The sequence below is a fragment of the Ctenocephalides felis genome, unplaced genomic scaffold (genome assembly GCF_003426905.1).
Source record: "Ctenocephalides felis isolate EL2017-DRISC unplaced genomic scaffold, ASM342690v1 CF-g0.4_SCAFFOLD_01886, whole genome shotgun sequence".
Classification (NCBI taxonomy): domain Eukaryota; kingdom Metazoa; phylum Arthropoda; class Insecta; order Siphonaptera; family Pulicidae; genus Ctenocephalides; species Ctenocephalides felis.
In genome coordinates this window covers 59439467-59497353 of record NW_020538040.1, presented here as the reverse complement: position 1 = coordinate 59497353, position 57887 = coordinate 59439467, and the positions used below count along the sequence as shown (strand labels likewise).

The following is a 57887-nucleotide window of genomic DNA, read 5'->3' as shown; positions in this document are numbered from 1 at the left end:
CGATTAGATCCTAGACAACCGCTCATAGCGTTGTGCATGGGCATGTCGTTTGCTCAGTGGTTGGATAGGAAAGTCAAAACTGATCGCGTTCGAATCCCACGTCTGAAATATTTTTTTTATACTTTTTATGTTGTGTAGTTAATACTACATAAACTATTTCAAATTGTTAACTCAATGCATATATTTCGCAAACAAAAAATTGATGCATTTGAAATAAAAATATGTTCATTCTAACAATAGGTCCGCTTAATTAGATTTTGTTTATATATATTTATTCAAACATATATAAACAACGTCGTCTAATTCAATAAGTTTTCACATTTTGACTACAAGGAACAAATAATGAAAATTCTAGTTTTTATAATATTATTTAGTAGACATATTTGTTGCCTGATTATTTTATTCTTTGAATGTTTAATTACGGTACGGGAAGTTCCAGCAATTTGTATTGAGGCACGATGCCATGCGCACAACTAGTTATTATATACAATTTAACATAACCATACTAGTCCAGTCATTTGGTGCAAAAAAAAGGCTGTTGCCGGTACAGTACTCGGGAATTCCGAAAATTGGTAATTTAATAGATTTCGAGGTGTTTTGCCGGTACAGTACTCCGGGAATTCTGAAAATTGGTAATCTATAGATTTCGAGGTGCTCTTCACAAAAATCAACTTTGCCACCTCAAATTTGAACGGCAAGTTGCCACCATATTGAAAAAATGGCGTCAAAAAACAGCTTTTTTAAAATATCTCCTTTCTGGCTGATTCTGCGATAAAAGTATCTATGTACGAATTAAACTAGAGAAAATTTCCTACAATTCTTTAGAAAACCGTTTTTTGTAAAATTGATAGTTTGAGAGTACGGCGCCTCAAAGTCTTTGCTGCTCTCGCCGTAGTATCAAATCTGTCCATATATGACAGCACTTCGAACTTGACCACATTCTCTCTAGTAATTAATATTTTCAATGTTAAATTAAGCGAATAAGATCTAGAAATAAAATAATTCAAATATTTTTCGTTTTTTTTGCTAATTTTTTAACAACTTCAATGGCAAAGTAGCTATAAATATAATTCTTAGCTTGAGTAGCACCTTATAGCGTCAAGTATCTTGAAGCGTTAAAAAATCAGCAAAAAAACAGAAAAATATTTGAATTATTCTATTTTGATCTTATTCGCTTAATTTAACATTGAAAATATTATTATTAGAGAGAATGTGGTCAAGTTCGAAGTAGTGCTGTCATATATGGACAGATTTGATATACGGCGAGGAGCAGCAAAGACTTGAGGCGGCCGTACTCTTAAAACTATCAATTTTCAAAAACGGTTTTTTAAAGAATTGTAGGAAATTTTCTTAGTTTAATTCGTGCATAGATACTTTTATAGAATTAGTCCTCCAAAAAGGAGAATTTTAAAAAAAAACTGTTTTTTGGCGCCATTTTTCAATATGGCGGCAACTGCCGTTCAAATTTGAGGTGCCAAAGTGATTTTTGTGAAGAGCACCTCGACGAAATCTATAGATACCAAATTTCAGAATTCCGGAGTACGTACCGGCAAAACGACCAAATGGACTGGACTATATACATACTCTTCTTTTATCTATGAACATAAACTATTGTCAGGTAAAACGGTCACGTGTGTAAGTGTTTTTAGCATTACTAGCGCTGCTGCGGAAGATCAAGGAACATGAGGGTACATCTTCAATCCATGCTCGCGTTGTAATATCTATGGATTTTCTTGACAATTTAGTTTTGAGCACGGTTAATGTTGACTTGTATCCATATTTATGAATATACTGAAAAGCTTCGTTACAGATTAATTTGAATAAATATTCATTTATATGCGTAATTTTAATCTGTATTTACCTTTGGCCGTTGTTAATAATATAACCGTTGCATAAACTTTTTTGGTTTATATTTCCGGAACCGGCGCAAAAATTTTTGCTTTCCTTCTACAAAGGAAAAAGTGATAATGCTGAATAATATATAATTCCGTTAAAAATTAAGTTTAGTATATAAAGTTTATCAAATTACGAATATTTTCTACAACAATTTTTACACAAGTGCTTATATACTGTGTGTTATTTCTTATATTCATGACTGTCTCTTTCCTATATTACTTAAGTCAAGAAATTAGTTTTGTTTCAAGTCCCTTTGCATTATACATATATATAAAGATGTCTGGATTAGGTTCAATTAAATTGGAAGCTTTAGATGATTATTCACCAAATCCAGGTGCACATCTGGAACCTTCGACAATGTTGGACCATGATACTAGCTCTATAATGTCACACTTTGAAGCAGCTGATGAATTAGGTGCCTTTCATTAACCAAATACAAATATTGCTTTAGTAGATAAAACTATGTCTAACCATAAATATTTTACATTGATATAGGTATGATCAATCCATTAGATAATGGATCACAAATGTTACATAGTCCCTTATCGCCTACCATGAACTTCTTATTAAATGAAAGTGAACAAAATTATGAAGAAGAGGATATCTTGATGCAACATATGGATATTCGAGAACCCTTGTCTACTCTAAAGTAATTATATATCATGCATGATTAGTGTAAGCTTTGTTTTTAATTTATATATTATTAGTAATTATCACTTCCTTTTTGTCTTAAATATTATAAAAAAACAAATAAATCAAGTTTATGGGTACATGATATTAGTATTAATAAGTTTTCCACATCAGATTAATTATTTTAAATATTATATGTATTCATATTTCATTACAGGCAGCTACTAGAGCAAAGGCTTGGTGTTGAATTGGAAGATTACGAATTTTGGTTACAAGACGCCCAAATGGTAAATTTGAAATGAATATTGAATTGTTTCTCCCAGTTTCATACAGTATCTTATAGAATGGATTAATTAGATATGTTGATCATCTATTATAGTTGGAGTCCCATAAAAATTTAGTTGACCAATGTGTTCAAGGCAAGGGGCCAGTTCAAATCAATGTTCAAATAAGGACCGTAAACAAACGAATAAACATAGTTGATGTGTTAAAACCTCATGAAGGATATTTAGAATCTGCAGATTCTGCAGAGATGGGTTGGTATTGAATTCATGTTAAATTTATTCTGCTTAAAATTAAAAGAATATAATTTATCATTTTATTATATACGCTTGTTATGTTGTATGTAAAATATAAAAAATCGGTGCTTATCACCTTCAAATAACTTTGTTTACATTATATTTTGCATGAGTTAATTTAATATGTTTTAAGAAATATATATTTTTAATAACAGAATTGTTGAAACTGATTAATTGTGTTAATGTATGATTTTAAATCAACAAACAAGCACTGAAAATTATTTTTAATCATTTTTGACTAATTTGTTTAAATATTGCATAACTATATTTTAAGATGCTGATGAGAGTAACATCGATGTTGATAATGTTGATCAAGTACACTACAGTGAATTAGCAGAAAATGAGATACATGGAGAGTTTGATGAAACCAATTTAGATTTGGATAATGATTCAAATAATGGAAAAGTAATTAAATGGGTAGTTGATGAAGATTTCAAAAAGGAACAAGTAAAACAAAATATGTCAGATGATCCCACTGAATGGTATGTTGTTTTTGACTTTGTTATACAATGTGTATGCTGACAAATGTTGAATGTGGTAATTGATTTGATAAGAAATTGTATCATTTATATCTAATATAACTAATGTTTAATCTAATAATCAAACTTAAAATTATTGATCTTAACACATAGACATAGTACACATAAATATAGTATACTTCACTCTTTTTTATTTAATTATAGGACAGTATATGATGTAAGGAAATGGTTAATATGGGCAATAAAACAGTTTAATTTGGCTGATATTAAAATAAAAGATTGGAATATAACAGGTCAACAATTATGTGATATGACACACAAACAGTTCCAAACATTAGTTCCTAATGATCCAAAGAATGTGTTTTGGACACACTTAGAATTATTAAGAAAATGTAAATTTGTAGGTATGTTTACATTAATAATTATTTCTAATTTCGGGAATTAGTAAAATTACCGATTATTATAATTTTTAGTTTTTAATTCATTAATAAATTTTATAGATTCATTTGTACAATATATCTGACTGACAAAACATCTAGACAAACAAAACCCAACTAAACATTTTATTTTTTATGCCGCTTACTTTATTTGACGCGACCTGCCAAACTCCCACACTAACTTACGTTACAAACTAGATAAATTGTTTTTCATGATATATTTATTCAATGCTCTTATAGCTGTTTTACAAAAGGACGAACAAGAAAAAGAAGCACCTCGAGCTATAATACGGAAACCACATAAGGTTATTCAAAAACAATTTCCATTACTAGGTAAAATACATAATTGAATTAATTTTTTAACATTTTATGTATCAATCTTTGTTAATTATTGATGTTTTTAGGAGGGCTGATGAATGCTGCTAAAAAATCAAATCTTCCTATGGATGCTTATAGGCCTGGCAATAATGGCCAAATTCAACTATGGCAATTTTTATTAGAAATTCTGACAGACAAAGAATACAGAACCTCTATTCAATGGATTGGTATATTTTTTTATTTATACATACATATGTATATACATTTATTACTAATTTAAATAATTTCTAGGAACTGAAGGAGAGTTTAAGTTAAATAATCCTGAATATGTTGCTCAATTGTGGGGTTTGAGAAAAAATAAGCCAACAATGAATTATGAAAAATTATCAAGAGCATTAAGATATTATTATGATGGAGATATGATATCTAAAGTACACGGCAAACGATTTGTGTATAAATTTGTTTGTGATTTGAAACAAGTGATAGGATATAATGCCGGAGAACTTGCCAAATTAGTTTACGAATCTGCTATGAGCAGTTCTTCAGGATTCTCATGGAGTACATTAGGTTAAAATTTTAATCAATATCACATGAATTAATACTATACTATGTATAAATTAATACCATATATATAATTATAATGTTTCTTGTTTTCAGATCAGTCTTTAATGTTTCCTGAAACGAATCCATAATGAACATGGATGAATGTTATACTGAAGTTTTAATTTATACAAATACCAATTTGAAATAATTATGATTTTCAAAATATTATTTTGGTCTTGTGCATCATACATGCATGTAAATGCCTTTACAATAATGGTAATTCATACATAAATGTATAGTTTATATCTGCATTCATGCTAACAAATGTAATTGAATTTCTCATAAAATTGTTTAATGAACACTTGATTCAAAGTTCATTATGTACATTGCATGTAATTATGTTAATAGAGATCTTATAATAAAATTGTTGAAAAACATTTATAATTCATATAAAATGTTATCATTGCCAACTTCGATAATAAGATAATTCACTTGGTATACAAGTTTTTTCTGGAAATATATATATATATATATATATATATATATATATATATATATATATATATCATATTTTGTCATGTTGTTTTAAAATAAGAAAAAAAATATCACAAAAACATGAAAACTTAAAAGTAAACTGGTGGTGTATGGCATCGTGCCTTAAGGCAAATTACTGAAACTTCCCTGAAATATTTTAAATGTTTTCAAATAGATTATTATAAATATTGTAACATTGTCTAATATTTATGAGAATTATATAAACTGAATTGCAAAGTTAAAATTATTTGTTTAAAGTATATTAGAACAAAATTAAAATCTGAATTATTTTCGATGTACAAAAAAAAATTTTTTTTGAATAAAAAATTTTTGAAATAAGTTTTTTTCTATAAAAGCAATTATTTTGTTAAAACAAGCAGAAAGTTTTTTGAATCATTCAAATCGGACGCTTGGTTCTTTCAAAAACTTTCATTTTTTGCACATTTAGCTCTGTATCTTCGAAACAGAAACGAAATACGAACCTAATGTTTTTTGAACCATTCAAATCGATCCGTACGCCCGAAAACGTGTAATTTTAATTTGAAAATTTGCTTTATTTGACTTAAATATATACATTGATTTTTACATAAAGATACAAATTGTATACACCTATTCTGGGAATATCATTATACTATCATAATATAATATTGTTTGCATATATATATAGTTGTTTCAATTAGCTTATATAAGTATGAAAAGAGCTATTAAAAACATACTGCCATAAAAACATACTGCCATATCTTCACGTTTTGAAGGTTTCTGAACATTTTGGCATACTTCAGAAAAAATGTATGTGTGTGTGTGTGTTTTGTATGTCCGCATTTTTTCGTCCGCGTTTTCTATGGCAGTATGTTTTTAATAGCTCTTTTCATACTTATATAAGTTAATTGAAACAAATATATATGCAAATAATATTATATTATGATAGTATAATGATATTCCCAGAATAGGTGTATACAATTTGTATCTTTATGTAAAAATCAATGTATGTATTTAAGACAAATAAAGCAAGCAAATTTTCAAATGAAGATATGCAAAAATTTTCATTTTTGATTTTTGGCCCATTACTATAACTACCCCACGGAAAGTTAATAATAACAGTAAGTAATAATAAAAGTAAACAAAAAAATTGTAAAAACACATATTTATAATTTAGTTTATTAATAACATCTTTCACTGATTTAATACCCGCTAAAAAAAACTGTAAAATGAGTTTGAAAATGGAAAACTGGAAAGTTGCTATTATAAATGTTGTGCATATATAATTGGCTGGGTCATTTCTTAATAATTAATGTCAAATAAATTAATGATAAAGTTTAAATTTAATGTTGAAAAAAAAGGTTTCAAAATTTTAATGAAACTGTCATCATGGATGGTATTAACTAATATCCTAAAATGTTCTAGTTTCACAGTTAATTTATAAAAATAAAAATGGTTTAGATATATTTGATATTCATATTATAACTTATTATATTATATAAAGTAATATTAATCTTTATTTTGAAATTTGTAATTGTAGTGGGGCACGCCTGCAAAATGTTTGTGTGCCGGCGGCCTTATGCCAGTGTTACATTTGACAGTAATGACGCATTTGTTTTGACATTTGTAATTTAAGTCCAAAATACTTGAGACTTTGTATTTGTTGAATTTTTGTTTAATTGTTTGGGAAGAAGAGCAATAAATATGAATAGATTATTTGGAAAATCTAAGCCGAAAGAACCTCCACCGAATTTGACAGACTGCATAGCAGGAGTTAGTATAAATTAATATTCTTGACTATATATCTGAATGCATGTATATTATATTTATTTCAGGTCGATGGAAGAGCTGAAGGCATAGAAAAGAAAATAGCAAAGCTTGATGCCGAACTACGCAAATATAAAGACCAAATAGTTAAAATGCGCGAAGGACCTGCAAAAAATGCTGTAAAGCAAAAAGCCATGAGAGTTTTAAAGCAAAAGAAAATGTGAGTCATACCACAAATATTTCATCATTTTCAGTATGTAACTAATCTTATTTAGTTACTTTTATATTATTATTATTTTCTTTACTATTTATTATACTCTTAATAGATTTTTTACTGGGCCTATCTACTAATATACAATCATAATGTTATCCGTTTCTCATATATAGTGAACAGTTTGTCCTCATTTGTTTTTATTAATAGATCGCAGAATAAATGAATTAAAAAAAAAAAATGATGTAATTATGATAGTCATGATTGATAACTGATGATATTCAAATTCAGGCCTAAATGCATTGTACACTAATCAATGTTTGTCTTTATAAGCTCAATATTAGGTTTGCAACGACTATTCGGTTACTCTTTATTATTTAAAATATTTGGCACCATTCATACTAGCCTAGGCATAAAACTTGTATATACATGTAGTGTGTTAGTAATATAAATATTGTGGACGATTACATTAAAATAAATGAGTTAAGGCACTACATATCCGAATAGTTGCCGAACATTTGGTATTCGGTCATGAGAGTATGCTGATTTTGCTGAATATACTATTTGTTGCAAGTCTCATCATGTATAATTGTTTACTATATATATATATATATATATATATATATATATATATATACATGGTCTGTTCAAAAAGTACCCGGAATTACTAATAATTAAATTTCGCGGGTCTGGAGTGTCTGATTGTCAAAATTTTTTTTTTATTGTGTTGGTATACATGCCCCTAAAGTATGATGAAATTTTCAGCTATATTCACTGTTTACTTTGTCTGTGGTAGTCGCTAAGGTTCGACGTGTTTTTCTGAGCTCGGCGATTTTTACAATGGAAGAATTGAAAAAGTCAAAGAATTTGTATTAAATTTTGCGTAAAAAATGAAATAAAGTGTTGCAAAGTGCAAAAATTCACCAGATATGGCTCCGTGTGACTTTTTCCTATTCCCAAAGTTGAAGAGACCCATGAAAGGACGGCGGTTTTCCTCGATTGAAGAAAATCGCCGAGAGTGCTCAAGGACATATCAAAAAGTGAATATCAAGGGTGCTTCGAAAATTGGAAAAAACGCTGGCATAAGTGTATTATATCTGGGGGGGACTACTTTGAAGGGGACCACATTAATGTAGACGAATAAATAAATATTTTTTTGAAAAAACGAAAATTACGAAAACTTTTTGAACAGACCTCGTATATATATATATATATAATTATTATTATTATTATCTTTGTGTTAGATTAATTATTGGCAATAATACCTTGGTGTAATTCCAAAATTAAGTTTATTTGCTTTCTATGTGTATTCGTTTTTATGATTTTTTTTATGAATCTTTCATGTTAAATTTTACATTTATATGGATACTTTTCATACATATAATTTAATAGACAATATTTTCCTTAATAAAAAACATATTTTATAATTTTTGACATTTTGCACTTGCTACATGAATGAATATAATATTAACAGTTTAGTTTATAATAATTCAATATATCACAAGATAACAAATTGGCTAATCCTCCTTCATTCAAAATTGTAAAGTTTTTGAGCTAGCTTTTTTTTAATTTGACTTTTTATAAAGCCATCTTTTATTTTCATATTGCAACTTAACTTATCGCAAGTGATTGTTAACTTTAGCTTTATTTTATTCAAATTTTATTCATATTATTTTTAAAAAATGAATACATTTTTTTTTTCTCAGGTATGAGCAACAAGCTGAAAATTTGCATAACCAATCTTTCAATATGGAACAAGCTAACTATGCAGCGCAAATGTTGAAAGACACACAATCTACAGTTGTAGCCATGAAAGATGGAATGAAACAAATGAAGCATGAATTTAAAAAGATTAATATAGATGAGATTGAGGTATTGTAACTTATTTTCTTTCTTTAAAGCATCTTCAGATGAATGGTATAACAGTCATATTTTATTTCTTCGCACATTTCTGATTGAGAAAATATGTACATCTAATTTTAGATGCTGCTAATTTCAAGAATACAAGATTCTTTTTCAAAAAGTTAAAAATTAAAGCTAATGACAAATTTGTTGTATTTCTATTATTGGGCAGATTGCTTATTTACATATTTTAACAGAGAGTTTCACTATTTTCAGGATATACAGGATGACATGGCCGATATGTTAGAACAAGCTGATGAGGTACAAGAAGCTCTTGGTCGTACATATGGTATGCCTGATATTGATGATGATGAACTTGCTGCTGAATTAGACGCTCTTGGTGATGAAATAGCTTTGGATGACGATACTAGTTATCTAGATGATGTTGTGAAAGCACCAGCAGCACCAGATAAGGAACCTGGAGCTGACAGCATTCGAAATAAGGTTTGATATAATATTCAATTATAGACACATGTTTAAATCAATATTGAAATTTGAAAATCGAAAGAAATATTCCTTATTTTTTAATGATGCTGAATGTCAAATCTTTTCCAAAATCTAAAAGTAATTGGAATGAATCTTAACAGTATTCTCTTTTTTATTATTTATTCATTATTACACGATTTTATTATTTATTTTATAAGGAAGACGTTAGTACATAATTTTCTAAGCATCAATAAAATTTATAGTCAAATCAACTGTGTAATTATATATTTGGATTTTTTTCAGGATGGTATTCTGGTTGATGAGTTTGGCTTGCCTCAAATACCTTCTACTTTAAAAACTTCATGAATGTATAGCAACTTATTAAATTATTATATAACATGCAAAGCATCAACATATTACAAATTGCACAGTGGCTTAACAGCTTTGTATTAACATTAGTACTATATTAAACAATGCTTTTTGAATGACATTTATTATGTAAATTTTTAATATATCTTTTCTATTTGTGATGACTAAGTTAGTTATATTTTAAAATTTTTGAAAAGTTTTAAAATTATATTTTTTGCTGGCGACTAATATAATTATACATAATTTTCTTAAATTATCTAAAACTGTTACATTTTTGTAAAAGATTTGTAATGAAATATAAGCACTTGCTTGTGTAATATTTAGTTCAAAAATAAATATTTACAAACCTCATTCAATTTTGAATTACTCATTAATGTAAGTGATTTACCTACTTATTCTAGCACACTAAATAAAGCAATACTTTCTAATTAATGAATTTTAGAGGCATAAAAATTTAGTAATTATTGATTTCTTAGATGTTCATGAGTTCAACCTTGTATATTATATATAGAAGAAAGATTACATATTAATTTAATTTGATTTATATTCTTTGTTAGTATTGCTGCTGTAGAATAGAAATTTAATATCTAATAGAAATTTTTACTTACAAAATTTTCAACAAGAATGTTTAGAATTGAGATAAAAAAAATAATTTTATAATATTTTTTGAAGGACACATAAACATATATATATATATATATATATATATAACAATAATAATAAAATAAATAATATTTTATACTCAGATTCAACAGGGATCAGAACTTCTGTTCTATGAGCTGTTGTGCTCGAACTTCTTCTTACATTGTATTTTTAGATGGTAACCCAATACATAATCCACCCATATTTGATTAATTTTGTACTAGAATTTATTTAATAGGGCTGATATAAGCAATCTATATTTCCAAGCAAAAATGGACTTGAAAAAATCGAAATGAAAATTTTTATATATCTTTGCGTTTCGAAGGTTTCTAAACATTTTGACGTACTTTAGAAAATTGATACAAACTTTTGTCGACGATTTCGTGACCACGGATCATCGATTTCAATAAATAAAAAAACATTTGATTTGTATTGGCGGGGAGACGTGCTGATTAGTTTTGTCAAAGCCAGGTCCAGTCGTTCTGAAGATACGCGGCAAAAGTGCCAAAAATGGTAATTCAGATTTGAATGATTCAAAAAACATTTTATTTATATTGACGAAATGAAGAACTGATTAAAGTTTTGGAAAGGCAGGTGTAGCGGTTTCGAAAATCTAATAAAAAAGTAAAAAAATGCCATTTGGAGGTCTAAAATGATCATTAGACATATTAGATAAAATGATCATTAGACATATGCATGTGAAATTATATGATATTTTATTAATAAAAACAAATTTTATTTACATTTCAATGGGTTTCGTACCAATTTTTATCCATTAGACTGCGACGCAGCGCGATTGCTTTGAAGAAAAATGAAAAATTGAAGAAAAAAGTTGAAAATTTCCAAAATATTTCAAAATATAAAAAAATCTTATTTTTCAGTCATTTTTTTTTAAATTTTAAGATTTTCAAAAATCTAATTTGTGCAACAATCGGCCGTCTGTCAATTTTGTGCAACAATCGGCCAAGCTATTTTTAATCAACAGAATAGTGTACAAATTTTCGTGCACGTTTTAGACAAAAATCCTGCACCGTTTTTAAATATTTAGAAACTGTTATTTGAAAGATATCATTTGGGAATCATGCTGATTAGTTTTAAGAGATCGGTCGGATCGTTTCTTCGTATTTAATTGTTAAATATTTTTTTACGATGATATTTATGAAACTTTTTTGGCGATAGAAATCATGATCTCAAATATAAGTAAATATTTCAACCTTACGACAAATTTTCAAAATATTATCAAAGTTTGAAAAAGTTAGCAGCTTTAAGGCAAAGTTGCCACTTACACCTAGTTTATACATTTATTAATGATTTGAAAACAAAGCTTGATTCGATCTCGCCTTCCATACAACAAATCAAAGCGGTGTTATGTTTCATTTCTGCTTTACCAAATAAGTTCATATTTCTTATTCACGCTTTTAGCACAACAATATGCTGGTATGTAAGGAATGCAATACCGGTATACCGAATTACCGGTAAACCGCCCGATTTTTCGGCGGTATTTTTACCGGTATTTAACCCAAAAATACCGGTATTTTCGGTATTTTACATAAGCGCTATTTGATACATAATACATTAAAGTTCAAATTTCTCGGAACAAATTTATCTTTAAATTCCATAATCGCATAAACAGCTATATCTTCAAGTGATTCTATAGGATAAACAAATGTCAAATATTATCTCAACTCGTCATTAAACTGAATATTTATTGCTTCACTAAGGGCTTCATATCGTGTTACAATAAATAGAATTGGACTGATAGATAATGATGTTTTTTTCATCTTATGTAAAAATGTAATGGTTTTTTAACTGATATTTGCGCCAAAATATTTTATATCATACAGATTACCCTTGCGTAATCTAACTTTATACATAATAATTATGATAATTACTAAATATTTTCGCTTCTTATTAAAATTATAAAATATTATTTTTCGAAAACGTTTCGAAGTTTGAGAATACAATAGAAGCATCACATTGTTTTAAATAACAATACTCAACAATTATAGTAACTTATAATTTATCTCGACAAAGTATCCGATCTTAAATTAGTGTAGAAAAATTATTTTTTTTAAATATTAGAGAATATGCTAATTAGATTAATTTAACACATCGGATACAGAGATTACAGTTTATTATAATAATGTAATATGATCTTTTATGAGTTTTTGGTCTTTCTTACTCAAACGTTTGTTTTTGGTGAAAAGTACGATAGTGATAATGAATTAATTAAATTGGATATAATTTTGTTGAATTATTAATTAAAAAAATAAATTTATTGTTTTATTTTAATGTTTTTATTGTTTAGTTGAATATAGTTGTAGTTGTATATACATTTTTTTATATTTGTACTAGTAACTTTTAATTTTGTTTACGTTTGTTTAAGATAATACAAAATACCGGTAATTTACCGGTATCCCGGTTTTAAAATGAAAAATAACCGAAATACCGGTATTGAAATTTTCCATCGGTATTGCATTCCCTACAATGAGGTACAATGAGATGTTATAGCATAGATACAATGAGATGTTAAATCCAACAACAATAAAAATCCAATCAGAAGAGAATCCAATAAGAAGAAAGATCCAATAAGTAAAATTATAACTCTAACGGGAGTGTCTGGTTGCATGGTTTTGGGCGTTTTGGGTGACAGTAAATAACGAACACCTGCGCTCGTGTGATTCTCATAAGAATCGTGTTGCTGCCATCTGTGCGAGTAAATCTATTATCAACGCCATAATGTCATGCGCACCTTCTATTCAAAATGCTCATGTCAGATCAGTATGTTTTGCTCTGCGCAATAGAGCAGTCGATCGTAATTGACGTTTACGCTCGTCGTGTAAATAAGTGTTTAATGTCGCATTGATACACGTGCTGTTTTACTACTGACAACTATAAAAGTGTTTATAGGCCTATTACGGTTGTGATTTTTTTGTAATTAATATTTTATTATCATCATGATGACTTTTTATCATTCGCAATTATAATTTACATTTGCGTTGTAAGACTTATAATAAAATAGTTGGAATTTCTTTGTTTGAAACATTCTTATTTATATTTTATTGTTTATTTAATTTGATACGCATAAATTCTTTTTATAGTCTAAAAAATGTGCTATAGTGAATTTTTTGTAAATAAATAATTTAAAATATAATTATTACTTACCATACGACACAATAAGTAGCTTTTTATCCTAAATGACTATAAAATTTTAACAGAAATTTTAGCGAATTAATTCCTTCCAAATAATTTCATTTAAGGGGGTATTCTACTGTAGAAGCATGAATTTTGTCCGGTTTTTGAAGCGCTGTATAAAGGAAATAAATAATATGTTTACTATAGATTTTTTTGTCATTTGTTTATTGATATTTTATTATTACATAAAAAAAATATTAAAGAAAAAAAATTAGAATTCACAAAGTTATGAGCAGTCAAAGTGGGGGCTCAAAAAAAAAGAGGGTGTCCTGGCGTGCATGATTCCAACCCTCCTGGTGATCCGAAACATAAAAAATAGATGGATTCTTAATTATTATAGATGCCGCTATCGTATGAACCTTGGATAAGTTAAAAAAAAAATTTGTTTGAATGGCGGCAGTTTGAAAACAAAAAAATTTTTTTCATGTTTTTTTTAACAATTCCGATTTTTTTTAAAATACTAAATAAAAAGTTATAGTTGTGGGCAATGTCCATGCGATAAAGCGATGTATAGAGAAGATCCTCTCCAAATTTGAAGTAAATCGGTTCATTAGAACTCGAGATATCCTTACCGCCAGTTCGAAAAAAGTGGTTTCGAGAAAAACGCGTTCAAAGTTTTGAGACTCGGTCGGACCCGAACCGAGGCCACGTCACTAAAACGGATATAACTCAGGAAATAATAGTAATATTGAAAAATCCTTTTAGTGACATATTTTTGAATAACTAAACTTTGAAAATATGAAAAAACAAATTTTTCGATTTTTTCAAAATTTTACAGTAGAATACCCCCTTAAAACGCCTTCTTTACTTTTTGCTTTATTAATATTGAGTGAAAGTTATAATTGCTAATCAGTTTGATTACCTCTATTACAGAAGAAACAACCCCCAAAATGTCTAAGCCGGTACAGGGTTTGAGTGATGATCAACGTATGGCTTTGATGAAGGTACAGATTTTTATTTATTGATGATGAACTAATGTATTTGGTTGTCTTACTTTACACTGCCTTTCTACAAATGAGCCATAAATACATTTAAAAATCATTTTTTATCGAAATCCAGTTGGAATCTCGTTATGTCTTACTTTTTCTTGAAGAAGTCAATTAATTAAAACAGTTCTGATAATTAAATATAGAGAAAGCGTATTTACATTTTGCAAATTGAGACTAATATGCACGTATGACGAAAGCTGAATTTGATTTAATACATTATTTGAACTTTTTTTACATGGCCTTGTGCCTTAGCTTTTGAATCTTGTCATTTGTTTAACTAATTCTTTTTCAAATATTAACTTCATACTCGAATCGCAAATTTGCTTCATAAACTTATAATCACGGTCATAAGATATATATATATATATATATATATATACATATATATATACATATATGTATATATGTATATATATATACGCCCAAAACGAAAGATAGGTTCCATGAAAAACAGTGTAACTCGAAAAATTCACTATATGTGATATAACCGTGCTAAAAATCACTATAAAAAGCCTTTTTTATCAGTTTTCAATATGATGAATGACGATAATCGTATAGATATAACCTTTCTTTTACTCTCTAGTTTTTTATTTTATCTTTTGCGATTGTTGATCTAATATATTTTTTTATAAATTATTGATTTTGTAGAAACTAATTCTGTTATTCTTCACGTTTAAAAACAATTATGCTCTAGGTTTTGGCATTTCAAATAAACTAGCATATATATTAGGGCAGTTCGATTTAAAGGTCACTTAGGCACATATGATTTTTGGATTCTAGGGATCAAAATAAGATACTTTGCTGTACAAACTATACCTCTAAAATGAATTATGATGTTCCATGCATTAATTCAAAAATAAGGATTAAATTTTCAAAAATCTCTCATTGAGGGTCTCAGGGGGTGAACCACGGGCATGGGTGGATCGGCCTCCCAAAGTTATAGGGGGCCGGTCATACATATTGATGCGATTGAGGCACTCTATATGGGTCAAAACAGTTTTTCAAATATTAACCCTAATTTTAGGGTCAGTGCACAGGATATCAGAATTCATTGGTATGGTTTCTTCAGCAAAATATATTATTTTGATCCCTAGTATCCGAAAATCATATGTTCCTAAACGGCTATTTTTGACCCATACAAATCGGCCCGCTCTAATATACACACATAAAATTTAGTTTTGATCATGAAACGGGTAATTTCCATTTTATCTATATATTTCCATCATAAAAATAAACTACTAAGAATTCGTATTATACATTTTATAGTGTTGTATTTTTACAATAAAACAATGAAAATGCTTATGTAGATATAAGCAAATTATAGTTGAGTGTTTATAAGTCGGTGTAGATTCAGAATTAATAAATTTCGTTAAAAAAAATATTTTGAAGATCGAGTAAACTCGAAAACGTGTAAAACGAGAGATAGTGCATATATTACAAAATTTTACAATTATACATATACACAAACATATATACAAATTTTATATTATACGATATCGTTTAATCTACTAAAATAATTATTTTTAGAAAAATAAGTACATACATTAAATAAGTTGAAGTTGTATTTTTAATCGAATGTCTGCATTTGCATTTTTCTACTTATTCATTTCTTTTTTATTTCTACATTTAGATATTTGTAATCATTGGATTTTTTGCGTTTGAATTTTTCTACTCATTGGATTTTCTTCTTATTGGCAATATCTTATTGGACATTTCTTCTTATTGGATTTTTTTTACTCATGGGATTTTTCTTATTGGATTTTTACGTTTCAATTCTACTTGTTGGAAATTTTACTTACTGGATTTTTTTTCTTATATTTATTTGTGTGTATATGTATGTATGCATGTGTAATAATGATCCTTAATATGAACATTTTTGAATTTCCCTGCTCCCAAGGGCTTAAATGCTTCCAAATTGATGAAAAAAAATCTCTAGAAGTTTTAGCTCTTAATATTGTCTTTTAGATAGTGCGCAATTTAATCAAAGTTTTGTATGGAAATAGCATTGAAAAATTTTCAAAAATTTTATAAATGTTTTTTTAGATATAACTTAGCGAACAAATGAATGAGTTTTATTCAAAATTCGACGCTCTACAAAACAAATTATAGAAAAACTTGTTTTATAGTGCGTCGAATTTTCAATAAAAGATGACACGAATTGTCACTTTTAATGCATTTGTCGCTAAGTTATACCTAAAAACATTTTCAAAATTTTCGAAACTTTTCCATGCTATTTCCATACGAAGCTTTGATTGAAGTGCGCACTATCTAAAAGTTAATATTAAAAGCTAAAACTTTTAGAGATTTATTTTTATCAATTTGGAAGCATTTAAGCCCCTGAGAGCAATAAATTTATATATATATATATATATATATATATATGAGTGAGTTCTTGAGGGCGATACATCAAACAAAGAAAAGCCAAAGATTTATAAAATAATCTTCATTTCCAAACGTTTCGACATTCAATTTAATGTCATCATCAGTGGATATTACGTTGGTTAGTTACATATAGAGAAGTGTACACAGCACTAGAGATTTGGCACTAACATTTATACAACTAACTTGTCAGCACTATGCATTTTTTTATATAATTTTTTTGTATGATGTAAACAGAAAATGATAGTTTTATTGAACAAAAATGTAAGTAGAATTATGTAATTTCTGCCACGACTTCTGTACTTTGCTAGTACCGAGGCATGTATCGGATACATGCCTCGGTACTAGCAAAGTACAGAAGTCGTGGCAGAAATTACATAATTCTACTTACATTTTTGTTCAATAAAACTATCATTTTTCTGTTTACATCATACAAAAAAATTATATAAAAAAATGCATAGTGCTGACAAGTTAGTTGTATAAATGTTAGTGCCAAATCTCTAGTGCTGTGTACACTTCTCTATATGTAACTAACCAACGTAATATCCACTGATGATGACATTAAATTGAATGTCGAAACGTTTGGAAATGAAGATTATTTTATAAATCTTTGGCTTTTCTTTGTTTGATGTATCGCCCTCAAGAACTCACTCATATATTTCAACATCAAAATTAACTACTAAATCATATATATATATATATATATATATATTTGTATATATATGCAATGGTGCATTTGGTCTATGCATTCAGAATCATCTTTTGTTTTGGTATTGAACAATACCCATCGAAAATGAATTCGAGAGAAAGATATTTTGAAATATTCCACTATACTGTTTGTACACAATAAAAATGAATAAAGGATTGTGCTGGAGATTTAAAATTTGTAACATATATATATATATATATATGAAAATTTTAAAAATTAAATATATATATATATATATATTATTATTATTGTTATTGTTATTATTATTATTATTATTATTATTATTATTATTGTTATTATTACAAATATGAATGTGTAACTGCATATATACCCATGAATTACTTGAGGTGTTTGTAATCAGCTTGTGCAGTGGCATGGAATCCGATTTGATAATGCGAAGTTACATAATCTAGTTCAAGGCTTAGAACGGGTATCGTTCATCAACAATCGCATTAGTGACACACCACTATTCTTGCACAAACCATTCATAAATGGTAACTCTTATTCGTGCTCGAAGGTGAAAAAGTCTTAAATTCGTTTTTTTATGAATAACACGTCAGTACGTCTAATCGTCTAAGAGTTGTTATGTACTTTACCTTTATTAAAGCGATATCTTGTTCTTTGTAAAGACATTCAGAAACTTTATTTGCTATTATTACTCATCAGGCAGCTTTTAGGTAACGCCAAGAATTTTTTTATTTAAATAATATTGAAATGATATATTTATTTTATTTTTTTTTATTCTCATATTTATCAACAATCGAAACCTTACGTCCTATGAGCTGTTGGGCTGAAACTTCTCCTTACTTCGTATTTTTTGGATGGTAACCCAATGATTAATCCATCCATATTTGATGACTTTATTATTAGAATTTATCTAATTGGGCTGACTTCTTATTAGTGCAGCAAAACCCGGATCAAGTGCTATTTTCACTTGAATACATATTGCTATCTGTTTTTCCAAATGAAAATCGTTGTCACTGATGCCTGACAACAGGCTTCTCGAAGTGGGTATTGAACCCGGGACCTCTGAATCTAGTCCCATCGCTCTTAACCGCTTACCTACGGGCGACCCCACAATTATATATATCATAGTTTTTAAAAAAAGAAACTGCTCTCCATCAATAACGCCAATGCAATTTTATATATTGTCCTATTATTATAGTACTAGTGCAACTTGATAATATGATAGAGCCACTAAAAAGATTGTTTTTGGTTTTTAAAATTGCATTCTGAATCTCAGAAAACATTTTTTATAAAAAATATTAATATGTAATTAATATCGTCTGTTGCAATATATATCTCATCGAGAGTAGATAAAAAATCTAATAAAATTCCATCAGATAGAGAATGATCAACTACTGGTTTGCATTCTAATAACTCTATCTAGGTAAAAAATTCACAAGCCAACAGCTTATAGAACATACATATAGTTCTGATTGCTGTTTAAACAACCAAAACATATAATTTACAACTATCTCTAATGGACATCTAGTAAATCTAGAGATAATATATTTGGTTAAATGCCACCTGATAAGCAAATGACATTAGTAGAAGTAGGCCGTGCAACTTATACTTAATACAAAGTACAATTCAATGAGGGTTACGCCCAAAAGTAAACAAAAAGTAAAAAGAATAAAAATATATTTTAAATTAAATTTCATCTATGCAGAGTTAGCGGGTGTGTTTCTTTAGCCTCCTTGAAATGTTAATAGCCAAAAGGTTTTTCTCTAGTTTGATTAGAGTGAGACCTCAATCATTCTTTATGTCTGATTGCAAATCGTACTATTTCTTCTTATACGGTGAATATATTGGTATCTTGATGCACAAGCCAATTTAGGACATATTCAGGCGCTGATAGGCAAATTTTCAAAATTTTGTTTTGAAATTTTTGAATTATGTTTGTTTGTTTTATCAGCGCACCCCCTAAAATGGGTGCTGTATGTCCATGTAGGTTTCAAAATGGTTTTGCATAATAGTTCATTATAGATTTGATCTCGATCCTAAAAGACGATATAGTTTTCTGAGATTGTTTCAAGTTGATTTTTTATGTGAGTTTTCCATTTCAACTTTTAGTGTAGGTGAAGATCCAAGTATGTATATAAATGAATCTTCATGTGAAATTTGCTTTCCATAGATCTATATGAAAGGGCAGTTGCCTCGTGAATGTGATATCGATAGATTTTTGGCAGTTAATGTCATTGTATCCACTAATTTGATGATGAATTTGAGTTTGTAAATTCTATACATAAAATAGTAGTATGATAAATTTTTAGACTGATGAACCAATAGCTCTTCTGCATATTTAGAATATTGAATTACTTAAGATTATATAGAATTACTTAAGAATATTGGATACCGATATGACTATTTTAAATTTAACTGGTTGAATTATTAAGTATATCTGTTCAAATTATTCACAATTCAAAAGAAAAAAATTTAATCGTATTCGTCAGATTTAAAATTGTTTTATTCTACTTAATTGCTCTATACATACTACGCGCCACTTGCTAATGATTATATATATATATATATATATATATATATATATAATAAATTGAAATGCACATAAATTATTGCTTGACCAGTTTTATTTGTATATTCATCAAACTTATACTTAAAATGAGATATTAAAACTGCGCACTTATCACGAATTTATTTGTGCTTTAGTTTCCTACTTTACTAGTTTATTTTTTATGTGAAAGTTTATTTGGTCTTATGTTAAGGAATTATACTTCACCATACTTATGAGTTATAAGTGGAATCGTCGATTTGATTAATCATGATCATCGAATTATTAACTGCATTCTTGTTTTCACGGAAGCGTTATTTGCAATATTTTATAATTATTCACTGCAACTTACTAGCTGATATAAATAAATATTACGATGTTCCATATTATTCCATATATTAATTCTAGTAATTCCATCTACCTTTGTGCTTATGTATTGTAGTTGTCTGATTGTTTTTGTTGTGTACAGGTAATAATTTTATGGATATTATGTGAAAGTAATATATAACTTGCATCTTTTTGAAATGTTGAAAGTGTTTGTTGTAATGATTGGTCAAGCAGAAAGCATAGTTAAATGTACAGAGATTCAGTATAAACGACCCACTTTCTCTCTCCTTAGATAGAGTGCTCAATAAGGCGCATTCTCGACTTTATATTAACGAATAAATTCGATCATCATGCATACACGCGCATGCACAGGTTTTTGATGTCACATACTTGTTTATATACATAAAAAAATGGAATCATAATCGTAGTATGTTTTGCCGAGTAGAAATTAATGTAAAGCCCTTTTCGAACTGGTAATCATATTTGTGTTGTTAATCGTTTGTCTGTCACGCATCATTTTTTTTTAATAAACTAAATACAACTGTTAAGAATTTGTGGAAGTTTTTAATAGTACTGAAAGTGAAATCAAACCTAAAATATTCTAAAAGAAAGCTTTTGATGCGACATTTTTTCTCATTGCCTTTATAGCATTTAACCACTTATATTATTTTTTCATATACTAATAAATTCAATGTTCTACGATAGGGTAGAGCGGGGCACAAAGGTCCAATTTGACTTTGAGCAATTATATTGTGAAAACTAAACCCATTATGCCAGAACAAATATCAAACAACTGTGTATCTGACTAAGTTCAGCAAAACTCCCAGCTAATTGCTTATTGTAGAAATGTGTTTTTGCTATTTCTCAAAATTTTCACCTAATCCTTCTTACCCCATAGACTGGGTAACATGTGACGGACAGGGGGCAAACAGATCCCATGTCTTATTTTTAATTTTAAAGGAATTTTACGAATAATAGCTACATTATTCAACCAATGTAAAATATAAATTTCATTGGCACATTTTTTACGGAGATAACACTGTATATAACCTTGATCTGGTATTTTGCCAGAAATATTCATCAGCTGAATTAGAATAACTATATGTTTAACTTATCTTCTGTAAAATTTATGTTCTTAAGTTAATTTACTTTTTTATTTGCTATTTTTTCTTGTTCACAACCTTGCGAGCATAAAAGCTACGATGGTGCTTTTTACCCTATCTACATGCAAGCTTTTATAAAGGTACATATAAAAGCTGTTGAATGTAATCTAATCTGATATAATCTAATTTAATACAAAATTAACAATGCATCTCATAAAACAATTTAATAACGTATACTTAAAAATTATATTCAAATCTCGTAAACTAAACAACAGTGTTCACAACCAAAAAAAAAACTAACAACGGAAGAAAACACTTTTGCAATAGATTTTCAAATAAATCCGTTTACTTTCGATCTTTTCCCTCTACTTTCAAAAATTGTTAAAAAAAATTAACTTATCTTGACTTATCGGTGATGGATCTTTTTACCCGCGGACCTTAAGCTCTGCTCTATCGTACTTGTTCCGATTCATTTTATATAAAGTACTGGGATTTGATCTCGGTATCTTTTTCATTCCAGTCAATTTGTTAAAATGATTATACAAGTCTAGAAATATGAGAAGCTTTCAAGCTCTTCATAATTTAAATTGACACCAGAAGGATTAGTACGTCCTGGAAATATTTATAATTAATGAAACGTTTATCTGAATTATACTGGTAAATAAGAGCAAGAAGTACAATAAGCGCTGTTAACATTTTTTAATTATATTACAAATTATTCAAAAAAATTTCCATGCTATTTCCATACGAAATTTGATTGAATTGCGCACTATCTAAAAGTTAATATTAAAAGCTAAAACTTTCAGAGAATTGTTTTTTAGCAATTTGGAACCATTTGAGCCCTTGGGAGCAAGGAAATTCGAAAATGTCCAAATTAAGGACCACTCTAATATACATAGTATATACATATTTATTTACATGTTCTTTAACAATTTTGATTCCAAACTAAACACAAATATGGAGCAAATATACAAATAAAATTCTTTATTAATTGATTATATTTGAAATTGAATCGACATAGCAAAGAAACAAAACTAATTTCAATTGATAACATAAGACTTGTGTTCTAAAGAGTAGTAGTTCTAAAGGTTTTGACAATTTTATGATCGAAGGGTTCAAATGAAATCCTTGCGTTTTAATTATTTAATGCGAACTAGTGTAGCACTCTTTAGATATATCTATTTTATCACTGTCTCTCTTTCTTGGTCGTAGAAGATAATCTATGCAAAAAAATAAGATTTTATTTTGTACATAAGTTTATATTTAATCCCATAAAAATACACTTTCAGCTACAATTTGTTAGTTGTCCTTTCAGAATTATTCAAAAATTATTTACACAACTATTTGTAACTTGTATGCGGTGCTTCAATAATACTGAATCCATTTATTAAGTCCTAGCTTTGCTGCAATTCATACATCTTTGTGGTATTGATATATTCTTCATTAATTTGCCATGCTCTAGTTCTCACGCTATTGAAACTTCCTCATATGCGGAACATTATTGAAAACACAAACTTTTGAAGTTTCTACTTATTATACCAAGTACATATAATGTGATAATGCAGTAATTTAATTTAAATGTTAGCTAGAAGCGGAGTTCCTGAATTGTTGAAATCTATTTAATTATTTTAACAAATAAATTAACAATTATAAATATTTCCATATCCCACGAACTATTTTTTTTAAATATATTTTGTTTACAAATTTTCAACTTTATAATTATGAAAATCTCTTAAAAATTTTAATTAATGAAATAACATGTTGGTGATAATTAAATTAGATCTACAATAACAATATGAACTTTATTTTATATTAATTAGTTGAAGCTCATTAAATTAAATATTCAATCGATTACTGAAAAAATATCAATATATCTAAAATCAATTCAAATTGTTCAAATTTCTCAAACAAAACAGCTCAAAATGCAAGAAAGTAACCGATTTTTAGTTATAATAATTTCAGGCCAGAACGTACTGTAAAATGCAATAATTAGAAATCTTGTACAAAAAATACTGAAAGATAATGCTTGTAACTTTTAATAGCATTAAAGTCTTAATTTGAATTTCTCGGCGGCCAAGGCCAGGCGTCTTATATTGCATAAGCAACCTGCAGACGCGTCTTGCAAAGCTGTGTCTTCAGAACTGACCGTTTCCAATAGAAATGGAACCACACCACTCTGGAAGAATAAATTTTAATTTTCCGTTAACATTTAAATTTAATTTTAAATTTTCAACATTTGATTATGTGTAATATTCTAAATACATTTACAAAGAGAACTTCAGGTTAACTCTTTTGGGATTTTGATGAAACTTATATATTAGATTCGATATGTTAGATATATATTTATTTTGATCAACGAAAATTTAAAATTATATTAAACAGTGATTGTTATAACTGTTGATTTTTAAAATTTTTGGTAATTATATACAAAGGTTGAATTGTTTTAGTTCTGTTGTAACTAATAGTAATAGCGAAATTAAATATTTACGAGTATTTAGATAGATAATAGTTACGAATAGAAAAATTATATTTAACCCTCTATGGGCCCGCGTTACTTTCAGGTCACATTGCAAATTTTTCAAAATTTTACCAAATAATTGTGGCTTTTTCATGAAACGCCATAATCTTGACTCTATAACGTTGTCAAGACAGCCAATATCTCATTTCTGGCCTTAACTAGGCTTCTCTGAACATTTTAGGACTCTTTAGAACATTTTTATGCAAAAAAGTGCGAACATTTTTGGCCTCTGACTTGAAAGCCACATAATTCTCCGGATGCATGTGTTGACGAAACGATAGCTTCTGCTTCTAATTCTAGCGTAAGTTCTAAAGCTCATTTATATATGTACTTCAAAATTTTCAATTTTTTTAAAATTTCCTAACAAATTGTTTATTAATATCGAAAATAATTTGGATTTTAATTCTAATTCTAGCGAAAGTTCTAAAACTCATTTATATAATATGTACTTCAAATAAATAATTTTAACTTAGCAATTCAGTTTATAAAATTCTTATAAATATTATACAATGTCCTTCATTTTAACTTCGATTGATTAAGTTTTGTTTCTTCACTTTTCTGTAAACATATATAAGTTACAGTATTTATAATAATATATTTGAAAACATTTAATAATCCTCGAATATTTAATAATGATAAATAATAAAAAATAAATTTAATAATTTCATTACGGTATGGGAATTTCCAGCAATTTGCTTTAAGGCACGATGCCATACACCACTAGTTTTGTTCTTCATTTGCATATGTAAGCTTATAAGTGATTTTTTGTGTGAAACAAAAATTCTGCCCGTAGAGGATTAATATATTGTATCAAAAAAAATGAAAAAAATGCATTTGAAAAATTTTAATTTTGAAAAATATTAATTTACTTTGACTTGCAATTAGAAGAAGAATATTCGAAGTAGTGAATTAATTCAAGGGTTTTTAAATAGCATCTTTTGAATAAATTTAAGAGATAGCATGCTTTTGTACTACATCTTTGTATTGAAAGTAGCTTTATAGATATGCGCGCTAAATATAATATAAAAAGTCTTTATTAAAGACTAATTTAGTAACTGTAATATGATCATATAATGAGCTTACTTTTGAATATAATTAAATCTATCCTAATCAAAGTTTGTAAAGTTTGCACAATTTGATACCTTAACTCTACTTCAAGTAGAGTTTGATACGAAGCATTTTCTGTAATTGTAAATGAACATGTATAATCGAATTGAAAATGATTTTTTTATTGTTCGTGAAATATTTTCGAATAAGTATTATTTATGTGAAAAGCCATTTTCTCCTTCGGCAGAAAATACGTTGTTGTTGCTTTTTATTGCGGAAAGAAAATAACGCTCTTTAAAAGCTGTAATAAGCTACACGCAACACGCAACTTTCTCTATGCAACTATTTCTACAATTAAAAATAACATGAAATTGACCAATAGCATGTATAGTTTTGGACATATATTGTTGTACGTAATATCTCTTGACATTTGAGAATGAAATATAAATAATCAATAATCTCTCACTATTTATGGTGTGGGTTTATTTGGAATTCCCGAGAGCATTTTTTTATACTCCGATAATTAGATCATAATATCAGAATTTTGGTAAATATTTTTAGAACAAGCGATGTAAACACCGTAAAACATTTTTTTATTGATATGACAGAACTCTATTTATTATTGTAGTGTTATCATCTGTTTGCTTCTCAGTTTATCTACTAATATTATTCAATCTCTGTTTTTCTTAGTGGAAAATTAGTGGAATGTATGTCGTTGTTCCTAAATCTCAAAATTTTGTTTATGAAACTTAATCAACATTATTTATTCTATCGGCTTTTGTCTTATTAATAATATAAAATTCAGAAACGAGCTAGAATGGAATTTTTTATGTTTTCAACTTGATTTTACGTATTTAACGAACTTTACTTAATTTCGAATGTGCAATCAACAGTTGAGAAGACTTCGAGAGTGCCACTAAGGAGAACCTCAGGTTAACTCTTCTAGGATTTAGATGCAACTCAGATATTTCATATAACGTTGGATAAATCATTATTTTGACAAAACAAAATGCTTATAAGTTTATTATTTTTCAACCATATATCTACAATATCAAGTAATAATATATACTGAATATCCAATAAAATTCTGAAAAATGCATAGAAGTTTTAACTCTTTTGCTATTTTTTAAAAATTTATTAAAGGTTTAATTGCATTCGAACCGAATGTTTGTAAATTTTTCCATTCATGGCGAAAATTTTAGAAAGTCGGTAGTGAATGAAAACATTTTTCAATACTTTTCTTTACTTTTGATATGTTAGCAATTAAACTTGCACATCGCTAGTATGTCTTGCAATGTTGAATAATTTGATGTTTTATCATGATCACCGATTACATCAAATTTATAAAAACCCGTGTTTCCCCAAGGTTGCATTAAATGTTCATAACAAGAAACTGGTATACCGTGTCAATGTCAAACTTCTTTTTTATTCGTGTTTCTCTCTTCGTTTTTATTGGAACTTTAAGCATATTATAAATACTAAACATTAAATTGCCACATATGTAGTTGATATAAAATCTTATGAAATCTAATTATTGTTTATATTAAATGGTATGTTTTTTTGCAAAGACGTAAGTTTTAATTGTATTGGAAAATAACTGAATATTACACATTCTTGGAATCGAAATTAACTTTTTTTTGCAAATGATTGCTGTCGACCTATATTTGCATAATATAACTACGCTATTTACGGTTATTTAAAAACATATTTTATGTATTTGTTGTAATAGGTGTAACAATTATTTTCACCGAACTATGTAAAAACAATTGAATAAAAAAGTGTTAAAATATTCCAAAACGTCATCGTTTACTGATATTATTTTTGATGCACAAAGCTTTTTTGAAGACAACAAATTCTCATTATCTCCTCCAATTAAAAAGACATTCGAAATATTCATAACGTGTTTTGCACGATTACTATAGTGTTTTTTTTTTTCAAATATAAGCCATACAAATTTTTGATCCGCGATGAGAGGTGATCGTAATATAATAGTTTCAATGTTTGAAAAATATTTATCAGAGAACAATGAATATTTTTGCGAAGAATATCACATCGTTCGGTGAATGAAATGAATTAACATCACTGCATTATTTAGCAAGTAAAAAACAGATGATCGTTTGATTTCTTATTGATAGCTTTCTCTACGCGATACTTCATTGTCATATTACTTTCGCAAAATGTACTTACAGAACTGTAATAGAGTACAACATATAACTATTATATATATATATATATATATATATATATATATATATATATATGTGCAGAGTTGTTTTAAAATTTTTGTGTTTAAATACTTTATTTATTTTTTGTAGCTATTGTTATCCGCTACTATAATTTTTAGGAAAATAATATTGTGATTTCAATTAATTTGAACGTATGATACAGAACTGTGGAGATAAAGAAGTGAATCTAACTATAATAATCACACAAAATACGAGTCTAAAGTCAAGAGTCAAAATCATGAATAATATTACTACGCATTAGGGGGCGTCCATTAATAAGAAATCACGAAATATCACGTGGGGGAGGGAGGGGTATAGTAAGATATCACGTGTATTTATTTTTTAACTGTTTTTTTTTAAAAAAAAATCAAACATTTTCAAAAAAAAAATGAAAAAATTACAGTTTTATCACGTAACTAAAAATTACTAGCTTAACCAGTGGTATCTATGATTGACGAATATACTCGTCAGGGAGAAATGGCGGAATTTTGTTATTGACGAGTATATTCGTCATGCCTATAGAGCTATTTAAATTTAAATTTTTGAAAAAAAAAACGAAATATGTTCTATTATGTCAAGTTGTTTTGTATATTTTGACTGTATATGTAATAAGTAGTTGTGAGTATCGTTTTATCATAAGACAAGTTACATAAACTTCCCGAAATGTGAAAATAATATACTTTATCAATAAGAATTAAAATTTAGCTATTAACAATATTTTCTACTATTTATTTTCAAAATAATTTTTGCTTTTAATAAAAAAAAAATTCTTACTTAGTTTACATTGAAATTAATCCATTTTTAGTTTAATTCATATGTAATATATGCTTATGTTAACAAAAAGAGCCTTATTATAATATCATTATAATGACGGGTTGTAAAATAAATAAATAAGTCAATAAATAAATCGATAAAATGTAAAGAAAATAATGTAGTAATACCATTTTTCAATTTTGTAAAATAATACCGTATTTTTCATCTGATATCTTACAAGCGCAACTTACCTTGTAATTGACGATTGTACTAAAAATATACAAATATATTTTTGTTCGAAATAAAAAATACAATAATAAACAAACAAAATGGTTCTTACAAATACAATTATTTTGCGCATAAAAAAGCGCGAAGGCATGTGCTATATTTAGATCGAAAATATTAATCATTGAAAAACGTGAAATGTACTTCATTTGTATATTCAGAATTGCATGTACGAATGCTTCATATTTTGAATTATTCATTGATTCTCGCAAAATATGAACTAATCATTTTAAACAAATCTAAAAATAAACAATTTTTAGAATGATGCAAATACTATAAATAAATTTTGAAAATGGTGATTTTAATTTTCATAGTGTTCGGACGTATTTGCATTTTATTGTATTGGCCATGAAGGCAGCAATCTTCATGGCATTGAGCTTTTACACCGGATGGTTGCTACTCTGTAGAGGGGTAGCGGATTTGGATCGGACTTATTTTTCTCACTCAATAAGTATAACTTCTTCAATTAGAACTTGGTGACAAATCATTAGTGTTATAAGAACTTACAACAAATACATAAATTATATAGCTACAAAGGTAAAATTATAACCTAACAACCTGAGTTCATCGAAGAAAAGACTTAATAAGCTGATACATAGTAAATAAAAATATGTAAGTTAAATTGCAAGGAATATTATATTGTAAGAACGCCAGTCAAATAATTTTTACATTTCTCAACTTTGAAAAATCGTAAGATCACGAGAACATAATCTATGCTACATATGTTTTATAGTCTAAACATGATATTTATACTGTTTGATAAAAAGATATATCATCTTTACCATACCCATATAGTTGTGACAGTAATTTGAATACAAGATGTAATAAATTATATCCTTTACCTGATGCATGGTGATGCAGTTGAAAGGGTCCTCACTCAGGCGACACAAAGCAAGAGCTGTAGTTTTATGAACTCTAGGCTGGTCCGCTGCAGCCATATAGGCTACCAATGGTGTAATCGCGCCCAACTTACCGAATAAAATTCGATTATTGCTCCAACCACAGCAGTTAGCAATAGCGTCTGCTAAATACTCTCGTAACCCTTCATCAGTGGTTCCAACTGAAAATAAATGTAAGAAAATGATTTTTGTAAGCATTTGACTAATCGCCACTAGGCGGAATCTCAGGCACGCGATAAAGCACTATATGCAACTATCGGATTTTCTTTGAGATTTCAAATTTTTAAGTTGAATTATATATAAATATTGATGAACAAAACATTTTTAAAAATCCGGGACAAAACACCTAAAACCGGGACAAATATTGCTTTTAAAAAAATTCGGGATACAAGGCGGAAGATCGGGATTGTCCCGGCCAATCCGAGACGTATTGTCACCTTACCAATAGTAAACACCCATAATATGAATGGTAATATTATGCAAACTCTTGAAAACAGTCTGCTACTATTAGTTATTACTATAATTATAGTTTTATCTAACTTCTGGGACTGTCCCGGCCAATCCGGGACATATGGTCACCTTACCAATGATAAACACTCACAATATCAATGGTAATATTATGCAAATTCCTGAAAATAGTTTGCTACTATTAGTTATTACTATAATTATAGTTTTATCTAAATTCTGGGACTGTCCCGGCCAATCCGGGACATATGGTCACCTTACCAATGATAAACACCCATAATATGAATGGTAATATTATGCAAATTCCTGAAAACAGTCTGCTACTAATAGTCATTACTATAATTATAGTTTTATCTAAATTCTGGGACTGTCCGGGCCAATCCCGGACGTATGGTCACCTTACCAATGATAAACACCCATAATATGAATGGTAATATTATGCAAACTCTTGAAAACAGTCTGCTACTATTAGTTATTACTATAATTATAGTTTTATCTAAATTCTGGGACTGTCCCGGCCAATCCTGGACATATGGTCACCTTACAAATGATAAACACCCATAATATGAATGGTAATATTATGAAAATTCTTGAAAACAGTCTGCTACAATTAGTTATTACTATAATTATAGTTTTATCTAAATTCTGGGACTCTCCCGGCCAATCCGGGACGTATGGTCACCTTACCAATGATAAACACCCATAATATGAATGGTAATATTATGCAAACTCTTGAAAACAGTCTCCCACAATTAGTTATTACTATAATTATAGTTTTATCTAAATTCAATATCTTTAAAGTTTCCAATTATTGATAAAGTTGTTCTAATACAATAATACTTAAGGGCTGCAGGGAGACCCTTTAAGTTCCCTTGTATTAAAACAACTGGCTGTTGTTCTTCTCTCGATGGATGTTGACTAAAAATTTTGCAAATTGAGTTTTATATAAATGTTTGTGTCAGTTTTTTGCCCTTTATCAAAATCTTGACTATATCCAGTCAATTCTAATTTTATTGATAAAAAGTGAAATTATTTTCGTTTTACTCGTGCATTTTAAATGTGAAAGTAATACTCTAAATTGGCGTATAATGGTATCATTTATAGACAAAATCTAATTGTCATTAAATATATTACTTATATGTTAAATGAAGAATAAAACGTAGAGAGTATCTGATATTTTTTATACAGAAAATTATAGTCTTTATTTGATGAAATACTGAGTGAATTTAATAATGGCTTTCTTATTATGTATTGGTTTATAATATAACTTTATATGTACAATTATAAATATATATATATACATATATATATATATATATATTAATATATATATATATATATATATATATACGTTATTAATTTAAGTGAAAATAACAATTATGGATTCGACAAAGGCCAACTTTCTATAATTCATTCAAGTGCTCTTGCCAATAATAGCGTATTGAAAGTGTTGTGTGAAATAGAGTTTTGTAAATGATGCATATGCTGCATCTACAACAAACCTAATCTTGCCAATTTTCCTACAACTCCGTGATCAGTCATAACGGCCAAATTTTCAACGTCCGTCGCGATGATGGCGATAGCAGCGCAAATACCGGCGAGTACTCGAGTGTCTTTTGAATCTAGAAGCGATACGGCCAGTTCTAGAGCGCCTACGAAGCTTCTTACCATTTCGCCTGAATCCTGCGAGAAAGAACTATTCTTTCTTCTCATATTATGAAAGATATTTCAAAAGTATCTTATTTTTATATTTTGTGTTTGTCCGATAATTCCCCAAAGCAAAAGAATTACATATTTCTATAATTTATATAATTGTTCGAAACAGTGCTACTGAAAAGGTACGACTTTGCGTTTTTTGTACATTATATAGTAAAATGTATCAAAAATGATTCACTAAAAATACTGTTGATTTTGTTCTAAAAGAAAGTATACTTATTATACAATTTTAATTTAACACGTTGAAGACTGCGTTGAAAATCGTGTTTTACATGTGAGGATTGCATAAAAAAACATTACTTTTGACTGACAGTTACACTGTCTAAACTGAATGAACTACATCGCAACTCTTAAAACATATCAAACAAACAACTATCTTACCATATTCAGTAAAATTCTTTTTTCTATTTTTTACTATTTTTCTATAATTCATCATCTGCTTCTTTTTACCCCATTGGCGGGGTAAAATGAGGCAGCCACACGGCAAACATATGCAATGTCTTAATTTTAATTTGAAAGGGATTTCACGAACTAATAGCTAAATATTCAACCAATGCAAAATATAAATTTTGTGGACACATTTTTGTAACTTTGCAACTCTTTTTTTTTTCTCAGCCTCGCTTACATAGAGCATTGAACCACCTACAACATTTCAAATTTTATATTCTACATTATTTTTTTTTAATTTATCAACATTTCAAATTCTAGCTCAAGACATTATTTACTCCGTTTTACATTGTCTTAATTTTACTAACTCTTCTTCTTCACTTTCTACTAATGCTATTGCGTCTTCTTCTAATTATGTCGGGATATTTATTTGATACTGGTGTTTTACAAAGATAACACTGTATATAACCTAGATCGGGTATGTCAACAAAAATATTTATCAACAGAGTTGGAATAACTATAATTTTAATTTATTCTTTGTAAATTTTTTTGTTTTAACTGAATTTACATTTTTATTTACTATTTTTTATTGTTTACGCTTTTGCCAGAATAAAGGTTCAGTTGGTCCATTTCACATGTAAGCAATTATAGAGATTATATAAAAACATCTGTTGAATAACGTATGCTTAAAAATTCTATTAAATTCTTGTAAACTAGGCAACAGTGCTCACAACCAAATTAACTAACAACGGAAGAAAATACTTTTGTTATAGATTTTCGCACATGGGCGGTTATTTTCTGATAGTGACGTTAATTGATTTGAGGCTACGCACACATCTTTATCTAACCACCTTCAAGTATTGTTGTTAAAAATTCTTAGCTTCACTTGTTTTTGAGATATGGAGGACTTCTTTACGCGCGGACCTTTAAGCTCCTCTCTACCCTATATAATAATTTAAAATAATTCAAATTTACTGAGTCTGATGATTGGCTACTGTGCATACTTTCAATATAAACCATGTACAAATAAATCACATATCGTTTGCCCACACGTGGGCTCGCGGTCTTCAACGTGTTAAGAGTTTTGTTTCAGTTTATTTCTCTATCATCAAATTCGGATGTTAGAACTGGTATTACAGTGATATTACAGAAGACAAGTGCATGAAAAATTGTTTTTTTTTTCATTTGTATTCTTTCATTATTTATATCATTTAAATTAATTGATATTGCATATATAGCATAAATGAGACAAAAATAAAAAATTAAATAGAATATTGGATAACTATAAAATTCTGAGCTGCACATACTGATCAATTGATTTAGTTGATTCAATACGTGCATTGATTACATATGCTTTCACTGCTTATATTTATTCCTTTTTCGATAAAATGTAGTAATAAAGTAAATCAATATTATTCTGACGATATATACTCAATATTATTTTCATTACTCTGTTGTGATTTTCTTCAAGGTTATCTATAACGTAGAATGTCTTATCGATATGTACATTTCATACCATAAAGAAAAGTATAACGTATAGATGTATAACTTCATGGGAATTTGCAGATAATCAATTCGTTAACCAGAGATTCACTCTCGTAAAATTTGTACATAAAAACATTGGTATCACTTTAATCAAATTAAATTAAATTGAATGTGCAACTTCAGAAAGTACGAATGTCAATAGATTGAATAACAACAAACTTCAGGAAATATTGAATAGATTGAATAACAATAAACTTCAGAAAACATTTAAAAAACTTTAGATAGATAGTATTTATTACGTTTCTATAATCTCTAATAAATAAAGTAATTCATTTGTTATTGAATACGAAATTCTTTTACCAAATCAAGTAAAATATGACAATATTTTGCAGGACAGTTTACAGGTCCAATAGAGACAAAAAAAAAATAGTTTAAAACCCTATTGAAAAACGCCTACTAGTTATCTCTATTACAAATAGCCCCTAGTTCCTGTATTCAATATATCGTAATCCTATGCTGATCCTTAATTACTCGATTACGCAGCTTTATATACTTAAATTTTGGTTATATTAATTATTCGGATAATGAGTACCTATATGAAATATAGTTTTCTATTATGAATTGGAATTGAATCGAAACTCACCGTAGCGTTTTCTATGCACGGTCTTAAAGCCCAAGCGGCGTTTGCTTTTACTTTCACATCGACATTTTTCAAAATTGACCATATTAATCGAACGCCATCCATTTCTTCAATGATGGCCATGGCATCCGGTTCTTTGGCACACTGGGCTAATGCAAGTGGAACATTCTCAAGTAATGGGTTATGTATACTCTTCAATAGGTTCACTGAAATGAGTGGGTCCACTAAATATATATCTATTCAACATTAGGTTTACGGGAATTTAATTAAAATGCTCAAAAAAGCATAGCACAAATATTATCTAATTTGTGTTGAAAATTTATAATTTTATTAGTATATATTATATATAGAATTCTAATTGTGATAGGCTGGCTAAATTTAGAAATTTATTTTTAGTATGCCTATCTTTGCGGAAACCCATCAAGCTGACTGGATAGCTGATTATGCCAACAAGAATTTACTTTATTTGTAATATTATACCTTCGAATAGTAATTGTAAATTTGACGTCTCTGAGATGTACTAAATCGGTAATAAAAAAGATCATCGCGTCACTGGAAACTCGATATTTCAGATCAGGGTTTCGAGGAAATTGACAAATCTTTGTTAGTATAACTGTAAATTTTTATAGCATTGTAATCGCGTGCGTAAAATGAATAAAATATATCCTAATAATATGTCAAAAATTGTTCAAAAAATGTGGTTTTTGTGTAGATTTCATGTTTGATCATTTTTTGCGATATGTAAACATTTTACTTTTACATTATATTTTTATGCGAAACCTTATATTATACTGTTCAACGCAACTTGAATATAAATTAAGAATTTTTTAAAAGAAAATATGCATTACATATTACGTCAATTTGGAGGATTTCCGTAGAGACAGCTATATATGAAATGCCCGTAAGCCTCGTATTAAAGACACTGTGAATCAAAAAAGAATACTACATATATAAATTCACAAACATTTAAAAATATTTCTTCTTTGAACATTTGCAAAAATTGTAATAAGAATTATTTAATTTTGTTCAAATATAAATATGTTATAATTATTTACATAAATCCCTTGTAGATAATTTTATTCGGGATAATATACTACTTAATCTTACATTAAAGGAAATACATTATTTTAGTGAGGCATCGAGTGAGGATATTAATAAAAAAAACAAAAATTCAGACGTGGATAATTTAGCGAAAAAAGTTTCTGCCTTGAATATTGAATATTTAAACAAAAATCTACATATAAATACTTTTTACGTATACATTTTATATATGTTTGCGATTTGTATGTACATGAATACAAGTTTGAGTTGAGGGGCCGATTCTGCGGTAAAATAGACCAATATTACGCAGTGGCTACACAGAATGGTACTAACCAAATAGAAAACCTAACCTAGAAAACGCACAAATTCAAAAGAAACAATGTTATCATAACTGCATCTTTGTGGTGTAATAACGGGTGGTCCATCTAGTGGTCCTAGTGATCTAGTGATCTTACGGTTTAGATGTTTCTGTAAGGAAAACATATAAAGTATTATACATTGTTGGAAAGGTCTCAAAATTCTTAGTTTTTTTTCCATATATCGCAACTTCGAATTCCGCACGGGGTGGCCTATAGGCAAGTTGCTATCGATAAATTCCAGTTTTTAAATGGGCCACCCTATATAATAACATATAAGCGAAGTTGCATTGTATGTGTAGAACGTCTGATCGCGCAGCAAATACATGGCATTTTCAAAGTATTTAGTACCATTCTATATGAGAAGCGCTATGTAGTATATCTCCTGCGTAACATTGGTCTATTTTACGGCAGAATCGGCCCTGAGACATTCCAACCATGTTCAATAAATTACTAATATAACAGTTTTCTCATAACTAATCCATATTTCATCACCATCATAGTATGAAAATACTTTTTTTATTATCCTTTGTTCGTAACAATATTATTGCTACGCGTAGAACCCACCAAGCCTACGAGGAATTTAATTATATTTTATTTGCTCCGGCAAATCTGAGATCCAGCCTACCAGCCTGGTAAGCCTGATCAGACATGTGACATCACATTTATTAATCATTTTTTATTTTGATTAATATTTCGGTTGAGTATTTCGAATATTTTGGGGGTAAATTGATATCAATACTTTTAATTTCTATTATTTACCTAAATGAGGTATTCCTCTTTCTTGTCTCAAGTTATCTACGTTGTGTTTAAATCGTAACATTTCTGATAAGGCGCCTGTAACATTTGTTAATACGTCTTCGTTTTCTTCAGTTAATAAAGCAGTTAGTGCCTGTTTATAAAAATCGAAAATAATTATAAAATAATCGAAATAACACAAAAAAATATGTTTACAACAACATTCCATTTTTTATGCAATGTAGGAAATTGAAATTTATATAAAATATTCATATCCATAGCTAATTATGCTTAATGATATACTAAATATTTCAAATATCATAACTTATCGACCATGAATTGTTATCTATACTTATAATTATTACTCATAAATAAATTACTCATTCAATGTCTAAGCGCATTCATACACGCTTTCTGTTTCAAAGTTAGATAGTATATAGCCAATTCACATAATGTAATTAAAATAATTATATATATTGAGACTAATTCAATTAATGATATTTTCATCATACAAGAAAACTACACAAACATTTTATATTTGCTACTAACCAAGTCGTCCAGTTTGTGTTAGTGTAGCTCATTATTACGCTGCATGACATAGAATTTAAATATAATAATCAAAATTCATAAACAATCTATTTATGGAGTAACAAAATCTTATCGTATGTGTCATTGTATTTTGAACCTCAATAATCTCCGGCACGTTTTATTTGATTAAGCTATCATGAGTTAATAATATATGAGAATATATTTTCTATCAGAGTGTTTTAAAACTGTATTTAATCGTTTAATCTTCATTATTAAATTCAAGAACGGAGTGAAATGTTTAATGTCCAAATATAAACTTCTATTTGAATCAAGTTTTATGAACATATAGTTATTTGTAAATATATACGAGTTGATTAAATAACCCAAAGAATGTTGGCAGGAGGTAAAATAAAATATTACAGCTAAATTTTTTCAAATCAACAAAATGTTGAAAATCTGTTCGAACATATTTTCATTTTGTTATATTGGCCAGCAATCTTCATGGCATTAAGCTTTTACACCGAAAAGTTGCTACCCTTATAGAGGGGGAAGCAAAGAGTTTGATGGGACTAATTTTGCTTACTTCTAAACCTAAAATCCGCGTAACATGTGTAGTAAATAATCAATAAATATATCTTCTTCAATTAGAATTTAGTGACAAATCAATAGCGTAATTAGAACTGCAACAAATACATAAATTCCACAGCTACAAGGGTTAAATTACAACCCAACAACCTGAGTTATCGAAGGAGAGACTTAATACGCACATACAAAATTATTGATAAAAGATGTAAAATATTAACAAATGTTATAAACAGCATTAAATGTATTATTTTCATACAATTTTGTTGTAAGTCTTGTTTTCATCAATTTAATTTTTTGGAACTAAGGTAGCGATCTTTCTTTCTAGATTTAAATCAATTATATTATTCAACATTACAATACTCAACAGAACATTTTGTTGTATTTGTAAGTTAAAAAGTTAAACGCTTATATATATATATATATATATATATATATATATATATATAATCTGTAATATAGACATATTCACCACACGTATTTCAAAGTTGCATAAAACAGTCGTCGCTGAATAGTAATTTTCTCTATAGTGCAATATACATATGTGATGTCAAATGAATAAATAAATTGAACTAAAAGAGCTTAAAATGAGCATTGAATAATTAAAATTTAACAAGCGCATGTCGCTAAATACTGAATTGAAATAATTTATTCATTTTAGTATTTTATTAATTTAATTTGATTGATTTATTGATAGCTTTACCCATTAAATTTATATTTACCGAAACTGTCCCGAGCTGATCCAGCTTATTTATGTTGTCGTCATTGGCAGCGCATTTCCATATTGCTCCGGACGCCGCAGCTATCAATGGTTTATCATCTCGCAATTTTCGATCTTTTATTATTGCCACTAATGGTTCCAAACCTCCAGCTCTTCTAATCAATATACGTGTTTCCTGTTTTTATTGCATTAAATGTTACAAATCATCATTTTTACAACTAGCTGTAAGTGTAATTCTGTCTTAAGGCAATTAAGGCATCGTGCCTTAAGGCAAATTGCTGGAACTTCCCGTACCAAAAATTATTTTTTTTTCAAAACGATTAACATTTTTGAAAAAAAAAATTACTTTGAAAAAATAAGATTTTTGAGAAACTATAAATTGGACAAAAAATTACTTTTTTTTGAAAAAATTTTTTTTTTAAAAAAAATTTTTTTTAATTTTTTTTTTGTTTTTTTTTGAAATTTTTTTTTTTATTTTGACATATTGTGGAAGATCTGAACTTTCTTTTCAAAGCAATCGTACTGCTGTAACTGCATAGGGACAAAATATAAAGCGCGTAAGCGCCGCGTCGCTGTCTAACGCATAAGCATTGGTACGGAACCCATAGAAATGTTAACAAATTGTATACTTATTGTTAAAATCTCTATAAAATATCTGATAATTTGATGAGCATATGTCTAATGATCATTTTTGACCGCCAAATGGCTCATTTTTTTACTTTTTCCTCCATATCTCCGAAACTGCTAGACCTACCTTCATGAAAATTTTATCGATTTTTCATCTTGTCAATACAAGTGAAATGTTTTTTGAATTATTCAAATTGGACGCTCCGTTCTCTCAAAAACTGAGTTACCGTTTTCGGCACTTTTTGCCCCGTATCTTCGGAACGGCTAGACCTGCCTTTGCCAAAAACTAATCAGCACGTCTCCTTATCAATACAAATCAAATGTTTTTTGAATTATTCAAATCGGTTGACCCGTGTTCCCAAAATCGTCGACGAAAATTTGTATCCGCACATACATACACACACATACATACATACACACACACACACACACATACACACACACACACACACACACACACATACATCCATTTTTTCTAAGGTATGCCAAAATGTTCAGAAACCTCTGAAACGTAAAGATATATAAAAATTTTCATTTTCGATTTTTTTGCGATTACTATAACTTACCCTACGGGAAGTTAATAATTGTAAATTAAAATCTGAAGGCTGACTAATGCCTTTTAAATTGGAGCATGGTGGTGATGACTGTTGATAAAATTAGGGGAATTTTCCTGCGATGCAATATGAAATAGTTTCAATATAGTTATAGATATAGAGATTATGAAAGGATCGTTGGCACTGATAATGAGTGAACATAAAACTCTTCTACGTTTGATAACAATATCTAATTGATATATAATAGATACATGTTTTTAAAATTCATATTTTTATTGCCGAAATCGAATTTTGGATCATATTAAGATTATAAAAGATTAATTTTACATAGCTATATCATGTAAATCAATGATATAATGATCATCAATTAGTTTCTCCAATTTTTGGAGAAAACAAAATGTGAATTTTCATTAAAAGATGCAATTGAAAACGCAAAATAAATCTATGACTTAATTTAATTATAATTTAATCAATTTTTGATTAAACGATTTTGTTTTAGTTGCGATATTGAGAATATATCCAATGAAATGTATAAAAAATAGAAATGTAAAAAATGAAGTCATAGATTTATTTTACGTTTTCAACGTTGAAAATTTATTTCAATTTTTTTTTTCAAATTTTTTTTTTTAACTTTTTTGTATATCGAAAATAATTCAGATTTTAATTTGAATTCTGGCTAAAGTTCTAAAGCTCACTTATATACTTTAAATAAATTATTTTAACTTTGCAATTCAGTTTATAAAAACAAGCAGAAAAGAATATTTACAACACAATATAATAATAAACGTAAGAAATTTTGATATATATGGTCTTCACTGATAATATGAAAATTATATGTATTCAATTATGCAACCTATATTATGTTTTTTTCCGTTGCGACTAAAATAAAAAAATTCATAAAAAGACAATAAAACATGCAATTCATATACTAATACATACTTTAAGTGAATTAATAATGATTATTTTTATTTTAAATGTACATATATAGTTGATATATGATAGAGCAATAGTTTTCATAGAAAAATAATAAGCAAATATTGCCGAAATAAAATTCTAATTTATCATTAAATCTGATATGTGTGTATTGTATGTAGTATAGTTTAGCTACAAAAATTTACTTTGAAAAATCTATTCAGATAAAATAAATAATTGCATAATAAGCATTAGACATTTTTTATTTATGATATATTCTGACAGTAATAATCGCCCGTGGGACGATTATCTTAATTTTATACGTATATTAACCCTTTAGTTCACTTTTAAAGTTCGTCAAAGATCAAATCAAATGATACTTAGAATTAATTTTTATAACGCTTCAAAAATGCAAGGTGCCGAATATTGAATAAATTGTTCTTAGTATTCTACAATTTTTAGGCACTACGCTCTTTATGGAAAATTTTGAAGTAAATCATTGTCTTCAAGTGCTTACAATTAGCGCTGCAATATAAATTATTTAAATTCTACTGATAAAGACATTATGGAAACTTGTAAAAAGTAGTTTTGCATATACGTATAATGCATTCATAGAATGAATTACTTTACAACGTATTTAACCCGCAAATGATCATAATTATCTTATTATATGAGTATTGTAATGATACTTAGCTAGCCAACTCGCGTTTTAGACAGAACAATTATATAATTATAAGTTATCATGGAAGTCGCATCCTTTGGACATGACAATGACAATTAATTATTTAATTTCTTACTTATAACAGTAACTTTTGTAGACAACTGAGTTAACACTATGAAAATGTACCTATAAATTTATATTTTGCATTGGTCGAATAATGCAGCTATTTTAAATAAAAAATAAGACATTGGACTTGTTTGCCCCCTGATCATCCGATTTTACTTCTATTGCGTAAAAAAGACCACGTGACAAATTTTTGAAAAATTGCAAAAAACACAATTCTACAATGATGAATCATCTGGGAGTTTTACTGAGCATAGTCATATAGTTATTTGTTTGATATGTGTATTTTGTGATATAATTGATTTGGTTTTCACAATATAATTGCTCAAAGTAAACGTTTATATCCCGACCTACCCTATTATTATTACCATGAATAAGCAAAATCTTCTAAATTTAACCCTTTCTACTCGCTAATTCCTTGCTAATTCCGCCGGAGCGGCGGCGTCCGAGTGGAAAGGGTTAAATAGAGATTTTTTGAGAGAAACTATTGTATAGGAATTATATAGCTATTTTTTACCTTATCTTCGGAACATTTAAAAAGACAGCTAGCGCAATGCATCTGCAATTCTCTGTCATCTGAAGAAAGGTATTTGACAATATCTGGAACCATTCCTTCAGTTCTTATAGCGAGCTGATAGCTATGTTCGGATGCACATCCTTGTAGAGTACCTAAAAATATTAAGATAAAAATATTAATATAAAATATATTTAATTGATAATATATGTTTTTAATTTTATCTTATTCAATTCAATAAATCGTATATACTCTTATATCATATAATTTTTTTTATCTCAATTCAAATATTTTGATACATTTTTACTGCTTTTTTTACCTTCAAGTAGCAATGGTAAATAATTATAAATTAAGTGCATTTGAGTTTAATATTCGGATTCACATAAAATTATTAATGGGTTACTTTATTTATTTAGCAACATAGATTATATACAGTTGTACATTCATTATATATTCTTTAACTTTTATGTCAAATTCCACACGTATGAAGTCGGGGTGCAGCTGGCAATAAATAAATTTAATAAGGTAATGGGAAATATAGGGTCTTGTAAAATCTTCTATCAAGATAATAAAGAATATTATACAACATTTTTTCGTTCAATAATTTGTTCAGTATCAGATACGGTGTGACTACTTTACCAATTTCAATATTTTGAATTAGTAATCGTTGAAGGTACTGATATAATAAAAAATAATTAAATACAAAATCTCAAAATGTTCAAATTATATAGTTGTATCACAAGCAATGAGCTTATTAAATAAATGATCCAGTTCTGCATGTGCACTTCCACTTTGTCTGAGCAGTTATTGTAGTAGAGAAGACCATTGAATAGAAATGACAAACTTGAATATAAAAGTATGTGATATTTGTTATAAAGTTTTTGAAAATCACATAGCTACATGTCAATACCGAGATCTAACTTCATGTATTTCTTTACAATTTGAAAAAAAAACTTTCAAATTATTTTTATTTTTACTAACAATAAGTAAAATTTATTTAAGTTACAAAAAGTTAAACTATTCTTCATATTTACCGACCAGATTTTGATAAACAGCTAAATTTTACAGGATTTAGTACTTTACATTATGATATAATAAATAATATTTAGCTTATTACCCATTGAGGATTTGACCACATCCAAGTGAACACATTTGATAAGTTTTGCAAGTAGAGGAACTATGCCCGCCTTCCTCATGGCTTCTTTATTTCGTGGTGATGCCGATAGAGACCAAAGGGCTCTTGATCCTGCACGTGCTAAACTCACCTAAGGTTCAAAATCATTTTCGAAAATTCTGAATATTTGAATATTCATTTATTATTAATTAATTATGCGCTAACTACTTGTTTAAAAATGCTTTCTTTTCAACAGCTTGTGAGGTGAAATAAAAATACAAATTGATCGAATATTTTCTATACTAGGTTTGAGTTGAATACATTAAAATATCTTGATCAACAGAATGCAAAGATATTTTCTATTTAACCGTTGAACATCTTTATTATTGTTCCAACGATTTGACTTTGTACACTGCGTACTCTACAAAAACTCGTAATTATTGATATTAAAGGTTACTCTACAATGCAAAACATATACACTTTTAACAATACGCTTAAGTCTAGCTACTGAATGCTCGTACTTTTCTTCTTTAATATAAATTCATTACAGAATATGGTCGATCTATTCATATCAAAATTAGAAATATACATGGTCTGTTCAAAAAGTACCCGGAATTACTAATAATTAAATTTCGCGGGTCTAGAGTGTCTGATTGTCAAAATTTTTTTTTTATTGTGTTGGTATACATGCCCCTAAAGTATGATGAAATTTTCAGCTATATTCACTGTTTACTTTGTCTGTGGTAGTCGCTAAGGTTCGACGTGTTTTTCTGAGCTCGGCGATTTTTACAATGGAAGAATTGAAAAAGTCAAAGAATTTGTATTAAATTTTGCGTAAAAATGAAATAAAGTGTTGCAAAGTGCAAAAATTCACCAGATATGGCTCCGTGTGACTTTTTCCTATTCCCAAAGTTGAAGAGACCCATGAAAGGACGGCGGTTTTCCTCGATTGAAGAAAATCGCCGAGAGTGCTCAAGGACATATCAAAAAGTGAATATCAAGGGTGCTTCGAAAATTGGAAAAAACGCTGGCATAAGTGTATTATATCTGGGGGGGACTACTTTGAAGGGGACCACATTAATGTAGACGAATAAATAAATATTTTTTTGAAAAAACGAAAATTACGAAAACTTTTTGAACAGACCTCGTATAATGAGTTAACTGCACAATTACCTGATTATTATCATCAACGGAGAGGTGCTCCCTTGCTGTCTTCATGCATTTTTGATTTATATCCAATAAGTCTACTAATTTAGGAATACCGCCACAGTTACGAACCTTTAATTTTATAATTTTTAATCAATTCATGTTTAATACTAATCAAATATTATATATAATATCTGCTTTATGTTTTCAAAGCTTACGGGATAATCGGATATATCGTCATATCTGCTTTATGTTTCTGTAGAGCAATACTGCGATAGGCACATCTATTTAAATCGGTCTATTTTTTGTTTTAGATAATTTTAACAACTCAATTTTTTTAACATCACATATTAATACAAATAACAAAAAAAAGATTTTTTATATTCTGATGATTTCAAACTTAAGTTTTGCATTCTCAAAAAATATACATGTATGTATGTGATTTTTATGTCTCTACGTATGAAATAGTATTTTGTTCGCAAAATTTCAGAAACTAATTAACCGTTTAGGTGATAAATATAAATTCATTAAAAATATAAATAGATTATTATTTCAACTATTCAAATCGATCCAGCAATGGCAGATTCATACAAAATGAATGCACATAAAAATACGTATTTTGTTTGTTTTGATATGCCAAAATGTTCAGATGGTCTTGAAATTTTCTATTTCTTAGCTATTTCAATAACCTACCATACGGGAAGTTATTAAAAATTATTTCATATCGTCCAACATGAAAATTTAATAATCTAAAATTTATTTAGTATTGAAAATTTTGCGCCGTCAGATAAATCATTAATATGACGCGTTATTTTCTGAGATATGCAGATTATATTATCTCTTTGGCGATTACGAAAGTACTGATAATCAGAGATGTCAATAAGATATTTTCAATTTTCACATATATATATATATATATATATATATATATATATATATAATAAAACTACTAATATTGAAAAAAATCTGAGGATTACGAGGTTTGATAATTTCAAGTGTATCACAATATTGACAATAGCTCTTTTATCTAATTGATTAATTTATGAGCACTATTATCATTCAACTTAAAAATATTATCGAAGATATTTTAAGAAATAATTGATTGATTGCTAGTTGTTTTAATCTTTTTATCGTAAATTACTAAAAATGTATGTACTTGCCTTTTTTCTGGCTGTCTTGATTTTAGAAATATGAGCCAAAGTCTCAGCAGCAAGTATTTGAAGATCTTTTGCCGGGTGTTGCAATATCTTCACCAAAACAGCAGATCCACCCAGATCAGTTAATGTTCGCTTAATATGGACATTGTCTGATATTTTAGAAAGAATTGACAAGCTTCCTAATTGAGATTGGACATCTGTTGTCTCTAAAATATTGAGCAAAACTTCTAAACCTCCTGCGTCCTAAAAAGAACTCTTGAAATGAATCGGGTAGAGAAACTTGTTAACAAAACCATATGTATTGTAACTGAGCGTGTTTTGTAATATTTTACAAATGTGTCAATCAAGATCGATTAAAATCTTAATTTCTGCAAGCATATGTGTAGCGTTAATGAATCCGCTCGGATACAATTTTGCACCGACATTTCAAAAATGGATTAACTGATGGATTATCTTTTTATTGTTTAACATTTGATTAGTTACTTAGATTTGATTAAGTGATGGCATTTTCATTCTTTATTATTCTCACCGTTACTGCTAATTGGCACATATCAGATCCTAAATTGTAGTCCAGTATACAACTCAGGGCGACAACAGTGGCTGTAGGATTTCCAGCTCTTACAAATTTCAACAATTTTTGTATATGCCAGTACTCTGGTGGGATGTCCCCAGTTTTTTTAACCTTGATAAATAATAAATATATGAGTAACTCGATGTTATATTGTATGTACATACAAAGGATTGTGGAGAAGCTTCTAAGAACATTAGAAGTTAAATTAATCACAATATAATATATGTATGTTAATATATTGCAGGGCTAGTTAAAATATTATGTATATAATATCTACTTGTTTTATGATTTTTGGATAAATTTGTGAAAATGATATTAAAACTGTTTGTACAGTTCATATATTTACATAACCTTTTGATATTGATTGATATTCAAAGATTAATATTAAAAGATTAATTGAATAATTATTATTTTAGCTGAATAAATCATTCAATGTATTTAAAAAAACATCAAATTCGGAAATCCATTTTATTGATATAATTACCAATCTATTTCTACAAATTGTTATGTAACAATACGTGTTGGTATTGTGTCTCAAATGACACAATAACTTCTTAGTCTCTGAATAAATATTGTCAATCGGTCATTTATTTTCTTCATAATAATTATTAAATATTTGAAAAAAAAATCATTGTTACTTGTAGTAAATCATCTTCGTCGTCGGATGAGGACGGAGGTTCCGATAATGGCCTGTCGCTATCTTCGTCTTCGAAAATGTAGACTGTTTGTAGACCTGAAAAACATGACAATTATAGCTGATAAATTAGATACAATATAATAATTAAATGATAATAACGATAATAAATTAATAGTCTTATATTAACAGTCATCTGTCCAATGAATTTTTCTGTACTATACGAAAAATTGATGCACACAAGTTAAAATATTTTTTATATGATTATTATTATTATTATTTTATCATATTTATCACTAGTAGAATAGAGCGGCTTAAAGGTCTGCGGGTAAAAAGGTCCACCACAGATATCTCAAAAATATGCAATGTTATATATCTTTTAACAACCATATTTTAAAGCAGAAGAAAAAGATGTATAACCAGCCATCACCATGTTTCTTATGACAAAAGTATTTTTTGTGTTAGTTTTTGTTTTGAGCACTGTTGTTTAGTTTACAAGACCTTAATATAACTTATAGTTATGTTATTTAATTGTTTTGTAAGATGTATTGTCTTTTTAAGGTAAATTCAATAGTTTTTTTATATAATCTTCATAAAAGTTTGAATTTGGGTGGGGTAGAAGGGCCAACTGATCCCTACTCTGACAAAGGTGTAAACTATAAAAACTAGCAAAACAAAAAGTAAATTAAGTTAGCAAAAGCAATTTTACAAGAGATAAGTTTAATAAATAGTTATTCCAAATATGCTGATGATTATTTCTTTTGCAAAATCTTTTTAAAATAAGACATTGGATCTGTTTGGTACCTGGCTGTCCCATTTCACGTCGCTTATGTTTTCTTAACACAGTCAGATAGTTGTTCGTTTGATATATGTTATTTGTTGTGATATAGTTGGTTTGATTTTCACAATATAATTGCCCAAAGTCAAATTGGACCTTTGTGCTTCGCCTTACTCTATTTATCTATTTATTTTCTTTTTTTTCCTTTGTTTTGATTTTCAATACTTACAGATTGTGATGTTATAATCTAATTGTTGAAGTTAGAAGTAATAAAAAATGTTTTAAGAGTATTACTTATTTTATTAAGTTTACCTCTTTAATTATTTGGACAAGCCGGCAGGAGTATGAAAGATTTAAAAAAACATTATCCTATTATTTGCTTATCTTAAATTAATTTAAGGAATCAATGTTTTGATTATAAATTTAGTAAATACTATTGGACTATATTAAAATAAATCACTACTATTATGAATAAATTAAATTCGTATTTTCAAACATAGTGATGTATTTAATAATACCGTGAATGAGGTAGAGATATAAATAATCTGTACAAGTTACTAAATGTATTTTGGTTTAATTTAAGAAAAAGCGATGTAATGCACCGTGGAAAGAATAATGAAACTTATTTTTTATAACCATATTGATGAATCATATCGCTCACCATCTATAACTTTGAATTCTTCAGTTGCCATTTTTTTACAAACTCAAATTAATATTCAAAATATTAGTTGTATATAAATTTTAAAAAAATTGACAGTAGGTATGCATACCATTTAATTTTAAATTTTCGATTATTAATAGTTATTGTTTTGTTTAATTATTTAAAGTATGACAGTTTATTATAAGTGAATAGATAATAAAGTATATATTTTGCTGGTACATTTGTCATTATATTTCTTTTTTATTATTAAAGCAAACTTTAACGAAGCGTAGAACGGGGCTTAAAGGTCCGCGAATAAAAAGGCCGACCACCAATATCTTAAATCAAATAAGTTAAGAATTTTTTAACAACAGTATTTGAAAGTAGGGGGTAAAAGATGTAATAATCACCTTGATTATTACGACGTCGCTATCGGGAGAAAAACCACCTATCAAATGAAAAAAACCATTGTTACATTTTTTTAAACAGCAAAAACACGCATATTTACAATGATAAATTAGCTGGGAGTTTTACTGAACATAGTCAGACAGTTTATTTGACATGTGTTCTTTGTGCTCAAGATCAAATTGGACCTTTGTACCATTTTTTCTAATTATTTTGATAATTAAATAACAGAACTATTTCGCAGAATTTTGCAAATAAAACACAAGAATGTTCAGAAAACACATTCAGTTGAAATAATTTTCACAGTTTGGTGACTTGTAAATTATAGATATTTTTTTAAGTCATCAAAGTCTTTATTTTTATTTTATCGAAATTGCTGTAATAAAGCCTCGATGAAACTAGCTGTAAGTGGAATTCTGTCTTAAGGCAATTGGGGCATCGTGCCTTAAGGCAAATTGCTGGAACTTCCCGTACCAAAAATTATTATTTTTTTAAAAACGATTAACATTTTTGAAAAAAATTTACTTCGAAAAAAATAGATTTTTGAGAAACTATAAATTTGACAAAAAAATACTTTTTTTTGAAAAAAAAAAATTTTTTATTCGAAAAAAAAATTTTTTTTTGAGAAAAAAATTTTTTTTTGAAAACAAAAAATTTTTTTGAAAAAAATGTTCTCTTCATTTTGATATATTTTGAAAATTCTGAACTTTTTTTCAAAGCAATCGCACTGCTTGAACTGCATAGAGACGAAATTTCAAAGCTCGCAGGTGCCGCGCCGCCGTCTAACGCATAAGCATTGGTACGGAACCCACAGAAATGTAAAAAAAAATTATACTTATTGTTAAAATCTCTATAAAATATCTGACAATTTGATGTGCTTATGTCTAATGATCATTTTTAACCGCCGAATGGCATTTTTTTTTTACTTTTTTCATTAGATCTCCGAAACCGCTAGACCTGCCTTCATGAAAATTTGATTAATTCTTCATCTTGTCAATACAAGTAAAATGTTTTTTGAATTATTCAAATCGGACGCTCCGTTCTCTTAAAAACGGAGGTAATGTTTTTGGCACTTTTTGCCCCGTATCTTCGGAACGGCTAGACTTGCCTTTGCCAAAAACTAATCAGCACGTCTCCTTATCAATACGAATCGATTGTTTTTTGAATTATTCAAATCGGTTGATCCGTGTTCCCGAAATCGTCGACGAAAATTTGTATCCGCACATACATACACACACGTACATACATACATACATACATACATACATACATACATAATACATACATACATACATACATACATACATACACACACACACACACACACACACACATACATCCATTTTTTCTAAGGTATGCCAAAATGTTCAGAAACCTCTGAAACGTAAAGATATATAAAAATTTTCATTTTCGATTTTTTTGCGATTACTATAACTTACCCTACGGGAAGTTAATAAATTAAGTGATAACTGAATGTAGTAGATATATGTATAGTTATAATTTGTATCATATTCACTAATATAAATACATAATATTTTAAAATATTATTTGGTGCTGCTAATATATATAAGTGAAAAGTTCGATTTCTATTTAGGTCATTTGTCTAATTTAGTTTTAACTAATAGTTTATAAAATTTAGGAATATTATACCTGGACTCTCGTGACTGTTTACCATTTTTACACATGTAATCTATTATAAATTACTTGAAAATAATTTATATTTGGTTTTCACTTCATTAACTATGACCAAATAAAAACTGTTTGATCAATATATTCTGCACTAACAACAGACTTCTGATTTGAATGAACGTATATTTGCTAGTCAATAAACGTTCCAATCATATTTAACCAAGAAATCATATTTTCAAGTATTTTTTATATTATATTATTATTTGCTATGGTATTATTTCTCTTCAAAAAGTTATATGGCTACGGGACGTTTGTTTTTATACTACATAACCACATTTATTCGAGTAGTACGACTTGAACTACACAAAATTATATTTGAAAAATGTATTTTTTTATATTTTAAAACATGTTATAATATAGAATTATCATAATAATCCTGAATATTTTTGTTTCAGTTTCGACGGAAAGTATCTGATATTATTAATAAAGAAGATCATGACGATTATTTTTTGATGCGATGGCTTAAAGGTTAGTAAAGACATTATATTATTTATTCAAATCAGACAAAACGTGAAAAGCAAAAAAAAATTTAATGATTCATTATTAATTAATAGTTTTTTTTGATTTGATGATAAAATATTGTTGTCGATCGATGATATGCACAAGAAAGTTGAAATGTTCTATTATTTAAAATATTTGGAAAATATATATGTATTTATACATATACAATAGAATTTGGCTAATCCGACACTATTGAAAAGCAGATGCTGTCGGATTAGTGGATTGTTCAAATTACTGGAATATAGCGAAAAAGTTTTATATAGCGGAAAAATTTTCAATTAATTTCCACAAAATTGTCCAGCGCTTCGATCGCTGATGATGTTAGATTATGGGAGGTGTCGGAGTATCGAAGTGTCGGATAGTCGAGATTCTACTGTATATATATACACACACATCTATATGTATATATATGAATATATATATATATATATATATATATATATATATATATGAGTAAACTGTTGTAATTTTAGCAAGGAATTGGAACTCGGATGCCGCCGAGAAAATGCTGCGTGATGTAAGTTAAATAGATAAATAATAACACATCTTATATAAAAATCATTTTTATTATAAAACCAAATTTAATTTTCAGTCAATGAGTTGGCGGGTATTTTGGAAAGTAGACACACTCAAAGACTGGAAAGCACCTGAGGTTCTAGTAAAATATTTTCCAAGTGGACTTTCCGGATATGATAAGGACGGAGCTCCCGGTAATTAACTGTTTGAAATAATAATAATATATATGTGCAAACGATTATATTATTCTTTTATTTGCTATTTATTATTATTACTTTTTAAATAATAAAAATCATGTACAGCTATGGAACACGTTATCGTTATGACTTTCACAAGTCTTAAAGCTTTGCTTGTATGTAAACATTTCATTGTAATTTGTTTCACATTAATTTCAAAATATTTAATTATTGTTAATGTATTATTCACGAGTATATATTTAAATATAAATTACGGAAAATTATTATGTAGTAACCAGTTAATTGTGGCGGTCTCATTGAACTACGTGCACATTTTTGTGTCATCAAAATCGATGTAAAATTCCTTGGTCATAAAAATCATAGCTTCAAAATATACTAAATATCCTTAAAAAAATTTTGCTTACTTTTTTTCAAAAATTGCAATAACCAATGATCAAAGTTTTATAGACATGACTAGTATACTCGTCAATACACAAAATTTTGCCACTTCATGACGAGCATATTCGTCAATGGCAGTTAACTGGGTAAATGCTATGCAATGTTTAAAAATTAATGTGTTTTACAACATCTCTTACTCATTTATTTTTCTCATCGTTATTTGCATTATACAAATTAAAGGATTTATGTCCAAATTGTTATTCGCTGACATATGCATTGTTAAAACAAAATCTATAGTTTATAGATATTAGTTTATTATAAATTAACAATACACTTGTAGTTTGATTTATGCCTCGACTATTATCATATTTACTGCTACTGCATGAGTTGCAAATAGTTACGAGATAAAATATATGAACTGCAACTGTAAGTTATATGTTAACATGATTTAAAATAATTTTAGTTATAATTCTTCCATTCATTGGATTGGACATAACTGGACTTCTGCATTCGGCTAATAAAAATGATTTCTTCAGAACAGTTATTCTGTATTTAGAAAATTACTTAGAGATTGCAAAACAACAGAGAAAATTACATGGAGAAGCTGCAAGTCAGGTTATTGGAATCATCGATATGGAAGGGTTTAGCATAAAACCATTTTTATGGAGGCCTGGTGAGAAAATAATATATAAGAGAAATATGGATTCACTTCAGTTTCTATTTATCGTTCAATACAATTTATTTTATAACTGATTTATTACTAGCTATCAAATGTCAAGGTGAAAAAATTTATTTCTTCACAGTTTAAAATGCTTTATTGTTTTGGTTATCATGCCTCGTCCATTATCATATTTACTACTTTTGTTCTGACAATGAGTTGCAAATAGTTACTAGATAAAATATATGAACTGCAACTGTAAGATATATATGTTAACATGATAAGGTATTGATTATTTGTATTATTATAAAATAAGTGATTATTACCAAACCTCTAAAAAATGAAACTAGTTCTTATTGGCAATGACGATGAATTGAATTTGATCTATTACAGTAAAATAGTTTAGAGAGTTTTAGGAACTGAAATGATTTAGTGCAAAAATCAAATCTTTTGTTCAATTAGTTCTCAATCAATTCGAATCATACGGCTTTTGAATAAAAATATAGGATAAGACGTATAATATTACCTGTACATAAAAATGAGCTTTAAATAGGTGTAAAATTGAAATCTATAAGTTTCAGAATTAATATTTATTTTATATATTTATTTATTTTGATTTCTATTTACAGCTGCGGAAGCTGTGATAACTTTAATAAAAATGTATGAAGCTAACTATCCTGAAATCCTAAAAATATGTTATATTATTAATGGTATGTTGTGTTATAAATACTTTATAAAAATATTTTGGCAACATGTATCTAAATTAATGTCACCTTGCATTGTAGCACCAAAGGTATTTAGTTTAGCATTCAATGTGGTCAAAGGCTTTATGAATGAAATAACTATTAGCAAAATTCAAATAATGGATACTAATCGCAATAAATGGCAAAAGGCTATCTTGAAACAAGTTCCTGCTTCGCAGTTACCAAAACACTATGGTGGAGAGCAGGTTGATCCAGATGGTGATCCCAGATGTCCAAGCAGGGTAAAACGCATGTTCAATACATCTTTCGTAAATAATAAAATAAATATAATTATTTTTATATGATGCGTTAATTCAATAATTTGTTTTTTCATTAATTTTGTTAAAATTAATGTAACATTTTACCATATTTTTCAGTGGCTTCACAAGGCTTCTAATTATTTAAAATTTATATAATTTTTTTGTCATTTTATTAGCAATAAATGTAATACACTATATTAACTATAATTCGGCAAACTAATTTAACAGTTTTCGAAACTAGGAAAAACAAGGGTCTCTCAAACCATGATTTCGCCAACGCATACGCGTACTGATATTTTTATATTAGACTAGGTAACCCGGCAAACGTTGTTTAGCCATCAAAAATATTTCTAGAAAAAAATTAGTATAAAAAATAACTAGCTGATTATAAATGTAGAAGTGTGTAGCATATAAGTGAAATAGGCAGCTAACACATTTTAAATTGACGGTTCACCCACTGCGACGCATGCCTCATATAAATATTTCTGGGACATTTAATAGTCACTGCAAGTCCCAGCCTAATCTGGAACTGATTCCATATAAATTGAATTGGCATATTTGATTGATTATTCAAGGTTTTTATATATTATTAACATATTTTTCATTAATTTATAAGTTACGAAGCAAGAATTACAAGCCGAACAATCATTTTTCAATTATTTTGTTGCATGTTTGGCGAATCGGGTGAGATTTCAAAAACTCTGTTGAAAAATTTACAGTTTGGCATAGATTAGCATGGAACCTAGTTTCCGGTCAAAAACTATTGCATCTTCAGATTTTAATATTTTTGCTCTCTAAATAAACTATGTACTGTGTACTGTGTGAATACTTTAGGAAATATTTGTATAATGTAATGTAAATTTATTTCAATTTGATAAAATCACTGAATACTTCAATTTTATTTATTCAGATAAGACAAGGCGGAAAAGTTGACAAAGAATATTATCTAGAAAATGTAGATGGACCACAGGAGGATTACCAGGAAGTCACAATCAATAGAGGGGATAAATTTACTATAGATTTTCATTGTAGTGAATCTGGATGTTTCTTGAAGTGAGAATTATATGAATTAGAGTTTTATAATCTGTCATCTTATGCAGTATCATATTTTTCTTTCATCAATTATATTGCTTATATTGAGTGCAGATACATATGATAACATATTGGGGGCGTCGATTATCACGCGAGGTTTTTAGGGGGAGGGGGGGTTTGACAAAAAATCACAAAATATTACGCGGGAGAGGAGGGGTATAATAAGATATCACGTGTACTTATTTTTTAACTATTTTTTTTTAAATCAAACATTTTCAAAAAAAATTCTAAAATTTTACAGTTTTTTAACGTAACTAAAAATACACGTGATCTTTGGTGGGGGAGGGGAGGTAATTTTGAATATCACCATGTATCACCGAGGGGGGGGGAGGGTCCGAAAATCCTTAAAAACTCGCTCACGTGATTAGTGAACGCCTCCTATTGCAATAACATTTCTCGACAATTGAAATTCTTCTGGATGCACAAATATTTATAAAAAATATCTAGGATACCTGACATCCAGATTTATTGTCAAAAAACTATTGTTTTAAAATGGCATAAAGATATTACTAATTTTTAATATATCTTTAGATGGGACTTTAAAACTGAAGGTCATGATATTGCCTTTGGAGTTGAAAAGAAAAATAAAGATGGATCCAAAAATGTTGTGATACCTACAGCAAGAGTTGGTGCTAACCATTTTGACGAAATTGGCTTTATTGAAACGGAACCTGATAATACATGTAAGTTAAATATGAAAAAAGAATAAAAATGTCTTTAATTTTTGGGGCTTAATTAAAATTTATCCACTTTTCGAGTTTTAGGCGGGATTTGTCTGCTTAGTTTATTTAAAAAAAATCAATCAATAACCCATTTGTATATTTGTACTATAATATTATATGTACTACTATATTATAATATATATATATATATATATATATATATACATGTATATTCATATTAATATTTATCATTTTAGATACAGTCATATTTGATAATTCGTACTCAGTGCTGAGAAATAAGAAACTGCAGTATTCAGTAATGCTGACACCTCCAGTCAATCCTGAAATTACAAATCAAGAAAACGAAATTTCTTCATTTTAAGTGTGATTCAAAGTTACAAATGTTTATCTAATAAATAAGATGTTAAGCACTAAGACAAATTAAGTGATTATTTTTAATTTATATTTGAAAAATATATTTTTATATTGTACATATGCACAATTTCTAATTGATAATATAATTAACACTATCATATATAAATTAATACCGACTTGTTTTAAATGTTTTACAAACAAACAAATTTTCACAGCGGCGGAAACAAACAGCTGCGCGTTTCTATTTTCATCTTTTTTACTTCAAGGTGGCAATTCTCAATAATTTTATATAGCCTACCTTTAATTTAGCTATTTATCTTTTTTTTAATCAATCTGTATTTCTAGTTTTTTTCTAGGTCTGCACTTGAGCTTACTACCTTACAGCATTCTAATTTCTAATTTATTCTATCTGACTTAACTAACGATGTGTCTGTTTTCGTTCATGAATAAACACGCGAAAAATTGACCGGATCGATTAATCGATAGAATAAACCTACGAAATCACACTTTAATTTTGATATACAATTATAAAATTCTGAAACAAAACAAATTCAAACGGAAATATAAAAATTATTTAAATAAAAAGAAAGAAAACAAAAAGTACTACTTAGATTTCTTTTCCCTTTGTATAAGTAGCATGAAGAACCAGAATAAGTCAAAGTCAAATCTGGTCCAATTTGCAATCGACATAAACGCAGATTTAAATGCCTAGAAAGAGCTTTGGCTTTGATATCTTAATACAAGCGGTTCAGACGGTGGCGACTTGAAAGAAACAGATTTTCATCTTATTAGAAACCTAAAAAATTAAAAGAACAGTGGCAAAAGAGTAATGATTGATCACAAAAAAATTCAGATTGTTGGAGCAAAAAGGCGATGAATACCATATTAAACTAGTTGGTATTGGTATTTTGCCTTGAGGCAAGTTACATGAATTCCCGATTTGTGTAAATAATCGACTTAATCTATGATAGGTAAATTAATTTATGAGTAGTTAAAAGTATTCGAAGTGGATTTATTACACATTATTGAAAATCGAACACGTCAACCCGGTCGGAGTATTTTTTAAAAGCAAATTTTCAAAAATCAATAATTTTTATAATTGAGCCAGTTTTTTGTAGGACTTTAATTGTTTAGTATGTTCATTAAGACCAAGTACTCTATCGTTATACCAAGTAAATCATCTAATTTTAATTTTAACAAATGTCACAAGAACTACTCATTTTCTCAAACTTTGATGTATTTTTAAAATTAAACTACTTGTTGTAAGGCTGTAATATTTCAGTAAGTTCTGTAAGACCATGATATATATCGCCAAAAAAAGTTCTACGAAAATCGGCTTAAATTTTTTTATCAACAGTTAATTACAAGAAAACGGCTCGGTAGATTTTCACCTAAAACTAATTAGTATCATTCCCAACTAATATCTTTCGAACAATTATTGATTTTTTAAAATCGATTCGGTAGTATAAGCTTAAATGTGGACGAAAAGTTTAACATTTTTTTCCAAATTACAAGAAAACGGCTCGGTCGATCGTCGCACAAAACTGAGAAACGATAATCCTCATCGAGATACATCAAATGGTTTTTAAATTTCTGAAATCGGTTCAGGCGTTTTTGAGCAAACGTCGATGAAAGTTTTAATTTTGACAAATGCCAAAAAGACAATACTAATTTTTGCAAACTTTGACGAATTTTTAAAGCTAAACGAGTTTTAGTATGATCTAGAAGACTATGGTATCTACCATCAAAAAAATAATAATAAAAATCGACGAAAAAAATTTTTTAACACCTTATTACAAGAAAACGGCCAGGCCGATCTCTACCAAAACTAATCAGGTCGACTCCCAACCAATATCTTTCGAACGATTTTTGAATTTTCATAATCGGTTCAGAATTGCGAGCTAAAACGTGGAAGAAAAGTTTTTCACTTTTCTGCTATTTACGAAGAAACGGCTTGGCCGATCGTCGCACTGACACACAATAGTCCTCATCGAGATACATCGAATGGCTTTTAAATTTTTGAAATCGGTCTAGCCGTTTTTGAGAAAACGGCGATTTACGGCAAAAAATCTGTTGATGCACACGCACACACACACATACATACTTTTCCAAATTTGGTCTCATTCGATTCAGAATGGCTTGAAACGTCGAGAAAACATAAAATTAGCGGATCGGATTTTTTGATGAAAACATAAACTTCTCCTTCGGGAAGTTAATAATTATGCAATAGGAAAAATCTTACTAAATCTTATTAAAATCAAAGTGAATAAAGAGAATATGTGAATATGATAAGCGACGTGTGAGGAGTTGTTTCCAGTAGAAAAACTACTGGAAAAATTGCGCACCAGAGAAATGCAGGAACTAACCGAATTGGTAAATGAAATAAAATCGAGGTTTGCTTTTAAGCAAAATCGAAAGCGATGATTTCGCACTACAGAATGGTTTGTGAGCAGGTTAACACGTTGACTGCGGAGGTCTTTGGAGCCATATCGTTTTCCTATGCTAAAACGTTTTATTTGCAAAACAGTTTGGTTTTCCTCTAATTCGATTATATTATGAAGTATTTTTCTTCTTTTGAAGAACGAAAGCTGTCGATACCTTGTCGGCAGCCACATCAAAATAGATGATCTTTTGTTTATTTTTGTTTGTGTTTTGTTTATTTTTTAAAA

General features: G+C 28.2%; 3 protein-coding genes across 3 annotated transcripts; all 3 read left to right on the top strand.

The window, feature by feature from the left end:
* The first annotated feature begins 2057 nt into the window (after positions 1 to 2057).
* LOC113377186 (DNA-binding protein Ets97D-like) lies at positions 2058 to 5122 on the top strand. Its single transcript, XM_026617411.1, has 10 exons — positions 2058 to 2311; positions 2392 to 2545; positions 2744 to 2813; positions 2906 to 3062; positions 3379 to 3586; positions 3788 to 3987; positions 4261 to 4353; positions 4425 to 4565; positions 4630 to 4905; positions 4996 to 5122. The coding sequence occupies exons 1-10, from the start codon at positions 2092 to 2094 to the stop codon at positions 5028 to 5030; spliced, it is 1554 nt and encodes a 517-aa protein (XP_026473196.1). The 5' UTR covers positions 2058 to 2091; the 3' UTR covers positions 5031 to 5122.
* Positions 5123 to 6992: 1870 nt separating this feature from the next.
* Positions 6993 to 10286, top strand: LOC113377628 (charged multivesicular body protein 5-like). Its single transcript, XM_026618002.1, has 5 exons — positions 6993 to 7167; positions 7230 to 7381; positions 9079 to 9244; positions 9491 to 9718; positions 10004 to 10286. The coding sequence occupies exons 1-5, from the start codon at positions 7099 to 7101 to the stop codon at positions 10064 to 10066; spliced, it is 678 nt and encodes a 225-aa protein (XP_026473787.1). The 5' UTR covers positions 6993 to 7098; the 3' UTR covers positions 10067 to 10286.
* A 3210-nt stretch (positions 10287 to 13496) lies between these two features.
* LOC113377235 (SEC14-like protein 2) lies at positions 13497 to 55283 on the top strand. Its single transcript, XM_026617478.1, has 11 exons — positions 13497 to 13631; positions 14780 to 14850; positions 50232 to 50304; positions 50811 to 50854; positions 50930 to 51047; positions 51892 to 52101; positions 52716 to 52796; positions 52872 to 53071; positions 54000 to 54142; positions 54713 to 54864; positions 55101 to 55283. The coding sequence occupies exons 2-11, from the start codon at positions 14797 to 14799 to the stop codon at positions 55223 to 55225; spliced, it is 1200 nt and encodes a 399-aa protein (XP_026473263.1). The 5' UTR covers positions 13497 to 13631; positions 14780 to 14796; the 3' UTR covers positions 55226 to 55283.
* The last annotated feature ends 2604 nt before the right edge of the window (positions 55284 to 57887 follow it).

What these genes read in the sequence shown, in the direction of transcription:
- LOC113377186 (XM_026617411.1), top strand. Translation starts at nt 2,092, where the DNA reads ATGACTGTCTCTTTCCTATATTACTTAAGTCAAGAAATTAGTTTTGTT. An exon ending in TGAAGCAGCTGATGAATTAG is followed by an intron (nt 2,312 to 2,391) that starts GTGCCTTTCATT and finishes ACATTGATATAG; the next exon opens with GTATGATCAATCCATTAGAT. An exon ending in AACCTCTATTCAATGGATTG is followed by an intron (nt 4,566 to 4,629) that starts GTATATTTTTTT and finishes AATAATTTCTAG; the next exon opens with GAACTGAAGGAGAGTTTAAG.
- LOC113377628 (XM_026618002.1), top strand. Translation starts at nt 7,099, where the DNA reads ATGAATAGATTATTTGGAAAATCTAAGCCGAAAGAACCTCCACCGAAT. An exon ending in TGACAGACTGCATAGCAGGA is followed by an intron (nt 7,168 to 7,229) that starts GTTAGTATAAAT and finishes TATTTATTTCAG; the next exon opens with GTCGATGGAAGAGCTGAAGG. An exon ending in GTTTTAAAGCAAAAGAAAAT is followed by an intron (nt 7,382 to 9,078) that starts GTGAGTCATACC and finishes TTTTTTTCTCAG; the next exon opens with GTATGAGCAACAAGCTGAAA.
- LOC113377235 (XM_026617478.1), top strand. Translation starts at nt 14,797, where the DNA reads ATGTCTAAGCCGGTACAGGGTTTGAGTGATGATCAACGTATGGCTTTG. An exon ending in TGATAAGGACGGAGCTCCCG is followed by an intron (nt 51,048 to 51,891) that starts GTAATTAACTGT and finishes AAATAATTTTAG; the next exon opens with TTATAATTCTTCCATTCATT. An exon ending in ACCATTTTTATGGAGGCCTG is followed by an intron (nt 52,102 to 52,715) that starts GTGAGAAAATAA and finishes TTCTATTTACAG; the next exon opens with CTGCGGAAGCTGTGATAACT.